A 72,089-nucleotide genomic window follows, 5' to 3' on the forward strand; every position below is an offset into this window, starting at 1 on the left:
CTAGAAGGCCTCAATGTCGACTGGAGGTAGCTAAAATACCTCAATGTATGAGATGTATTTGTTTAGTTATTAATGATACCACTCTTTAACCATTACCAGAGTTCTTAAAATTGCATCAATTCACATATTTCTTTATGCTATTTTAGGATTGCAACTAGCACGATGGTAGTACATGATAAGTGGTCTCACATGTTTCCTTTATACAAGTTGTTTTAGGACCGCAACCAGCAAGGTGGTAGTACAAGATCAATGTGGTCACCAGTGTGGTGGTGGTTGGTTGCACATGATATATGGGCCCCATTCATATATTTTGTATCATTTTCCCTTGAGGGGTCACCTTTCATGTTAATATGTCCCTTGCCCCTAAAGAGGCAAGGCCATAAATTTGACATACCATATATGTCCAGTGACATGTTGATATGGCCCTTGTCGAAGGGGACCCCTCAAGGGCTATATTGACAATTGTATGTTTACAAACTATCTTAGGATTGCAACTAGCACAATGGTAGTACAAGATCACTGGTCACCAATGCAATGGTTGGTTGCACACGATAAGTTATCTAGAATTAACTACCACTAGCATAGTGGTTTTCTTTGATTATTACAAGATGAATTGCATACAATTCATTCATTTAGTATTTGTGGTCACCATCCCAATGGTTGTACAAGATAAGTGGCAAATGTTTTTTCTCATTCACAACAAGACAAAGCACCCATAGATGTGCGCACAGATGCGTTTCATGAACTAAATAAAAAACTTATGGGTGCGTCTATTTGCGCGTCTATTTTCACGTCTGGAGACCCGCGTCTAATTGTGCGTCTATATATCAGACACATGCGCGTATAGATGCGCAGTTAGATGCATAAATAGACGTGCTTATAAACGTGTTCATAGACACACATATAGATGCAAGTCGAACAGACAGACGCGTATATAAACGCGTTTTTAAACGCACTGATAGACACGCTTTATTTTTTTTTTTAATTTTACAGAATACTGTGTATGTTGTGTATGCTATATAGTTACAAGAATCCCATATCCACATTGTGTAATTCAATTCTTACAGCCAACCGCATTTTAATTACAATTCCAAATAAAACATTACAACTCCAAAACGCAATAAAATTGAAAGCTCAAAAAGTGCTTGTATATACATATAGCACGAAGCTAAGCCATGTCATGTGGCTTCAAGTACAAAAAATAAGAGGAGTGTATATACAAGAGGCACAAAGCCAAGCCAGTGGCTTTAAGTACAAAAAAGAGTAGCTAGCACTACTTATACGACTAATCTATGTTCTCCAGGTCCTCGCTCCCTTCCACGTTCCCTTTTGCACTCCCTTCTGCGCCTCCTTCCTCCTCTTCCTCATGGTCTTGTGCACGGGTCTGTAAACAAGGGACAACATATATCAATGTATAAAAAATTAAATCTTTACTTATAATTTTGGCATTATTTAATTACTTTCAAATACCTGGGGGGCCGCTCCAGTAGCTCGGGTATATTGCTCCTCAGTAATCAACCCATCATCATAGAAGTGCCTCCATGTATCTCCTCTGCTTTTGGACGTGGAGTGCAAGGAAGCATGGACACTTGAGACAATTGCTTGGAATACCAAAGTAAAACTCAACACAATGCCCCAAAGAGTGTGGGCTTCATTCCATTATGGGGTATTTATACAAGTTGGAGAGCTTCTCTCATTGCATGTAGGAATTGTAAGACATTCTCTCTCTACATGTAGAACTTGCATATAGAAGTTGCATGTAGGAGTTGCATGTTGAACTCGCATGTTGCATCTTGCATGTAGGAGTTGCACGTAGAACTTGCATGTAGAACAGGCATGTAGGAATCGCATGTAGGACTTGCATGTAGGAGTTGCAAGTAGAAGTTGCAAGTAGGAATCGTATGTAGAACTTACATGTAGAACATGAAAGTTGGATTTCTAAGAGGGATTATTCCTAGCCTTGTGCAATTACAAGCAGAGCTTTGCCACTACTCTACACACACATTTTGTACTACCTAAGTCCATGTTGGCACAAAGACAATAGCACGCGCTTAGTAGCACTTTTTATTAAATGCAATAGCAAGAGTCCCAAAGAGAAAAGTCAGTGATGATGCAAAGGCTAGCGGAAATGTGGAGACGCTCGATGATGCATAGCCCGATGCACAGCTAGATATTGCACAGCCAGATATTGCATAGCCCGATGATGCACAGCTAGATATTGCACAGCCTGATGATGCACAACTAGATATTGCACAACCTGATGATGCACAGCCAAATATTGCATAGCCCGATGTTGCACAACCTAATGATTTACCACAGCCTGATATGCCATAGCTTGATGTTTCAAAACCTGATGTTGCACCGCCTGATGATGCTGTGCACTGTGATACATAGCCTGATCCAGCAAATCCCCAGGCAAACACAAGGAGGAAGCTGATATGCAGATATATTATGGTAGGGCTCCCAAGTGCAATGTTCAAAAGCCTACATTGATTGTCGATCTGAACGGTGTGCTCATGTTTACAGTAAATGCACGAAGAGGGGAGACCTTACCTGAATACTCCCCATGCTTTGCTAGGGTTCCCAAAGCTAGAGGTATCACACACTATGTCAAGAAAGATGAGAAGCCATTTCTGGTGTTGGCTCTCGAGTTTTTTGATATATACATATGGAGTTATGCATCAAGCACAAATGTTTTTAGGAGAGTAGACTTGTGTTTTGGGGATATCGGAGAGAATCTTTCAAGGTTACTATCCCAAGACTTGTGTCATAAGGCAGCATTCCCATTTGCAAATAGGAAAATGATTTTCTTCAAGCAACTATCTACATTTGGGAGGTGTTTCCCCAATACACGAAGGAGAACACTTTGCTGCTTGATGATAGCCTCCACAAATGCAAAGGGAACAAGCCTGGCACTTACTTAATTTTTCCCAAGTTTGAAGATCGACCTAGGCTCATTTTTGGTTTGTGACCTTGGTGTGTGGCTCTATGAGTGGCTAAACTCCCCTGATAGGTTGGCATTGGCAAGGAAGAAGCTTACATATGGGGGGATTCGACCCCAAAATTTGAATATGTGAAGCAGAAGATGTGCCACGGTGGGAAGATAGAGAAGCCCACACGTGGGTAGATTGATATCCACTAAGAGCCTACAGTTTTGTTCTTATACTTCCCAGTTTACTAGGCATTGTAAATGTTTCTCTTAATACAAAATTATGTACTTTTTCTCCATTTTCCTCTTGAAGTTTAAATTCATTCTTGCTATAGGCACATACACTGTGCATTGATCGAGAGCCAGGAAATCGTGCACAACTGTACTCTTTGGACATGTCTACATCGCTAATTTTTATCTCCCAATAGAATCTTCGTATTATGTTTTCCTTCTTCTTATTGAAGGTGCTGCTTGATGCTGTACTTAGCGTATTCCTCAGAAAAGCCACAACATTAGAGGCTTTCTATAACACAAATTCATCTTCTTTGAGATGCTTTTGGGTGAATGCTCTCTTTACGACTACACCTGCTCCATCATGCTCTCCTTTTCCATGTCCAGAGGTCAAAAAATTCCATGTCATCTCCAAGTTTGTGAGGGCATAGAACCTTACAACAACAAAGAAAAATGGCCTTGTAGCCTTGAATTGGGCTGCACACCCATCTGACCACACCCAATGTCTTTTAAATTGCAAGCCTTGCTCTTTCAACCAATTCCAATGACTCATAAAACAATGTTGCACAAAGATTGTATCATGATCTTTGTCATCAGAAATGTAGAAGTGCATCTCCTTTATCACAGAATTATAATCATGTTTGCAGTGGTAGGTGATATGTACCAAGATAGTGCATTGTTTCGAGTGCCAACGCATTGATTGGATCTCATTCTGTTGTTTGAATGAGTAATTCAATGACTGATACTATCACATCTTCTGGAAAATTTGAGAGACATTCCTTGAATTGGGCAGCCTGCCATTTGAAGATAAAGTTGTGGGTGATGAATCTTTCTGTGTGCTGCTCTACCATAGTCCACAAAGTACCAACATCGACTTGTTTATGAGACAAATATTTCTCTTTTGATCTTTTCCTACCTTGGTTTTGCCAACAATAGCATCCTCAAAAATTTGCACATTGACAACCCCCAAGCTTGCAACTTCAAGTGGGCACGTAAGACCTTCTCTAATGGCCTTTTATTGTGCACAACATGCCATGAGGCATTCCAACTGATGGAATGTTGCATTTACTGGTTTACTACAAAGACATGACTCGCAAAATATTGTGATTCCACTGAAGACATGATCAGAAGCTGTGCATATACCATTCTCTCTATCACATAAGCAGATGTTGAAAGAACAAGCACATGTTACTCCATGCATACCAAACAAAAGGGACCAAACACGATTGATGGCCTCTTTGAAGTATATCATTTGCATGTGTTGAATACAGCAATAAGTATTTATGTCCTTCAGCTTCCGCACAAAATATGGTTTGTACTTCTTGAAACTACGTTGCCCTATAATCACATCAGGATGCATTGATTTGAACCTCAAGAAGAACTCTGTCTGCAAATAAAAGTAGATGTTCACTTCTTCAAACAACATAGAAAGCTTGTAAAAGCACATAGGAAAATATAGAAGCATCAAAAAGCACAACAAAAGCACAGCATAAAATCACTTCTAAGAAAATTCAAGAGTACAAAATCACAAGGCACATAAAAGCACAAAGAAGTACAAAAAAGCACACTACTATAAAGCACAAAAAAGCACATGAAAACACAAAAAAGCACAACCAAGTATATTAAAGCACACAAAAGCACAACAATAAAATGCATTCAAGTACTAGAAAAGCACCAAGCACAATACAAAAGCACCAAAAAGAATGACATAAATGCACATTCAAGAACTAGAAAAGCATAAAGCACATAAAATCACATAACAAAAGCACATAAAAGAATATAAAAGCACACAAAGGCACAACCAAGAATAGAACATCACAAAGCACATGAGAAAGGCTCCTTCTATTCTATAGAACTCTCTGATTTGCAAGAAATTGACAAATTGGTGGATATAAGTGGAAGGAATGAGCAAAGTGACTATGTGAGAGCAAAACCTATCTGTTAAGTCTCCCTTCAAGAATGTGGGATACTTTGGATTAGCTACTTTGTAAGTACCATACTTACAAAGCCACTTTCTTCAAAAACAAATCTATGAGGTGTGCAATCTGAGAGTTGAGTTATGCCAAGCAATACTAAAGAATCCCCCCCCCCCACAAAATTCTTCTTTGATGGAATTATGGCTTTGGCTATGGAAGGACAATTGTTGGGTGAGGGTTGCACATTCACAACATCATTATGTCCATTGTATAGTAGTATGTTTTTAAATATTATTACATAGTTTTTAGATAGGTTTTTGAGTCTTTACACAATCTTACATAGTTTTAATTTGTTGTACATAGTTTATTAAGATTTACATGTTTCTTAAAGGTTTCATAGAGTATTACAGTTTTGGTATAAATTTCTCATCTCTTTCTTCCCTCTTTTGATTATGGATCCAATGGGAATGATCATGCTTTTAGTTTTAGCTGCACATATATCCTGCATGGCTCCTAGTGGGAGTGATCATTCTAGTGAGAATTTTAATGGCAAGAGGCCCATGGAGCTGACTAATGGTCCATCAAAGAAGAAGTTTTTAGTTTCTCATAGAGTGCAAAAGCTTCTTGATCCATCCCCATGAGCAAGAGCAAATCATATGGGAGATGGAGCAAGAGCATGATAGATCTAAGCTCATGTGATCTCATTCTCATGCCACAACATAGGCATCACAAGCATCAAGTAGTAGTAGCCATTGCTCCCATTGTACAAGCACCTTTTGTTCACATGGATTATAGCACTCATGTGATGATGGCATGCTACATGATGATGATGCTCGTACTCACTATTCCATTGATGTTGATGGGGGAATAATTATGGATGCAAATGGGAATGCCTTACTTTCATGAATGAGGCAACTATGTTACATTGAATTCAAAGACGTCATAATGGGTGTCACGTCACAACAAAAGGGAAAGAAGAATAATATCCTCAAACGGTTGTAGCATCTTACCTTTGAATCAAGGTGGATGCTAAACAAAACTAAAGATTGCTTGAAACATCAGAAGGAGATGATTCAAAAGGCTGCAATAGAGTTGCATCTAGTCAATCCTCCTCATTCCCATGAGAATGACTAGAACAAGGCTAAGCTCAGGCTAAGGATGAGGTTAAGAAAACCCCCAACAGACATGACCAAAAAAAGAGAGCTACAAAATCTTGCATTAAAAAATTGGGGCAATCCCAATTTAGATCGGGGGCAAGAAATGATTTATGGAATACGTTGTACGCATGTCTGCCCTTCCTTTTTCATAAATATTTCTCTACTTTTTTTTAGATTTTTGGAGAGCTGATGGAGAATCCAAAGACTATGCACAAGTGCAGGTATCTGAACTCCTATGGAGTGTAATACGATCACCTTGTAGGAGAAAACAAACAAGATGGGGATGACGTTAAGACGAGGGGGCTAAAATTGGGGTTGATTGTAGGCATGGCAATGATGAACATGTGAACAGAGATGAGGGTGTTGGAGCAAGGGAGCGGATGAGATGGAAACCTAGAAGTGGGGAGCATGGACCAAAGTAGCCAAATAGCCTTCTCCATATTAGGGGCCTCACTTAAATATTAACATTGGAATAGATGGCACTCTACTTAAACTTCCAAATAATCATGATCCACCTTAAATTAATCAAAATTCAAGCCATCAATTAATCAGTAATGGGACAACATGGTGACTAGAAGATAAACTGCTTGTATGTAAGCCCGATGGTGCCATTTAAATAATCATGAGCCACCTTCACTTAATCAAAATTTGAGTTGCCAATTAATCACATGCCTACAATCATGGGCCACTGTGGTGATTGGCAATCAACTGCACTTAGTATAATCACATGCAAATCCCGGCCCATTATAGCTACCATTTAATCGCATGCCACCACAATTGTTAATTAATTGCACTCAAAATAATCGCATGCAAGCCCATCAAAATAATCATGAAGGAGCCACCATGCCTAGTATCATGGGCCATTGCGGTCGTGATCGATAATTAACTACACTCTACTTAATTGCATGCAAGCCTCATGAGCCACACTCAATTAATCAAATGCCACCATAGTGACTAGCAGTCAAATGCACTCAATATAATATACTCACATGCAAGCTCGTCCAAGTAATCATGAAGGAGCCACCATGCCTAACATCATGGGCCACCTTGATGACTCGTACTTAATGATACTCTACTTAATTGTATATGAGCCTGATGGTGCCATCCAAATAATCATGAGACGCATTCAATTAATCCAAATTTGAGCTGCCACTAATCACACACGGTTGGCATCAATTCAACCTCAACCAACCACCGCGATGACTACTAAGTAGGCCTCAGCCAACCATGGTAGTGGCCCTCACTCTACTTAAGCCTCCACCACTATTTCCTTCGCCATTTTTTATTCCTTTCACTATTTCATCTAGACCCTACTCTTTTCACTGTTTTATCTAGACCCTACTCCTCTACCATTTTTGACTCCCTTTACCATTTTCTTTCGACCATTCTCCCTTCCACTCTTTCTGCAACTTCTATCCCCTCTCACAACAGATCCCCCTAGCTACACTGAGGTCCAAAACGTGTCATCTTGTGCCTCCATCTCTACAGTTTGAGAGCTTCTCTCATGCAATCTTTCTTCCTCTCTGCAAACTGCAAGTTCATCCCCTAATCTTGAAATTGTGACATACAATATTTCCTCACACAATCTTTCCTCCCCTAATCTTGAATCATGACATATGAGAGATCTTCACAAAATCTTCAAAAGCACGATTTTGGATTCTTTCACCAACTTCACCAAGTTGATAGATGGAGTAAATGTGGAGGGATACATTTGTCTATAAAATTTAGAGGATTAACATCAGTGAAGGAATAATTGAAAAGGCACTAGGCATTCCTGGAAGCATAAGTCTTGGAGAAGTCATAGAGAAAGGATATTTTTAGATTTATATTCCAAAGCTCAAATTAGTACAGATAGTGGAGTCAAGGTTTTGAGATTGCCAACACACATTCAGGATGTATTGAAATAGACAAGGCAGACTAAGTTCTTTCCTCATATGAGAGGAGTCATGAAGTTAAGGCATGTTCACGCAATAGTAGAGCAACTGAGTAGATGTATGATCTCTTTCTCAAGGGTGATCTCCAAGAGCATGATGACTGACTAACTTGAAGAATTACATGGATGGAAATTCCAAATTGTCATCTCAATCAATCAAAGCCATTGGTGTACCAAATATAGTACTACATGAGAGAATGCTCAAGGAGGGTGTAGAAGCCAAGGTGGAGGAGGCAAAAGTGAAGGCCTTGCAAGCATGAGAGCAAGCTGAGGCCATTGAAAGAAGTAGAGAAGCGCATCAAGCAGCTATATCAGTAGCTTGAAGATGTTAGAATGTATGGGTACAATGTAGAGCAAGAGCTACTAGGGATGAGAAAACCTCTTGAAGGTTAGAGGGCCAAAAAGGAGGGCATTTACAAAACTAGCTCTGCAATATGCAAAACACATTAAACATTGATAAAGATGGAATGATAGAGAAATTGAAAGGGGAGAATGCAAAAACTAGAGCAGTGATGCAGGAGCTACGAGAGACCTTCAAGACCAAGAAGAATATAGATAAGGTAGAGAGAAGCCAATGAGACTTAGCAATATTGGCAAGATAAGCATAATTTCCTATCAAATTACAATAGGGCTATGCACGAGCTTGCCATGGCTCTTAAAGGTTTTGAAAAGTAGTCTTCCACCTTGACTTAAACCCAACATAGAGTGGATGTCTTGGAAGATGCCTATGCATACACTGATAAAGAATTCACATACTCCGTTAGAGCTATTGCAAAGAGTGAGAAGTAAGTAGATGTGCTGAAGGAGAACCTCTACACCCTCAAGATGAGGTAGGATGGAATCATAAAATAGCTTGCTTATATATAGGGTTAGACTGTGGTATTAATAGTCAAAAATCAGATGAATATTCTCTTGAGATGTAGTAGGGTCATATGTGCTTTGTCTATTGTGGGCACATCATCTATCTGATGGCCCTAGTGCAGCCACCCTCTGCATGTGTTTGGCTTTGAGGTATTTGCGGATGCAACCTTGAGATGCAGAGAATGTCCTTTGCCATTGCCCAAGTCATGGGTAGATCAAATGTGCTTCCTGTTGTAGCTATATGTGGCAACAAGAAACTAGATGCTACAAGTGCACTTTCCATTTGGGTTGGACATGAAAAAAGAAAGGACCTTGAAGGATAGAACCAGTGGAGAACCAACACCCTGAAAGAAAGGAGCCTCAAGGGAAGAAGCCCAAGCTTGAGCCTTAGGAAGAAGGGTCGATCCTCCTATCAAGGAGCAGACGTAGCTCAAAGAGCTCAAAGCAATCTGATGAAGGGAGCTCAAAGCATAAAGTAAAGTGTGGAGCAATCCCCCTAAAGGAAAGGAGCAAGAAGTGCCATTCCTCCCATCAGGGAGCTAGAAGGCCTCAATGTCGACTGGAGGTAGCTAAAATACCTCAATGTATGAGATGTATTTGTTTAGTTATTAATGATACCACTCTTTAACCATTACCAGAGTTCTTAAAATTGCATCAATTCACATATTTCTTTATGCTATTTTAGGATTGCAACTAGCACGATGGTAGTACATGATAAGTGGTCTCACATGTTTCCTTTATACAAGTTGTTTTAGGACCGCAACCAGCAAGGTGGTAGTACAAGATCAATGTGGTCACCAGTGTGGTGGTGGTTGGTTGCACATGATATATGGGCCCCATTCATATATTTTGTATCATTTTCCCTTGAGGGGTCACCTTTCATGTTAATATGTCCCTTGCCCCTAAAGAGGCAAGGCCATAAATTTGACATACCATATATGTCCAGTGACATGTTGATATGGCCCTTGTCGAAGGGGACCCCTCAAGGGCTATATTGACAATTGTATGTTTACAAACTATCTTAGGATTGCAACTAGCACAATGGTAGTACAAGATCACTGGTCACCAATGCAATGGTTGGTTGCACACGATAAGTTATCTAGAATTAACTACCACTAGCATAGTGGTTTTCTTTGATTATTACAAGATGAATTGCATACAATTCATTCATTTAGTATTTGTGGTCACCATCCCAATGGTTGTACAAGATAAGTGGCAAATGTTTTTTCTCATTCACAACAAGACAAAGCACCCATAGATGTGCGCACAGATGCGTTTCATGAACTAAATAAAAAACTTATGGGTGCGTCTATTTGCGCGTCTATTTTCACGTCTGGAGACCCGCGTCTAATTGTGCGTCTATATATCAGACACATGCGCGTATAGATGCGCAGTTAGATGCATAAATAGACGTGCTTATAAACGTGTTCATAGACACACATATAGATGCAAGTCGAACAGACAGACGCGTATATAAACGCGTTTTTAAACGCACTGATAGACACGCTTTATTTTTTTTTTTTTAATTTTACAGAATACTGTGTATGTTGTGTATGCTATATAGTTACAAGAATCCCATATCCACATTGTGTAATTCAATTCTTACAGCCAACCGCATTTTAATTACAATTCCAAATAAAACATTACAACTCCAAAACGCAATAAAATTGAAAGCTCAAAAAGTGCTTGTATATACATATAGCACGAAGCTAAGCCATGTCATGTGGCTTCAAGTACAAAAAATAAGAGGAGTGTATATACAAGAGGCACAAAGCCAAGCCAGTGGCTTTAAGTACAAAAAAGAGTAGCTAGCACTACTTATACGACTAATCTATGTTCTCCAGGTCCTCGCTCCCTTCCACGTTCCCTTTTGCACTCCCTTCTGCGCCTCCTTCCTCCTCTTCCTCATGGTCTTGTGCACGGGTCTGTAAACAAGGGACAACATATATCAATGTATAAAAAATTAAATCTTTACTTATAATTTTGGCATTATTTAATTACTTTCAAATACCTGGGGGGCCGCTCCAGTAGCTCGGGTATATTGCTCCTCAGTAATCAACCCATCATCATAGAAGTGCCTCCATGTATCTCCTCTGCGAAGGTGGCGGTGGTAGGCTGTCTGCACTGGAGTAGGGTATCTGCCCATGATCTCAAGCTGCATGACCGCGACACACTTTGCGGAGGGATTAGTACTAAGAAACAACCAACCTCCTAATAACTACATAAGCAATATAATTTGAGATCGATACTTACAAATTGGGCCTCCCATGATTCAACACCCCCTGCTCCAAAATGCGCGCTTCCATATTCCTCCATCTGGATCCTTCGTGCCTCCACGTGCTGTAGACTGTGGTCCTTCCTCGCTGACTTCATTGCCTTCTTCCACTCACGCTTGTGAGCGGTGTGGGGTGGGCCCCTTGGTGGTTGACCTGCCTCTGGCAAGCTCCGCTAGTGCCTGCCTCTTAAGCGAAGATCTTTTATTGCTAAGTATCGTAACAATCTTTGACTTCCCCCATTTATTTGTGAACTGGCGATTGGGGGGGTTAGGATACCTAGAGCGAACAGTAGCGAGGGTCTCATCAGCCAACCTCTTTGGGTGGTCTTTGTAGTGGATAAAGCAATCTCTGTAATTGTTAGCAATTACAAAGCACATGAAGGCCATGATGTCCTTCCCCTGCGCATCCATCAAGATGCCTCCTGTCTGAGTGATGTCATAATAAATCGTACCATCACCCAGAGGCACATCTAAATCATCTGAATCATCATCCTTCCCACCGCCACATGGCCCAAAGCACTGTGCCATGCATCCCCCACCGCTCTCCCTGCTACTACGCCTGCTACCCTGTCATGTCAAGCTCGTACGCTGGCCACTCGTAGCTGGGGACTGCACGGGACTACGTTGACCACTTGTAGTTGGAGAACCGAGTCTCGATGGCACAGGAGTACGTCGATGGCTCGCCGAGACAGAAGGACCTCCCGACGGCATGGGGGAAGCGGCATAAGACGAGATGGCAAAAGGGACATAAGACAGCATGGGGGAAGGGGCATAAGACGGTACGGGGGAAGGGGCATAAGAAGGGGCATAAGATGGCTATGCTGACTCCGCTGGGGTGATCTCAAGCGATGTGGGGTGGCTTGGAGTCTATAGTGCCGACTCCTAGGGAGTGTTTAGAGTACCCGTCATATACCCGTATAACTCTGCAGGAGTAGGAGGGTGCCCTAAAAGGTTATATAAGTCCTTCCAAATAGATTCCTGGGGATCAGGTGAGCTAAAAGCGCTTCTTGGCCACATGTTGAACTGGAAAAAAGGAAAAAAATCTATTACTGATGAGCTGAGAAGAAAGGGGAAGAAAAGAGAGGCTTACTGTCAGAGCGCGTCTATAGACACGTCTGATTTGTGCGTCTATAAACGCGTCTAACAGAGTGTCTATCAACTCATCTAACAGAGCGTCTAACAGAGCATCTAACAGAGCATCTAACAAAGCGTCTAATAGAGCATCTAACAGAGCGTCTAATAGAGCGTCTATAGACGCGTCTGTTTGTGTCTGCAACAAGCCAAACGTGCAGTTAGACACGCCTGTAGACGCACTTTTAGGCGCACTCTGAGATGCACCTATAGACACGCTCCGACAGACGGGATTTTTAAAAAGTAGAAAAGGACATTGCGCCCGACACAAAAACGTGACACTGATACCCAAATCATGCGCTTCTTGGATACGAGAAAGTACAAATCTGGAGAGAGAAAACTTTCAAACAAGATCAACTGCAAAAAGACCTACTTGGATAGAGGTATGGAAGGTTCTTCTTTCTTTTTCAAAGTTGCTTCTCCTCCTTGTTCGTCCTCCTCTCCTTTAAGCTTAGAAGTAAGTGTGGGTGCCTTTCTCTTGAGTGTAAGCTTGGAAGTAAGTATGGGAGCCTCCCTCTAAAGCATCGAAACTATGGATCTGCTAATAAAGAAGGAAGCAAGCCGCGCGAAGTATAAGTAATGTGAAAAAAAGAAAAGCGAGCGGGACGCCGAAAAGTAGGTTTAAAAGCCACGTCTATAATCACGTCTAATAGCGCATCTATAGGCGCATCTAAATACACAGAGTAGGCACGCGTTTAGACGCGCCGTTAGATGCGATTTTAGATGCGACTATAGACGCGGCTATAGACACAACACAGAGTTTAAATTAAACATTTGAAGAAGAGCAAATTTGGTGGGTTCTTTGTTTGTAGGATGTCTTCATCTTCAACAAGTAGCTCTAGTGAGGATGAATCCCTCCGTATCCACCTTCGCGAAATGTGGTTGGAGCAAAAAATCAAATGTCTATGTGATCGATGTCGAGGAAACATGTATTGCGCACGCAAGATTACACTCAATCATATCTCAAAGTATGGAGAATGGGATGTGAACGTAAACAGGGTAAGGGTTTGTAAGTTAAGGTTGATTGAGATACCTATGGGTGTTCATATGTTTGAGTTATGATCCCGTTTTAATTTGATACAGGATGCAGTGCCACACCCGCATATGTTACCCTATGCCCGTCGTGAGGAGGCGAAGCATCGGCGATATGAGGTGGGATCTTCAGGAGGGACCATTACGAATGCATGGAGTGATGGTGATAGTAGCCCTCCGCCATTACCTCATGAAGCCGTGGAGGAGGAGGTGTTTGATGATATGGTGCGGGATTTATATGTCCATCTTTTATCGTTTACCATATTGGTCCCACCTCAAGATCAATCACCTGCTTGATCCCATGCATATCTTCAAGAATGTGGCATCTACCATTTGGGAGCATTTGAATGGGACACGAGATTCGGCAGGCATAAGAGAGGATCTACGTACCACAGGGAGGATGCGTGAAGCTTGGCCTCAAGAGAGACCAAATGGGCATGTTTTTTTACCTCATGCACTGTGGATGTTATCAAAGCTAGAGATGGCGACGGTGAAGTGCGCTATTACTACAATTCGTACTCCCACTAGATGCATGAGGTGTTTAAAGGGAGCCTTTACAAAGAGCAAGAAAAGAGGTGTAGAGCAATTATATGGCTTGAAATCTCATGATTGGCACAAGATGCTCCAAGTAAGTATTTTATGTGCATAATATCTTTTTCCTTTCAATTTTGTGAGTGAATAGCTATAAGCAACTAATCAACCACGTCCTCGCGGGTTCAGTTCATACTACCTACTAGCATTTCATGTAGTGCATCGAAGGACGTGAAAGATTGTATTTACAAGATGGGCGAGCTTGTGAGGTATGTGAGCTCAAAGGAAATAGATCCCACCACGCTTGAGAATGCTCGAGTTATGTCAGTGGAGGCAGTTTGTTTAGTGGAGGAGACATTTCCACGTTCTATTCTCACAAGCCAACTACATCTCATAGTGCATTTGGTGGATGAGATTGCTATATGCAGTACTATACATGCACGATGGTTGTTCTTCCTCGAGCGCTTCATGAAGACCTTGAAGGGCTTCGTGAGACAAAATGCAAGACTCAAAGGTAGCATGGCCGAGGGTTGGTTGGTACAAGAGTCACTTGTATATAATTCTGAGTTTCTTGTTGATGTGGATAGCTCTCTCCCATGACTATGGAGAGATGATGAAGACCTAAGGATGACCTCTATTGTGCCTCAAGGGAAAGGACGCAACAAAGTAATAAACACGGAGTTGCATAATAGCCTCTTTTGCATGCTTAATAGTGACATGATGAAAAGATGGGTGACAAGATACGAGGATGTAAAGGCAAGAAGATAAGAAGAAAGGGCCCTCTTTCGTATACACCACGGATCTCGTGTGCCATACCCTCAGCATCTAAGAGCACTTCCAAAGGATATTCATGTGGATTGGCTACTTGATGAAATGGAGAAAGCAGAGAAAGACGAGGGGATGCATATCACAATGGAAGAATGGGAGTATGCTAGGGGATGCATGAGCAAGGTCGGTATATAGAATGTTATGCATAAGTTAGGAGCTTTCAATAATTTAGATTGCTTATTTAATTGAATTTTTTCTTGGTGTAGTGCACTATGTTCAATGCTATATGGTGTGAGGGCAAGCATTTTCAAACACAACGGATTGATGATAAGAGAAACACACAACATTGCGGTGTCATTGCTAGCTTTGAGGGAGCCAATGGAGCCATGGATGATTATTGTGGCTATCCTTAGGTCTTCATCATCTCTCCATAGTCATGGGAGAGAGCTATCCACATCAACAAGAAACTCAGAAATATATACAAGTGACTCTTGTACCAACCAACCCTCGGCCATGCTACCTTCAGGTCTTGCATTTTGTCTCACGAAGCCCTTCAAGGTCTTCATGAAGTGCTCGAGGAAGAACAACCATAGTGCATGTATAGTACCGCATATAGCAATCTCATCCACCAAATGTACTATGAGATGTAGTTGGCTTGTGAGAATAGAACGTGGAAATGTCTCCTCCACTAAAGAAACCACCTCCACTGACATAACTCGAGCATTCTCAAGCGTGGTGGGATCTATTTCCTTTGAGCTCACATACCTCACAAGCTCGCCCATCTTGTAAATACAATCTTTCACGTCCTTTGATGCACTACGTGAAATGCTAGTAGGTAGTATGAACTGAACCCGCGAGGAGGTGGTTGATTAGTTGCTTATAGTTATTCACTCACAAAATTGAAAGGAAAAAGATATTATGCATATAAAATACTTACTTGGAGCATCTTGTGCCAATCATGAGATTTCAAGCCATATAATTGCTCTACACCTCTTTTCTTGCTCTTTGTAAAGGCTCCCTTCAAACACCTCATGCATCCAATGGGAGTACGAATTGTAGTAATAGCGTGCTTCACCATCGCCATCTCTAGCTTTGATAACATCCACAGTGCACGAGGTAAAAAAACACGCCCATTTGGTCTCTCTTGAGGCCAAGCTTCACGCATCCTCCCTGTGGTACGTAGATCCTCCCTTATGCTTGCCAAATCTCGTGTCCCATTCAAATGCTCCCAAATGGTAGATGCCACATTCTTGAAGATATGCATGGGATCAAGTAGGTGATTGATCTTGAGGTGGGACCAATATGGTAAACGATAAAAGATGGAGTATCTAAACAAAATAAAGTGTTAGCATGCAATCTTTACTTTCAACCAATATAGCCAATCTTCCAGCCAATAGTTACAAACCCTTACCGGCTCATGCCAAGTGGTGGAGGAGTCATGGAACCGTCCCAAATTCTCATCCAATCTCCCGTGGTGAGTGATTGTGGGAGGACTTCATTCCAAGGGGCAACATATCTAGGATGATCAGGTGGGAGAAATCGATGGTGATTCTCATAGATGACCTTATTCAATGCGTCTGCCCGTGAGGCAACTAGCGAAGGACCACAAACAGGACATGCATGGTAACCCGATGTAGTGAGACCTGAACAATAGATGCAATTAAGAGTGGAAGGTGGGTTTAGGGTGCCACGTCCTTTGCCTATTCATAATTAAAAAATGCAATGCTTACTTGAACACTTGCCATAGCCTGGGAAGTCATGCATCGTCCACATCAAGACTGCTTTGCAGTTGAAGTCTCGTGACGAGGGAGGCCTGCTCACATCATGCACCTCGATACCTCTCCAAAGTATCTCTAGCTCATCAATCAAAGGCTCCAAATAAACATCAGGGTTTTTGACTTTATGTTTCCCTGGAATTAGAAGGGACAGCATGACATGTCCTTTCTTAATAGCCATAGAGGGTGGAAGATTGTAATTCATCAATACCACTGGCCATACATTGTAAGACGTGCTTTTGAGACCAAATGGGTTCACACCGTCCATACCCAATCCAAGTCTCAAGCTCCTAGGTTCTTCCTTGAAGCTTGGCCATGTGTCTTCAATATGCTTCCATGCAGGAGAGTTCGCGGGAGTTCTCCACTTGCCATCGGTTGATCGATGGGAGGAATGCCATGACATGAGCTCTGCAATAGATTTGCACTTGAACATATGTTTGATGCGAGGGATTATGGGAAAATGTTGCAATACCTTACGAGGCACGTCCAAGGTTTTGAGATCTGCTCTATATCTTGCCTCTCCACAAGTAGGACACTCTCTTGCATCCTTATGTAGTCCACGAAACAAAACACAATCATTGACACATGCATGGATGCACTTGTAATCTAATCCTCCAAGAGAGGTCACATGTTGCCTTGCCATATCTCTTGAGGTCGGTAATTAATTCTCCCTTGGAAGCATTTTACACAATAGCCTGCACATGAAGACCATAAATGAGGAAAAGCATTCGAGTAATTGACCCACTAGCATAATTTACCATGTTTGCAAAATCAACTTTAAAGCTTACTTGAGTAATGCATTCAAACTTGCATTGCTCCATCCATAGATGGTTTGCAAGTTTAGTAACTCAAGGGAGGCACGTAGAACAGAGAATGTGCACTCCTCAAACAGTGGAGTCGATGCTGTGGTAAAAAGATCATCCTACTCCATGCTATTATCCCTCCCTTGATGGACATATAAATCCCGCACCATATCATCAAACACCTCCTCCTCCACGGCTTCATGAGGTAATGGTGGAGGGCTACTATCACCATCACTCCTTGCATCCGTAACGGTCCCTCCTGAAGATCCCACCTCATATCGCTGACGCTTCGCCTCCTTACGACGGGCATAGGGTAACATGTGCGGGTGTGGCACTGCATCCTGTATCAAATCAAAACGGGATCATAACTCAAACATATGAACACCCATAGGTATCTCAATCAACCTTAACTTACAAACCCTTATCCTATTTACGGTCACATCCCATTCTCCATACTTTGAGATATGATTGAGTGTAATCCTGCGTGCACGATACATGTTTCCTCGACATCGATCACACAGACATTTGATTTTTTGCTCCAACCACATTTCGCGATGGTGGATACGGAGGGATTCATCCTCACTGGAGCTACTTGTTGAAGATGGAGACATCCTACAAACAAACAACCCACCAAATTTGCTCTTCTTCGAATGTTTAATTTAAACTCTGTGTTGCATCTATCGCCGCGTCTATAATCGCGTCTAACATCACGTCTAAGAGCACTATAGATGCACCTATAGACGCGCTAATAGACGCGACTATAGACGCGGCTTTTAAACCTGCTTTTTGGCGCGTCGCTCGCTTTGCTTTTCTTTACATTACTTAAACTTTGTGTGTGGCTTCCTTCCTTCTTTATTAGTAGTTCCATAGATTCAAAGCTTAAGAGAGAGCCTCCCATACACACTTCCAAGCTTTCACTCAAGAGAAAGGGACCGTACCTACACTTACTTCCAAGCTTAAAGGAGAGAAGGACGAACAAGGAGAAGAAGCAAGTTTGGAAAAGAAAGAAGAACCTTCCATACCTTAAACCAAGTAAGTCTTTTTGAAGTTGTTCTTGTTTAGAAGTTTGCTCTCTCCAGTTTTGTACTTTCTCGTATCCAGAAAACGCAGGATCTAGGTATGAGCGTCACGTTTTTGTGTCGGGCGCAACGTCCTTTTTGACTTTTTAGAAATCTCGTCTCTCGGAGCGCATCTATAGGCGCGTCTTAGGGCATGTCTAAAAGTGCGTCTACAGGCACGTCTGGCTTGTTGCAGACACACACAGACACATCAATAGACGCTCACACAGACGCTTTGTTAGACGCACTGTTAAACGCACTGTTAGACGCACTGTTAAACGCACTGTTAGACGCATTATTAAACGCACTATTAAACACACTGTTAAACGCACTGTTAAACGCTCTGTTAGACGCGTCTATAGACGTGCAAATCAGACGGGTCTATAGATGCGCTCTGACAGTAAGCCTCTCTTTTCTTCCCCTTTCTTCTCAGCTCATCAGTAATAGATTTTTTTCCTTTTTTCTAGTTTAACATGTGGCCAGGAAGCGCTTCTAGCTCACCTGATCCCCGGGAATCTATTTGGAAGGACTTATATAATCTTTTAGGGCACCCTCCTAGTCCTGCGGAGTTATACGGGTATATGACGGGTACTCTTAACACTCCCCAAGAGTTGGCACTACAGACTCCGAGCCACCCCACACCACCTGAGATCACCCCAACGGAGTCAGCACAGCCATCTTATGCCCCTTCTTATGCCCCTTCCCTCGTACCATCTCATGCCCCTTCCCCCATGCCGTCTTATGTCCCTTCTGCCATCCCGTCTTATGCCCCTTCCCCCATGCCGTCAGGAGGTCCTTCTGTCTCGGCGAGCCGTCGATGTACTCCCCAGCCGTCGAGACTCGGTTCTCCAGGTACGAGTGGTCAGCGTAGTCCCGTGCAGTCCCCAGCTACGAGTGGCCAGCGTACGAGCTCGACACGACAGGGTAGCAGGCGTAGTAGCAGGGAGAGCAGTGGCGGATGCATGGCACAGTGCTTTGGGCCATGTGGCGGTGAGGAGGATGATGATTCAGATGATTTAGACATGCCTCTGGGTGATGGTACGATTTATATTGACATCACTCAGACAGGAGGCATCTTGATGGATGCGCGGGGGAAGGACATCATGGCCTTCATGCGCTCTGTAATTGCTAACAATTACAGAGATTGCTTTATCCACTATAAAGACCACCCAAAGAGGTTGGCTGATGAGACCCTCGCTACTGTTCGCTCTAGGTATCCTAACCCCCCCAATCGCCAGTTCACAGATAAATGGGGGAAGTCAAAGATTGTTACGATACTTAGCAATAAAAGATCTTCGCTTAAGAGGTAGGCACTAGCGGAGCTTGCCAGGCTTGAGGCAGGTCAACCACCAAGGGGCCCGCCCCACACCGCTCACAAGCGTGAGTGGAAGAAGGCAATGAAGTCAGCAAGGGAGGACCCCAGTCTGCAGCACATGGAGGCACGGAGGATCCAGATGGAGGAATATGGAAGCGCGCATTTTGGAGCAGGGGGTGTTGAATCATGGGAGGCCCAATTTGTAAGTATCGATCTCAAATTATATTGCTTATGTAGTTTATTAGGAGGTTGGTTGTTTCTTTGTACTAATCCCTCCACAAAGTGTGTCGCAGTCATGCAGCTTGAGATCGTGGGCAGATACCCTACTCCAGTGGAGACAGCCTACCACCGCCACCATCGTAGAGGAGATACATGGAGGCACTTCTATGATGACGGGTTGATTACTGAGGAGCAGTATACCCGAGCTACTGGAGCGGCCCCCCAGGTATTTAAAAGTAATTATATAATGCCAAAATTATAAGTAAAGATTTGATTTTTCATACATTGATATATGTTGTCCCTTGTTTACAGGCCCATGCACAAGACGACGAGGAAGACGAGGAAGGAGGCACAGAAGGGAGTGCAGAAGGGAGCGCAGAAGGGAGCGTGGAAGGCAGCGAGGATTAGCCATAGAAGTAGTGCTAGCTACTCTTTTTTGTACTTAAAGCCACTGGCTTGGCTTCGTGCCTCTTATATATAGACTCCTCTTATTTTTTGTACTTGAAGCCACATGACGTGGCTTAGCTTCCTTATTTTTTGTACTTGAAGCCACATGACGTGGCTTAGCTTCGTGCTATATGTATATACAAGCACTTTTTGAGCTTTCAATTTTATTGTATTTTGGAGTTGTAATATTTTATTTGGAATTATAATTAAAATGCGTTTGGCTGTAAGAATTGAATTGCAAAATGTGGATATGGGATTCTTGTAACTATATAGCATACACAACATACACAGTATTCTGTAAAATTAAAAAATAAAAAAAGCACGTCTATCAGTGCGTTTAAAAACGCGTTTATATTCGCGTCTGTCTGTTCGACTTGCGTCTATATGTGCGTCTATAAACACGTTTATAAGCGCGTCTATTTATGCATCTAACTGCGCGTCTATATGCACGTGAGTCTGATATATAGACGCACAATTAGATGCGGATCTCCAGATGCGCAAATAGACGCGCCCGTAAGTTTTTTATTTAGTTCATGAAGCACGTCTGTGTACACGTCTATGGGTGCTTTGTCTTGTTATGAATTTCAACCATAGGGTTGATTTAGGACAGTCACATAAATGGTGTTTTTGACCTGAACCGTCTCAATGATATATTGCTATTCCAACTATTGTGTTGGTTTAAGACAATCACATTAATTCCAATCTAGCCCATGCATGACTCAAACCAACTTGGAAATTAAACAACTAAACTAATTAACTGCTTGGGAAACACAACAATTTCAACATTGGGCTGGTCATCAATTAGACAATTAACAAAACCCAGTTTACAATAATCATGGACCATTAGGGATATAAATAACATGTTACTAGTTCATCCCAAGACTCCTCCAAGTAAAGAGGGGTCCACGAGGGAAGGTCTTGGAGAAACTATATGACCCCTATTTGATGGGTATTACAGAAACTAAAGGGGGTGACTACTCACTTGGGAGGGAGAAACATCCTTGATTGTCACATTGCTATGACTACAAAGAAATCTAAGAGGCATGTAGATTCTATCACACATGACACACCATTGGACCCCTCATCAGCAAATAAGTAAGGCTAAGTAAGGGGTGTCTATCACTAGAGGATGCCTCAAAATCTAGCACTTCTAACAACTTTGAATTGGGTGCTTTAGAAGATTTGAAGTTTTGGTTTCTTGTGCAATTAACATAGTGGCCTATGAATGTGAGCATTACAAGGAATGAAAAATGACAAGTTTCTATTTGATTCAACCTTCCTTGGGGATGATGAGACATAGGATCGGAGAGTTTCAGCGATTCTTCAAGGCTCAGCGATGAGAGTGATTGCAAAGTAACCATAGGCATGCCAATGTAGAGGGCTCCCATGTATATGTATAAATTTGCAACCAAGGTGGCTATTGCCAACTTTGCAAGCATAGCCCTTAATTTTTGCACAATAGGGTCTAGTTTGCCAATTGGCAATGAGAGCACACGAGGTCAAAAAAGCAACACCATAGTTGAGTTTTGAACTTTTCTTAGATTTCGAGGCACAACTAGAGCGCCATTGATGTTCACTCTAGCTAGAGTGCAATTTCCTCTCGTGCGAATAGGAATGTGGCACATGGAGGTGACAAGGGCCTGAAGACACCTTTAATGCTTTGAAATGGATGGGTAAGGCAATAGAAAATGGCCTGCTCACAATCACAGAGCTCTCTGCACCTATTGCATATCTACTTTAAATTATTTGCAACAATTTCTACATTACTACATGTGAACAAATCCACTACTTCACTCCAGCGGCACATTTACGCAGCGTGTGAAGTAACCCTTATAACCTCAGCACAAAAATACTTTACAAGAAGACTTGAAAGTTTCTAATTGTAGCTTTACAAGAAGACTTTAGAGTCCAAATCCAAATGCATTTAAGATGAAAACGTACGCATCTTTTAGGTTGAGAGTCCATTAAAACAATATCTATTGTCTAACTACGCAGACATCTTTTAGGGTTTGACAGTCCATTAAATACAATATCTAATTGTCCAACGATTGGGCATGTAATAATAAGAGAATTTGAGTGATGGAGCTCATCTACGCTTTAAGAGATTCGGCTATGTCGATTACAAATCTATATTTGACGTCCGACTTGGTGAGCCTCTCCATCGCTGTATTCAAATACTCGACCGGTATTTTCTCTATGACGGAAGTGATGTTGTGCTTTCCGCAGAAGTCGAGCATATCTTGCGTCTCTTCTATCCCACCGATTAAGCTGCCTCCCACAAAGCGCCGTCCTGCGTTCACAAAAAGATGCCACTAGTTCAGAAGTTCCCATGAAGACCCAACGACTCAGTTCATGCCGCAGTTGTGATTCGTAAACTCACCAAATATAACAGAACCGGGGCTTAGCTCATAAGGTCTTTCGGGAACTCCGACGAGAACCAGCTTGCCGTTAACTTTGAGCAGATGCAACAGTGGCGTCAGCTCATGAGGCGCAGACACCGTGTCGATGATGTAGTCAATAGTTTTGGAGGCTTTCTGCAATCGCATCAAAGCAACATTTCCCTTAAGTTCTTGAAGTGGAGAAACAAAAGGATACCGACGCTCAGGTGAAAGACATCCAACTTCAATATAGTTGGATGCTTGCCAGTTCTGAATGAGCAGTACAGAAACTCACTTTCATTGCACTCTCGTCTTTGCTCACTAGAAAATTGTCAGCTCCCAAAACCTCCTTGGCTTCTTTTTCTTTCTTTGGCGACGTACTGATGACCGTCACTTCCATGCCAAACGCTTTGGCGAATTTCACCGCCATGTGCCCCAGCCCTCCCAGGCCGACCACTCCGAAGTGCTTGCCACTTTCTGTCATTCCAAAGTACTGCATTGGGCTATACACAGTAACTCCGGCACATAGCAAGGGTGCAGCCGCATCCAAAGGCAGCGTATCGGGGATGCGAAGAACGAACCTGCCAGTGGAACACAACCTCAGAGTAGGAAGGGCGCCATTCTTACCATGCGACGAACGTCCCTTTGATAAAAAGCGCAGCAATGATACGGTGTAAGCCTCCACGAGGATCTCACCTTTGATCTGTTACCATTAAGGTGGAGTAGCCACCGTAGGTCGGAGTTCCGTCCACGTCTACACTGTTGTAAGTCCAAGTAGTTTTTCCACAGAACTGCTCCGTCTTTTTTTCACAGGAATCGCACTGCCCACAGGAGTTAACCATACATCCTACACCCACATGATCTCCAGCCTTGAAACGGCTGACATTGGATCCAACTTCGGTGACAATACCCACTACCTCGTGCCTGCGAGACAGAGCCCAATTCTATTTTAGTATAAAACGCTTAAAAATACAAAGGTGTTGAGAATTTGAGAAACAGTAAAGCCTTGACTAAAAAGGAGCTCGTGTGATCGTGTCTCAAGATCGAAGGGGCGATTTACGCTTGTCCCTTTCAAAATTACAAGCTATCAATTACTGGGGAAACAGCACCGTAGTGGGCGTATCATGAGCTGGAGGAGATTGGAGAGAAGCCTGGAGCGAGATGAAGACGAGACTCACCCAGGAACCATGGGATACCGGGAGCCTTTCCATTCGTTACGGATCTGGTGCAAATCGGAGTGACAGATACCGCAGTGAGTGACTTTGAAGGTGACATCGTTAGGTCCAGTAGCTCTGGAAGGGGACAAGAATTGAGTAGAACGGTACGGAAAACATAGAAAATGGAAAGGTAGGACGAAAGAGGAGATGAAGATAAGTACCTACGAGTGAAGGAGAAGGGTGAGAGGTGACCGGAGTTGTCATGGGCTGCGTATCCAAGAACGGGGAGAGCCATGGAATGGAATTAGGCTCAAGGATGCAAGAAACGTAGCAAGATGAATTTAAAAAGCAATGTGAAAGCTTGTGATAACGGCCATGACGTACGCGCCTTCGACGATAGTGTCTTGAAGCACACGCGCCTGTCCATTGGGCAAAGTGCCCCCTCCCACGCGAAAACTGCTGCCTGCTTCCTACATTCAGTGTTCATAGAAAAACATTCAGTGTTCACACACAAACATTCAGCCCATTTTTGGCCTCACCTGAGTGTTCACACACAAACATTCAGAAACCATTATTCCTCTCCTTTCAAAAGTAACATATTTTATTTTTGGCCTGCCCCTCCCGGTAGGCAACGATTTCGTAACGCAGAAATCAACCTAATTTTGAATTTTTACAAATGATTGAATTGTGATTGGTAAAGATTTGCTTGTGCCATGCATGCATAATTTCAATTGGCCCACACTCCACGTGTACGTCATCGTGATTGGACCATGTTTTGCATCTCTGATGCATGCATTATGGCGATTGGGCAAGTCTCCGCGTGTAGCACTGGTAGTTCATGAGGAGACTTTGCACCTTAATGTATTGCATGAGCATCATTTTCGAGATGTTCTTCTGAGATGGTTTACTCCCCAAGTCTGCACAATGCATGTATCGCGATGCTTCCTTCTTCGATGCTCCAGGTCTGCATTCAATTGTCCTTCTTCGATGCTCTAGCTCTCGAGGTCATTCAACAGGTTTGGCATCTTATTCTGTGTACTCCAGTTCCCCAAGTTTGCGGGTTCATTCTTCTGCGATGGTCTATCTCTATTTCACTGCGCGAGGAAGGCAACAGAAGGTTAGTGTTTAAATGCGCGGAGTTCAAAAATTCAGAGCTTTCAATGGTGGGAATGGTTGCGGCACATATTTGTCATCTTCTTCGTGAATATTCAACGATTCGGCGTCGCACCAGTGCGTGCTGCAATTGCTCCAACATGCAAACGTTTTGTGCCTGTTGCTATCATGGACTCCTTGTTATGAAAAATTTAAGCTATGCGCTTATATAAACGGGGACAAGTGAATGAGGCAGTAGCTTATAGTGTGCTCTGTCTGTTGGTATTCAGAAATCATGAGATGGAAGGCTCTACAGACTATATGGAAACGGATAGTGGTGCTTTTGCGAAAGGTTTTCCTTGAGTCTGTCTTGGTTTTACTCATTTTCTATCCGAACATCTTTCATTACTTCATTTTCGTTCTGATATTTCGGTATGTTTCATTACAGGTTTGGCTAAAGTTTGTCTTGATGTGGTGGATTCTCCTTCCACTCCAGTTATCACAAAACATCCCGCTACTGAACGCATCGAGCACGTTGTCAAAGCGAGTGCTTCATTCCACGATAAATGCATGCGAGCTGCACGGTTTTGGGTCTCTCACATCTTGTTCAGTGATCGAATAAGTGAAGCTTTTTCTTTTCTGCGGCTAGTTGGTCCTTTATATGGTAGCTCGCTTGTTTTTCTTTGCTGCACTTGCTCAACACAGATATATTTTCCAATTTCCTCGCTACCTTCCCACAATCGTACGCCCACAGCCGTCCACCTTTATAATCTTCTCAGGCTTTTTCCTGCACAAACGAAGTTAGGCCTCTTTTTCTACTCACCTCAAATCATCACGATTCGGATTCACCTATCATGCGAACCAGCGACCACCCAGTTACTAGTCCTGCATAGTCTTCTCTACTAAGGCTTCACTATTAAGTAGAGCTAGATGGATGCATACATTTCTTTTTGGCCAAACTCGATATGTTGTTTTAGCTTTTATGTGTGAATTTGATAGTTCGTGGTCCTCTATTGCGCCACTCTGGTTTTCCAAAACACATCAGTCATGTTGTGATATCCATCATCAGAGCTGTCATGCCTAAAAATGGAAGAATGATTACAGAGCAAATGGCGACGAGTATCAAGGGAAAATTGAGGATTATACAGGTTGATTTCGTCGAAGACATGGGCACACTAAGAAACTTTCCTAGCCGTCCAGGGCCAAGCGATCTCAGTGAACTCTCGAAAACCCTTTTGTTTATCCGTGATGCCACCCTTGTTATTGATGCGACATTGACAGTTACAATCATCGAACCTTTGCATAAACAACGTAGAAAATGAAATATTTTATTGAATTTGTTTAATTTTGTTTTAACTGTGCACATCATTCCACTCTTTTTACATAACGGCAACTTTAATTTTCTTGAAATTTCATTTGCTTAGGTATACCTGCCGCCTCTGCTTGTTCATATGCAAACAAAAGATCATCGCCCCTTAGTCCACGATCAACTCCCTTTGTGGTTGGTAGTCCTAGTAGGCCTCCAAAAGAAAATCTTTTGAAGAATTCACCTATTAAGAAAACCCCAAGACATTCGTTGAAGCATTGTATCCAAGAAGTAGCACAAGAAGCATATGCTCAAGGTAAATTTATTTTTTGCATCTTTTGGATTTTCAATTGAAAAAGTTGTGATTAATTAATTACTTTTGTTTTTTGTTACAGTGAAGAAGTTTGTTCGAGAAAACCCAAAATATGCTAGTTTTAAGTCAACCATAACAACTCATGTTCAACGTACAAATGCGCCTGGGAAATCAAATCATGAAGAATCTAAAGCTACACCACCTAAAAGAGAGATGAAAAATGTTATAGTCATTGGTTGACAATGTTGTATGTTAAGATTGAATTTGGAGTATTGTGACAACTACATTGACTATGAAAACTCTTTGAAATATTGAAATTAAAGCGACATGGCAATTTACTATGTTTTCATATATTTGATCTTGGAAAGTTTAAAAAATTATTATTATACTCATCCTACTTAATTTCTATTGGTTTGTGACAATAATTATATTATGCAAGCATAATGCACTCTTAAAAAAATTCAATGAGAATTCTATTGTGATGCAATGACAAAATTATGTTGCAAGTTTAAGTAACTATTCTAATTACTGTAAAAACATTATGCAAGGTAAAAATGGAAAAAAATTATTCCAATAAAGGACCCAAAGTCTACCCCGGCGTCATTTGCCACATAAGCCTTATAATAGATTGGATATATATTGCAGTTCTATCTTCACAAGCAATTCAGATTACTATTGATATAGACTGCATTTTTCCACATGCACTTTGAGTACTATTTTGCATCATGCCTAGCACTAGCAACCTTGATTTGGAAGCATATGCTAAGTTAGACAACTCCAACTATGGTACTTGGAAGTATTGCATGGAGACCATTCTCATACTTCAAGATAAATGGAATTGTGTGGATGATTCTACACCTAGATCATCTAGTGAACCCACAATAGCTCCCGCCATTCCTAGAGCACAAGTAAAAGAGTCTACACCATGTCCACACCCGCGCCACACCTGCAGTAGATCTTGCCATTGTCCTTGCACAGGCAAAGTGGGACAAGAAAGATCACTATGCATATCATTGGATCAAACAAAATGTGCAAGATGTTGTTGCACGAATCAAGATAGTTTGTAAATTATCAATTGTAGTTTAGGGTTTAGCTAGGGTTTAGGATCTAGGGTCTAGGGTTTAGGATAAGATCTAGGTCCTAGATCTAGGATGTAGGGGCAAGGGTCTAGGGTCAAGGATCACGAGTATTTTGCTAATCTGGGATACATAAAGTCCAATGCAGATCATACACTCTACTATAAAGTTCAAGGAGAAGACTTTACTATTGCACTTTTGTATGTTAATGATCTGATTGTGGATAAGAAGCAATGAGAGCTTCATCAACAAGCTGAAACAAGACTTATCTGTAGAGTTTGACATGAAAGATCTTGGACTTATGCATTATTTTCTAGTTTGACTATGACAAGAAGCAATGAGAGCTTCATCAACAAGCTGAAACAAGACTTATCTATAGAGTTTGACATGAAAGATCTTGGACTTATGCACTATTTTCTTGGTATAAAGTTCTAGAGAGACTCAGATGGCACCTTCATGAGGCAAGAAAAATATGTGGATAGTCTCCTAAAGAAGTTTCATATGGTGAATTGCAAGATTGCAACCACTCCCATGGAGTAGAGTTTGAAACTTACAAAGATCTAGAAAAGCCTACAGTCAATGACAAGTACTATTGGTAGCTCATCGGATCTCTAACTATCACAAGGCCATATATTGCTTATACAATAAGTTCACTTGTTCTTTAGGGGTAACTCCACCACCCCACTAAGCCACTACCTCCAGAAATACAATATAGCTTGTAACTAAAAAACGGTTATAAATGTCTCCAAGAACTCTATTGGATTTTGTCTCTATAATGATTTCTGTAGCCGACTGTTATCAAACTGCAGTCTGACTGAGGTATTAGTATGTTTTTGGCTCAAGCTGATCTCAATTGTTGTTCAAGAAAATATCAAGAGGAGATACTTTTGTGTTCAGCTCTCCTATACCTTTGAATGTCTTGAATTATGTCTTTCTTTGGAGTTATCCACTCTGTTTTCGTCTGTGTGTTGTTATTCAAAATGTCATTGCTTCCAGTTAAAGTTAGTCAAGTGCTTTGCATTGTGAGTTAACTGGGAACACTTGCACAATCTATGGCAAATTCAAAGTAGTCTCATTGGAATACAACCAAGAGAGTCTTGTGGTACATCACATGTACAAGACAATTTGGAATGGAATATAGAGGAAGTCATTCAAGGTTGCATGGATACTATGACAATGACTATGCAAGAGATCCACACAAGGATATGCATTTTTGCTTGGTCAAGGTGCTATATCATGGTTGTCAAACAAGCAACCAACTATTCCTTTGTCTCAATAGAAGTAGAATATAGGGCACTCACAACAGGCGCATGTGAGGCTAGATGGCTTAAATGTTTATTATTAGAAGCAAATTACTTTGAGGAGTCAAAGCCAACAACAAAATATTGTGATAATCAATTGATTCAAGCATTAGCCAAGAATCCAACATATCACTCTAGACAAAGCACATTGATGGAAAGAGATTTTCACAACAAACATCGACAAGCTCTTGGTTTGACTAAGAGGAATGGCATTCCCATTAAAGGAGTGTGATGGAATGTTTCTTCAATTCCCCATGATCATCATCTTGAGGGAAGGCCTACTTCATGATGTTGATCTTAAGGGAAGATGTTGAGGATTCATCTCAACATCATGTTATCATATGTGCATAGCACTAACACAAAGAGTACTAATAAAACACAAGGGTTGAGATCCCTAACCATAACCCAAAAGGGATTTGCATATATTCATTCTTTTCAACTAATATAGCATATAGTTAGTCATTTGTGGTGTGCTCTCTGGCTATGCTCTCTCTCCTTATCTTCAATCTTCTCCTCTTCATCTTTATATTTATTCAGAAGCTTATGCTATCACATTGCAATCAATCTAGAGTCTATCATGTTATGAAGTTTGTGAATGTAGCTAGGGTAACCTAACTCTATCCCGCCATTAAACAAGTATTGGAAAGGTAGTGAGGGTAAAACTTTATAGTATTCTAAATAGATTTTGTGTGGCTAGAACAAAAAACTACTAACATCTAGTAGAGGTGGGTTTTACTTTTGGTGGAGATTCATTTTTACCCTGTTTGGTCTATCTTTATATAGATCTACGTTCTCTCTTCTACTCTCTCTCACGTTAACAACTGCTTCCGCTTTTTGCAGTTCTTACTTAAGTATTGCTTCCACTTTTTGCATCACATGCGCGGTGAGTTTCTCTCACATGACATTCCCTTTCCTTAACTTGAAATGATGATCATACAAGCTCCATGGCCTCTTCATGTGAAGCCAAGGCTTTGAGGTAAATCCTTGAACAAATCCTCATTAGTTCTGGTTGCCTCATGAAATTCACTGGAACTGGTGATGTTTACCCTTGGTCTCTTGCTGGACATGTCTCAGAAGTTGCTTGGCTTGAGTGGCTTTGCTTGTTCATAGTCTCAAGCTACTCCTTTCTAATACAACTAAACTTGTTGGAAGGCTTCATCCACACTACAAAATTCCATTTGCAGAGCTAAAATTTGGGTGGGTACCTTGTTTATGATTTGGATGAGGGGGGAGCAGTCTAAACCTCATGTGAGACACTTGGGAGTTAAGACATCATTGTGGACATGCTAGATTGTTTGTTCTTTATCTGCAGGTGACCTGATCTCCCTTCTTGTAGTTGGCAACTATGATATGCTTCTTTCTACAAGCTAGGTCAACCTCATAAATAGTTTTCTGTAAGGAGTGACTTGAAACTACTTCCTATTGGTTGCCTAATGTGAGGTTAGGTTGTTTCCAAAGCTGGATGATTAAGTGACTTGACAAAAAGTGTGTACTATTTCAAGTAAATTCTCCCATATGGTCTGCTAGTCATAAGATAACATGAGCTGGTAATAGTATGATGTTCAATAATAAAGAGCTAGAAAATTTTAGCTTTGTGCCAAAGTTGTCATAGAGAGATCTCCAAAAATAATGCGTCAATTTGGACTCCTTAAATCTCATCTATCTTGTCATTGCAAATGTTCCCCTTAATAGAAGTGAGCATCATAGACTTTTAGACCAATAAACACTGTTGGGATATCTCAAGGTGTATGCCTCAGGCACACCTTATGTTTCTATGTGTGAGTGCTAGAGGCATAGTTAGGTGCCCACAAGCACAATTAGGTGGTGGAAAAGCCACATAGGATGATTGAGTGAATCTAGGAGCAGATTGAGGAGATGATTGTGGAGCTTTGAGGTCATCAGTGATGTCAGTGACCTTGTATGAGGTGCCTACTTAAGGACCTCTTTCTTCTTCATTCTATAAGCAAGTATTCTGATTTTGTGTCCACTCTACTCTTTCCTTTCAGTGTTCCAACATGGTATCAGAGCCATTTGATCCCCCTTGAGCCCATTTCTGCCACATCATCATCTTCTTCCTCTTCTTCTTCTCTTCACCATCTCTCCCTCTTCTTCCAAAAATTTGCTTGAGCTTGTTCTCCTCCGATTCTCACCCATTTCCCACGCCCTTCCTGCTGGAGATCCCTCTTGTTGGGGCGAATTTCGGGCTGCAAGCAATTGAAGAACTACATGCTCTGCTGGTCGCCATTGTACGAAAGTCTGCGATTCTTCTTCCTGCGTTTTCTCTGCGCCTGCTCCGTCTTTGTCTAATTCCTTTCAGGGCAAGCTTCTCCATACCTAGAGCTACCTTGTGCTGAAATCTGAGCAGCAATGGCTGCATATTGAAGGAGAAAATAGAGAAAAACCACTCGACTTTGTTCAAGAAGGTGAAGGCGACCTGACGCATATTTTCGCCTCTTCTTCCCAAAGGATCTACTGTGGTATACCAGCTTTCTTTTGCCTCAGAAAGCCCCCTTTCTTTTGCTTTGAAGAGTGTGCTATGAGCCCTCCAAGTTCAACTCTCTAGTTTTGACAGTTTTGACATGCTTTTGAAAATGATGCTACATAAAATGCTAGTCTAGCATTTCTGGTCTTTTGAAGTTTTCAATAACTTCACTACAAGTGTTGCTTCAGTTTTGTTTTGACTTGCTAGACCTGGTTGTGATTGGAAAGTGTTTATTTCATTCACTTCTATGAAGCATGTAAAAAGAAGCATCATTGTTTGAAATCTAGTCACTACTATTTGCTACATCAAGTGCTCATACTTTGGAAGTATTTCAGTTATTTTTGCCTTGTAAGAGAGATAGACACTGCCCAATATCTGGGTTAGACCCTCTCATGGCTACCTTATATAATCTTGAGAAGTTCAATGGAAAGGGCTTCCATACATGGCAAATGAAGGTGAAATTTGCATTGATGCGGGAGAACTTATGGGGACTTGTCAAACCTACTCCTACCGCTTCTTCTACGGCCTCCAATGCTGGACAATCTTCAACACTGACACGACCGGCAAGGGATCCAGCAAGAGAAGAAAAAGCATATGGTATTATTGCTTTAGCTTTGGGTGATGATTACATACATCATATCTCTGACTTGGAGTCTCCTTCGGAAGCTTGGCAAAAACTAGACTTGATTTTTGGTGCAAGCACTTACATATCTAAACTATCACTTAAAATCTCTTTCTTTGAATTAAAGATGGCAAGTGATACTACTTTAGCTGCTCATGTCAACTATATGCGGAGTCTTATGACTCAATTAGCTTCTATCAACTCTCCTATCACCCCTGATGATGCTATGGCAGTGTTACTTAAGAGTATGCCTGAAAGTTTTGATCACATTGTTAGCACTTTGAAGAATCTTCCCAATCCTAACCTTGAAGGCATTATCTCAGCTCTTCAAGAAGAAGAAAGGCATATGGAGCTAAGGAAAGGCAATGACACTGCTTATGTTATGAAATTCCAGAAGGGCAAGTATACTCCTTGCAATCACTGTGGAAAGACAAATCACTTTTCAAAGGACTGCTTCAAAGTTAATCCATGCAAGCACTGTGGCAAAAACAACCATAGTGAGAAGTTTTGCAGAGCCAAAGCAAAGACAGAAAATGCAAATCTACTTACAGTGAATGAGCCTCCACAAGATGAGGCATCCCATGAAGATTATGCAATTTAAATCATCTCTATGTATGCTCCAGATCTCTCTTTTTATGTCAAGGTACTCAGCCTGGATAGTCCTCCAAAATGAATGAAAATAAACTATTGTGTTTTGTAAACACCTCTGGTCACCTTATGATGTAGGCCATGTGTATGTTTTGTTCCATGGTACCTCCTGCAGACATTGTGTGCATGTACATGCAGGGGAGATAACCATTGGAAGGTCTTTTTGTATCCCTTTCTGTTTACCTTACACCCAAGGGAACCCTTGCTAGCATGAGAACCTAGCCATAGATTTATCCTTGACCACCATGAGATGGCATGAGAAACTATGAGACTAGATGTATCCTTGACATAGCCTGAGGCATTTCCTTGAGGGGGGGTTTGTTGGGATATCTCAAGGTGTATGCCTCAGGCACACCTTATGTTTCTATGTGTGAGTGCTAGAGGCACAGTTAGGTGCCCACAAGCACAGTTAGGTGGTGGAAAAGCCACATAGGATGATTGAGTGAATCTAGGAGCAGATTGAGGAGATGATTGTGGAGCTTTGAGGTCATCAGTGATGTCAGTGACCTTGTATGAGGTGCCTACTTAAGGACCTCTTTCTTCTTCATTCTATAAGCAAGTATTCTGATTTTGTGTCCACTCTACTCTTTCCTTTCAGTGTTCCAACAAACACATCATATCGTGCTTACCCTAAGTCATCACGGGGTTGCACAAAATGTATCCTTTGAGATCTCAAATGGATTAAGTGAATCACTTTTCATGATTCTCTCGTAGCTCTTGATAGATGTTACATAAATGAAATGTACTCAATCTTTTCTTTGTGCTTGGCTACTACCTGTATTGTCTCCCAAGTTGGACTTGCATGCCTGAGTGACCACTCACAATTAATTCAGTATGTGCATGGCTTATTTCAAGATGGTTTTGTGCTCAGGGACTCTTATAGAACAACCCCTCACACTTTGAACCTGATAATAATGGTAAATTTCTCTTTTATCTCATCTTTTCCTACCCTCTAGGCCACAAATGTGTTCCCAAAAACTGATAGTACAAATGTTGTTATTGTACTAAGCAAAGTGGATTGTCCATGACAACTGATACTACAACAACAACTCAAGTCCAAAAAAGAGAAAAAACAATACGACTTTCTTCTACTTCACAGAGAGTCACAAACATGCCAAAGAGCAACACGGCCCAAGAAGTGGACGAGGCAATAATCAACAAGAAAAGAACATGATAGAGCAATTTGACAATGCTTGGACAAGCAATTAGATAGCTGTCGGCACTAACAAAAGATGAGAAAAGACTCCAAGCTATTGAAAGAAACAAGCACGAAGCTGAAGAATCTTGCTGCAACATATCTAAAGCAAGATGGATAAGCTGAAATAGCTGTGAAGGTGTTAAGGAATGTACTGACAAGAATCTCAAGCAATAAGCTACAACCAGGCAGAACAAAATCTGACTAGACAATAGTCACTGACAACATAGCACAAGCTCTAAACAAGAAAAAGACGTGAATTTAGGAAGATTGGTGAACATCAGCACCAACAATCACTATAAAGGCAATACAACAACAATTTGATTATCATCTGCAAATAGCACGAGCATTGGAACAACTGATGGAAGGCAAAGTCATTCCAACTTATTCTATATGGTTCATGGAGGCACTCCCAGTGAATGTCGGAAGCAAATGAAGGCCCACCGTCACCAAACCAAATCAAAGGCATCTACTTCACAAGGAATAGAGCTAAAGCTATGGGTGACAGTCATACTGATCAAGATCTTGACAACATCTTCCACGATCTTGACTGTATCCCAAGTGGGGAGAGTTCCTCAACAAGTTCAGTTCACAGCTCAAAAATTCAAGAAGCTATAGCTGAACTTGAGGTGTTTCCTATTTCAACACCTGATGAGACATTCCTCAGAACCACAGTGGGAACACATCTAGCTACATGCTTATTCATTGTAGCCCAAAGACTTTAATCCCTTGCCACCTCAGCCGAAAAAGAAGGCACCTATTCACAAGCTATCAAAATGCAAAACCCCTTAGTCAAAGCAACAAAGTTTGAAGAAAAGAAAGGACAAGATACATATAGTCATATCGGACAACTCAAGACTTGTTGGACAGCTAGCGGATTTGGAGCTCTACCTGATGCAATAAAGAAAGAGCAATTTGCGGCTACTTTTGAAGGTAAGGCAATGACTTGGTTTATGCAATATGGTCTTGCAAATTTTACAGATTATGATGCCTTGAAGTCTCATTCCTAAGTAGATTTAAACAAGAAAAAACACCAGAAGAAATTCTAAAGAAGCTTCACAATATAAAACAAAAAAGTCTATTGGTGGAGGACTATGCACAGAAATTCAGGAATCTGAATCAGAGGCTAGCTACCCCACAAAGGCCTACAGATAAACAACTTAGTGACTTCTATTGCAAAGGACTAACCAAGCAATTGAGAACTACAGTAGCAAGGAGAGATCAATTGGGAGGAGCAAATGACTTCAATAACATGGTTGAAGCAGCTCAAAGAGCAAAGAGAAGACTTGGTTTTAAATCAAAGTCAAAGAAAGGAAAGAAGAAATAAGCATCTGATTCAAACACATATTTAGACACAGAAGATGACTCCAATGCAGAGGAGGATGATAGTGATGCATCAAACTTTGACACTCGGATGATGAATCTAAAGAGGAAGAAGCTAGCAAAGCAAAGAGGAACAAGAAGGCAAAAGTCGGGGAGCTCAATACCTCTAATTTCACCACTTGCCACTTGGTCTTTTATTAGCCATCCCAAAGCATTAGGAAAACATCTAGTGAATCAGCAAATGACACCACTCTCACTATTAAAAATACAGATGCAGACATTCAAAGGGCTATGGTTTGTATGGACATATTTTATATGGCATCTGGTTCTAAAATAAACCACACAAAAATAGGTTATGCCCTGCTCACAAGTGGCTTTCAAAAGCTTTTGGAACAGATGGGACGCAAAATAATTCCACATGGTCAAATCTTTAGGCTGTTGGGTATTCGTATGGGCTTTAAAGTTAAAAGATAGATGCAAATGGTTTCTAGACAGATTCAAAAAAAAAAAAGACAGGTTCAGAGGTCTACAGGCAAATCTTGCAGGGAGAAGAGTTGTTCTAAACCATTGCATTTACCCATTGTATTTCTCCATGTGATCTATGCACCGAGAATAAATGCAGAAATCATCCAAAAACACCCTTATGAACTTTCCCAAGTAAGGCTCAAGGACTTGACTCATGAACCTTTGAAATGTAGCTGGTGCATTGGTCAACCCAAAAGGCATTACTCTATAATCAAAAACTCCCCAAGGTGTGGCAAATGACGTCTTCCTTTAAACTTCCTCTCGAATGTGTATTTGAAAGTACCCAGAATACCCATCACATACAAAATACATCTCATGCCCTGCTACTTGGTCTAGTATTTCATCTTGGAATGGCAAAGGAAAATGATCCCTCTTAGTGCATGCATTCAAAGGACGAAAGTCCACACAAACCCGCCACTTATTTCCTTTCTTTGGTGTGACAACTACAGGAGATATCCATTCTGAATCATCAATAGGAAAGACGAATCCCACCTCAAGTAGTTGTGTTACCTCTTTCTTTAGTGCCTCAGCTTGAATCACCCCCAATCGCCTTAAGCGTTGCACAACTGGCTTGCTTTTTGGCTTCAACTCAATTTGGTGCACCACAAGAGAGACCGGTTGAACCTGTGAATAGCTTGTTGCAAAGAGATATGGGAAATCATCTAACATATCCAAGTCCTGGAGCTTCTCACTACCTGATAGAGAATCACCAAGAAGCTCTTCATTGCGTTGGCGTCGTTTAGTGTGCTCCACATCCTCCACATGAAGTGTCTCTGTAGGATCTTCTTGTACCACCACCTTGTTTCCTCCTAACTCACATCCCAATCAGCACCAAGACAAAGACCAAAGGCCACTCCTTCCCCCTCACCCTCTGAGCTAGTCTCCTCGGAGCTACACCCTATCTCTTCTTCTTCATTGGTCAAGTCAGAGCTCAAACTCTCTGATTTTGAAGACGACTCCTTGACAACTTCCTTTTTGTGGCTTTTGATGTTGTAGCGTACCTTCTTATCATTTCCCTGCAAAATCAATTCTCTAGTATCCCACTTTTGAACAGCCTTCACCTTGTGTAGCGAAGGCCTTCCCAAAATCAATGGATAGGCACGTGCATTTGGCTTAGTAGGGATCACCTGAAAGTAGTCATCACAAAAAATCCACATACATCCACTTCTAGATTCTTCACAACTCCCAAGGTCTTTACCCTAGTGTTGTCAGCCAATTTGATGTGATAAGGAGAGGTAGTACTAGAGTATTTTAAATCAGCATCTATCATGGTCTTCTCACTCATGACATTACCTTCAAGTAAATGTAGATTTTCATTAACCAAAGACTTGTACACTCACGACAAGGCTTCACTTGCTTCCAAGCACCCGTGACTGAGTGTGAATCACCCTACTCTCTTTAAGCAAGAGCCCCCACTTTCAACTCTTAGAAGTGATATCCAAGGTGAAGCAACTGGACAATACCAAGGAGGCCACAATCTCACTTCAAAAAACAGAAAACAATTCCAATCTATATAGAGTACACTTAGATATACAACCAAAAAGGAACATGTATGAATGTATGAACCCTCTACAAAACCTGCCCAAGTGTGTACACATCGGCTGAGGTGAGGCACCAATACCAACTCTCTAGGATGCAACAACTCCTATGGACGACTCCTATCTACCACATGCCTTCAAGGATGAGCTGCACACAATTGTGTTTGTCTGTCTTGTTGTAGAATGAGCCAGCAAGTCACCCCAAGAGGGTCTTCCTTTTCAGGGAAGAACTTAGCCAACCTCTTACCGTCGTTCTAGAAGAACTCTTTCAAACACATACATTTTCATAGTTGTGTGCTTGCTCTGCTGGTCATATCTTTCACAAAGTCTGATAGATTCTTGTTTGAGCTTCCTCCGTCTCCAGCAGCCCTTCTAGCTACCTTGGCCAGCTCTGCAGCTCTTCTCCTTGCTTCCTTTCCTTTTCTCCACTGAACAAAGCCCTTACAGCCCCCTCTACTGCTGCCTTTGTTACCGGATTATCGTCTTTTGTCCTCTCCAGAGCTAAACCGATCTTCCAATCCTCAGAAATCAACCTCATGTTTGTCACTTGGTCTGCTACTTTAGGCCACCCAATCATTGGGACCCCCATGTATATACTTTCCATGACAGAATTCCAGCCACAGTGAGTGAAAAATTCGCCCACAGAGGGATGTTGTAGAGCAGAAAGTTGAGGCGCCCAGGAAATCACCATACTGCGATATTTCGTTTCCGGTGAAAAGATGTCTGATACAGAGAAAGAGGAGCCCGCAGTAGGACGGATGACCCAAACAAAGGGCTGCTCGCTAGCTTCTATACCCAAGGCTAATTCCTTGAGTTCAGAATCAGACCAAGATCCAGTGGTGCCAAAAGATATATACAGAACAGAAGCGGGATCACGGGCATTGAGCCACTCTAAATACGCCTCATCCTCCTGAAATATTCCTTGTCTACGGACGTTGAGGTCAAGGGGGAGAAGAGGCCCCACTGTGTAGATGCGAAGTTACTGTCGAAGAGCATCTACGACATTGCTCTCGAGATCATAGAAGGAATGTACCAGTATTGTGTCTGCAGCTTTTATGTTCGCAGAAACCCGAGACAACAGTTGATGAACAAACACAGACGTGTCTTTCACAAGAACCCATTTAGGAAAGTCTTCCGCACGCAATACGGGAGGGAGGCCTGGAATACAGGTGATTGCATCTTCACTGTCAAGTTCTCCTGCAATATGTGACGCATCAATACACAATCAAAGAGGCTCGTACAAGATCAGGAAATGAATTCAAACACCTCAACTAGCGCACACTTGCATTACTGGAGCCCTATCTATATAGTAAGCGTCTTCTCAAGCCGAATAATTGTAAAGTTAGCATACCTGTGTATGGAATGTATCCTTTGGATCTGAGCAAGGCATATGATACACTATGGAATGGAGATACATAGTTTTCGCACTGCTGTTGCAAGAGTACAAGGATAGGAGGATGCCTATGCTCAAGGCTTGGTACAACTAGAAGCCTTGGATGAATGTAGATTATAGGCCTTACGATACTTGGAAGCTTCTCCAAAAAGGCGCATGGCCCGTTTTGACACCAAATTATGCAAGAAGAAAGATATTGCAAAAGGAGATTTGGTCATGAGAATTGATAGCCATTTGGACAAGCGGCTAGACAAAAAGTTTATCGGCCGATGGGAGGGACCATATCGAGTCAAGAAGAAGTTCACCAATGGAACCTATTAGCTTGAGGATGTTGACAGCATGGTGATACTCGGATGCACCAATGAGTATCGCCTTAAATTCTTCTATGCTCGACGACCTTGAGGGCCAACAGACCCTCTCTGTCACTAGAAAGGATCTGTTGGGGGGGGGAAGATGTGACGCCAAAAACTGATATGTTTTATTTGGCATTGGTATTGTTTTTCTCTATGTTTGATAAGAGTTTGAGTATCTAGCGGCTCTCACTTATTTCTATTTTCTAAGATATTGTATGGAATTGAGAGGATGAGTGGAATGGATCATTGTAAATACCATATGTATGAATGATAAATACCTTGGTATGGGGTGAGAGTTATTTGTATATGGGATATTATGGGGTTTTTTAGAAAATAGGAAGAGTGAGTCATATAAAGAGGTGGGTCTCATGTCCATGTGTTCCAATAATATATGAGAGGTCACATGCCAAGCGTGTAGAAGGCATGTGGAGAAGTGTGGAAGAGTGTGGAGTCAAGAGGAGTCCTTCAAGAATTCCTATGTGAAATGAGGAGGATGTGGACATATGGAAAAGAGAGGGTCCCTATGGGCTCCATGTGGGGAGACTCTTGACTTTCTCAATATTTTAAGAGTCTTGAGCATCTTTTGATGGGACACATGGCAAGAGTAGCCAAAAAGGACATGGATGGTGACATACGGGCTTATGTGATTCATGGAGAAAGGAATCTACAGGCAACAATTGTAAATGGGTGAAGGAGGGTGACAAAATCTCTATAGAAGGAGCCCTCTCCCTTGTTCATAATCTCTTTGACCATTGAGCCTCATGCTGCTATAGCTCTAGTCTCTTCAAGCCTCAATAGTTTTGAAAGTAGCGATCTAAGTCTGTAGCCAAGCTTTTGCATCTCCCTGTAGGCAATAATTCAAAATATGAAACAAGATTTTTGGGGATGCTCTTCCTTCATGAGGGTTATAAATTCTATTTTCTTCAAAAATCTTGTTGCATCTTCATAAGGCATTCCCAAAATTTAGGAAAATCCTGTGCCATTCTTCACCATTCTACAACCACTGCAGTCTATCTATACCAGCTTCACTCACTTGTAAATTGAAGTGCACAACTCCGGCATCAAAATGTGGATGCACAAAAGTGATAGAGACAATTCTGCCTTTATAGCCACTCTCATCCACTAAATATGCTATAGGAAAACAAAACACAGAGCAAAATAATACTCATACAAAGTCTTCATCCTCTTATGTAGACTCTTGAGTCCATATCTCTCTAGTTCATTCTCTTTCTATGAGTAGCCTTGGATCTCCCGCTCCCTCTTGTATGTATGAAACCTCTTCTTCTCCCTTATGTTTATAGTATTTTGAGTTGTATTTGAGTGGAGTCTTACTCTGTTGGTAATGAAGGTCACTTCAGGTTCTCTCTCTTGAGTGTCTCTTTCCTTTTTCCATTGCTCTCTCTTCCAAAGTGCTCAAAAGTGTTGTCTATTTGGTCGCTCATTGCGCATACATGGTTTATCTATTTTTCGAGCCATGAAGGGACCTCTTCCTTCCCTCCTAGGCAACCTCTATGAGACTTGGATTGTTGATGAAGTCTAAGCACAACCTTGAATGACTTCCTCTATATTCCATTCCAAATTGTCTTGTACATGTGATGTACCACAAGACTCTCTTGGCTGCATTCCAATGAGACTACTTTGAATTTGCCATAGATTGTGCAAGTGTTCCCAGTTAACTCACAATGCAAAGCACTTGACTAACTTTAACTGGAAGCAATGACATTTTGAATAACAACACACAGACGAAAACAGAGTGGATAACTCAAAAGAAAGACATAATTCAAGACATTCAAAGGTATAGGAGAGCTGAACACAAAAGTATCTCCTCTTGATATTTTCTTGAACAACAATTGAGCTCAGCTTGAGCCAAAAACATACTAATACCTCAGTCAGATTGCAGTTTGATAATAGTCGACTACAGAAATCATTATAGAGACAAAATTCAATAGAGTTCTTGGAGACATTTATAACCGTTTTTTAGTTACAAGCTATATTGTATTTCTGGAGGTAGTGGCTTAGTGGGGTGGTGGAGTTACCCCTAAACAACAAGTGAACTTATTGCATAAGCAATATATGGCCTTGTGATAGTTAGAGATCCGATGAGCTACCAATAGTACTTGTCATTAACTGTAGGCTTTTCTAGATCTTTGTAAGTTTCAAACTCTACTCCATGGGAGTGGTTGCAATCTTGCAATTCACCATATGAAACTTCTTTAGGAGACTATCCACATATTTTTCTTGCCTCATGAAGGTGCCATCTGAGTCTCTCTAGAACTTTATACCAAGAAAATAGTGCATAAGTCCAAGATCTTTCATGTCAAAATCTATAGATAAGTCTTGTTTCAGCTTGTTGATGAAGCTCTCATTGCTTCTTGTCATAATCAGATTAGAAAATAATGCATAAGTCCAAGATCTTTCATGTCAAACTCTACAGATGAGTCTTGTTTCAGCTTGTTGATGAAGCTCTCATTGCTTCTTATCCACAATCAGATCATTAACATACAAAAGTGCAATAGTAAAGTCTTCTCCTTGAACTTTATAGTAGAGTGTATGATCTGCATTGGACTTTATGTATCCCAGATTAGCAAAATACTCGTGATCCTTGACCCTAGACCCTTGCCCCTACATCCTAGATCTAGGACCTAGATCTTATCCTAAACCCTAGACCCTAGATCCTAAACCCTAGCTAAACCCTAAACTACAATTGATAATTTACAAACTATCTTGATTCGTGCAACAACATCTTGCACATTTTGTTTGATCCAATGATATGCATAGTGATCTTTCTTGTCCCACTTTACCTGTGCAAGGACAATGGCAAGATCTACTGCAGGTGTGGCGCGGGTGTGGACATGGTGTAGACTCTTTTACTTGTGCTCTAGGAATGGCGGGAGCTATTGTGGGTTCACTAGATGATCTAGGTGTAGAATCATCCACACAATTCCATTTATCTTGAAGTATGAGAATGGTCTCCATGCAATACTTCCAAGTACCATAGTTGGAGTTGTCTAACTTAGCATATGCTTCCAAATCAAGGTTGCTAGTGCTAGGCATGATGCAAAATAGTACTCAAAGTGCATGTGGAAAAATGCAGTCTATATCAATAGTAATCTGAATTGCTTGTGAAGATAGAACTGCAATATATATCCAATCTATTATAAGGCTTATGTGGCAAATGACGCCGGGGTAGACTTTGGGTCCTTTATTGGAATAATTTTTTTCCATTTTTACCTTGCATAATGTTTTTACAGTAATTAGAATAGTTACTTAAACTTGCAACATAATTTTGTCATTGCATCACAATAGAATTCTCATTGAATTTTTTTAAGAGTGCATTATGCTTGCATAATATAATTATTGTCACAAACCAATAGAAATTAAGTAGGATGAGTATAATAATAATTTTTTAAACTTTCCAAGATCAAATATATGAAAACATAGTAAATTGCCATGTCGCTTTAATTTCAATATTTCAAAGAGTTTTCATAGTCAATGTAGTTGTCACAATACTCCAAATTCAATCTTAACATACAACATTGTCAACCAATGACTATAACATTTTTCATCTCTCTTTTAGGTGGTGTAGCTTTAGATTCTTCATGATTTGATTTCCCAGGCGCATTTGTACGTTGAACATGAGTTGTTATGGTTGACTTAAAACTAGCATATTTTGGGTTTTCTCGAACAAACTTCTTCACTGTAACAAAAAACAAAAGTAATTAATTAATCACAACTTTTTCAATTGAAAATCCAAAAGATGCAAAAAATAAATTTACCTTGAGCATATGCTTCTTGTGCTACTTCTTGGATACAATGCTTCAACGAATGTCTTGGGGTTTTCTTAATAGGTGAATTCTTCAAAAGATTTTCTTTTGGAGGCCTACTAGGACTACCAACCACAAAGGGAGTTGATCGTGGACTAAGGGGCGATGATCTTTTGTTTGCATATGAACAAGCAGAGGCGGCAGGTATACCTAAGCAAATGAAATTTCAAGAAAATTAAAGTTGCCGTTATGTAAAAAGAGTGGAATGATGTGCACAGTTAAAACAAAATTAAACAAATTCAATAAAATATTTCATTTTCTAAGTTGTTTATGCAAAGGTTCGATGATTGTAACTGTCAATGTCGCATCAATAACAAGGGTGGCATCACGGATAAACAAAAGGGTTTTCGAGAGTTCACTGAGATCGCTTGGCCCTGGACGGCTAGGAAAGTTTCTTAGTGTGCCCATGTCTTCGACGAAATCAACCTGTATAATCCTCAATTTTCCCTTGATACTCGTCGCCATTTGCTCTGTAATCATTCTTCCATTTTTAGGCATGACAGCTCTGATGATGGATATCACAACATGACCGATGTGTTTTGGAAAACCAGAGTGGCGCAATAGAGGACCACGAACTATCAAATTCACACATAAAAGCTAAAACAACATATCGAGTTCGGCCAAAAAGAAATGTATGCATCCATCTAGCTCTACTTAATAGTGAAGCCTTAGTAGAGAAGACTATGCAGGACTAGTAACTGGGTGGTCGCTGGTTCGCATGATAGGTGAATCCGAATCGTGATGATTTGAGGTGAGTAGAAAAAGAGGCCTAACTTCGTTTGTGCAGGAAAAAGCCTGAGAAGATTATAAAGGTGGACGGCTGTGGGCGTACGATTGTGGGAAGGTAGCGAGGAAATTGGAAAATATATCTGTGTTGAGCAAGTGCAGCAAAGAAAAACAAGCGAGCTACCATATAAAGGACCAACTAGCCGCAGAAAAGAAAAAGCTTCACTTATTCGATCACTGAACAAGATGTGAGAGACCCAAAACCGTGCGGCTCGCATGCATTTATCGTGGAATGAAGCACTCGCTTTGACAACGTGCTCGATGCGTTCAGTAGCGGGATGTTTTGTGATAACTGGAGTGGAAGGAGAATCCACCACATCAAGACAAACTTTAGCCAAACCTGTAATGAAACATACCGAAATATCAGAACGAAAATGAAGTAATGAAAGATGTTCGGATAGAAAATGAGTAAAACCAAGACAGACTCAAGGAAAACCTTTCGCAAAAGCACCACTATCCGTTTCCATATAGTCTGTAGAGCCTTCCATCTCATGATTTCTGAATACCAACAGACAGAGCACACTATAAGCTACTGCCTCATTCACTTGTCCCCGTTTATATAAGCGCATAGCTTAAATTTTTCATAACAAGGAGTCCATGATAGCAACAGGCACAAAACGTTTGCATGTTGGAGCAATTGCAGCACGCACTGGTGCGACGCCGAATCGTTGAATATTCACGAAGAAGATGACAAATATGTGCCGCAACCATTCCCACCATTGAAAGCTCCGAATTTTTGAACTCCGCGCATTTAAACACTAACCTTCTGTTGCCTTCCTCGCGCAGTGAAATAGGGATAGACCATCGCAGAAGAATGAACCCGCAAACTTGGGGAACTGGAGTACACAGAATAAGATGCCAAACCTGTTGAATGACCTCGAGAGCTAGAGCATCGAAGAAGGACAATTGAATGCAGACCTGGAGCATCGAAGAAGGAAGCATCGCGATACATGCATTGTGCAGACTTGGGGAGTAAACCATCTCAGAAGAACATCTCGAAAATGATGCTCATGCAATACATTAAGGTGCAAAGTCTCCTCATGAACTACCAGTGCTACACACGGAGACTTGCCCAATCGCCATAATGCATGCATCAGAGATGCAAAACATGGTCCAATCACGATGACGTACACGTGGAGTGTGGGCCAATTGAAATTATGCATGCATGGCACAAGCAAATCTTTACCAATCACAATTCAATCATTTGTAAAAATTCAAAATTAGGTTGATTTCTGCGTTACGAAATCGTTGCCTACCGGGAGGGGCAGGCCAAAAATAAAATATGTTACTTTTGAAAGGAGAGGAATAATGGTTTCTGAATGTTTGTGTGTGAACACTCAGGTGAGGCCAAAAATGGGCTGAATGTTTGTGTGTGAACACTGAATGTTTTTCTATGAACACTGAATGTAGGAAGCAGGCAGCAGTTTTCGCGTGGGAGGGGGCACTTTGCCCAATGGACAGGCGCGTGTGCTTCAAGACACTATCGTCGAAGGCGCGTACGTCATGGCCGTTATCACAAGCTTTCACATTGCTTTTTAAATTCATCTTGCTACGTTTCTTGCATCCTTGAGCCTAATTCCATTCCATGGCTCTCCCTGTTCTTGGATACGCAGCCCATGACAACTCCGGTCACCTCTCACCCTTCTCCTTCACTCGTAGGTACTTATCTTCATCTCCTCTTTCGTCCTACCTTTCCATTTTCTATGTTTTCCGTACCGTTCTACTCAATTCTTGTCCCCTTCCAGAGCTACTGGACCTAACGATGTCACCTTCAAAGTCACTCACTGCGGTATCTGTCACTCCGATTTGCACCAGATCCGTAACGAATGGAAAGGCTCCCGGTATCCCATGGTTCCTGGGTGAGTCTCGTCTTCATCTCGCTCCAGGCTTCTCTCCAATCTCCTCCAGCTCATGATAGGCCCACTACGGTGCTGTTTCCCCAGTAATTGATAGCTTGTAATTTTGAAAGGGACAAGCGTAAATCGCTCCTTCGATCTTGAGACACGATCACACGAGCTCCTTTTTAGTCAAGGCTTTACTGTTTCTCAAATTCTCAACACCTTTGTATTTTTAAGCGTTTTATACTAAAATAGAATTGGGCTCTGTCTCGCAGGCACGAGGTAGTGGGTATTGTCACCGAAGTTGGATCCAATGTCAGCCGTTTCAAGGCTGGAGATCATGTGGGTGTAGGATGTATGGTTAACTCCTGTGGGCAGTGCGATTCCTGTGAAAAAAAGACGGAGCAGTTCTGTGGAAAAACTACTTGGACTTACAACAGTGTAGACGTGGACGGAACTCCGACCTACGGTGGCTACTCCACCTTAATGGTAACAGATCAAAGGTGAGATCCTCGTGGAGGCTTACACCGTATCATTGCTGCGCTTTTTATCAAAGGGACGTTCGTCGCATGGTAAGAATGGCGCCCTTCCTACTCTGAGGTTGTGTTCCACTGGCAGGTTCGTTCTTCGCATCCCCGATACGCTGCCTTTGGATGCGGCTGCACCCTTGCTATGTGCCGGAGTTACTGTGTATAGCCCAATGCAGTACTTTGGAATGACAGAAAGTGGCAAGCACTTCGGAGTGGTCGGCCTGGGAGGGCTGGGGCACATGGCGGTGAAATTCGCCAAAGCGTTTGGCATGGAAGTGACGGTCATCAGTACGTCGCCAAAGAAAGAAAAAGAAGCCAAGGAGGTTTTGGGAGCTGACAATTTTCTAGTGAGCAAAGACGAGAGTGCAATGAAAGTGAGTTTCTGTACTGCTCATTCAGAACTGGCAAGCATCCAACTATATTGAAGTTGGATGTCTTTCACCTGAGCGTCGGTATCCTTTTGTTTCTCCACTTCAAGAACTTAAGGGAAATGTTGCTTTGATGCGATTGCAGAAAGCCTCCAAAACTATTGACTACATCATCGACACGGTGTCTGCGCCTCATGAGCTGACGCCACTGTTGCATCTGCTCAAAGTTAACGGCAAGCTGGTTCTCGTCGGAGTTCCCGAAAGACCTTATGAGCTAAGCCCCGGTTCTGTTATATTTGGTGAGTTTACGAATCACAACTGCGGCATGAACTGAGTCGTTGGGTCTTCATGGGAACTTCTGAACTAGTGGCATCTTTTTGTGAACGCAGGACGGCGCTTTGTGGGAGGCAGCTTAATCGGTGGGATAGAAGAGACGCAAGATATGCTCGACTTCTGCGGAAAGCACAACATCACTTCCGTCATAGAGAAAATACCGGTCGAGTATTTGAATACAGCGATGGAGAGGCTCACCAAGTCGGACGTCAAATATAGATTTGTAATCGACATAGCCGAATCTCTTAAAGCGTAGATGAGCTCCATCACTCAAATTCTCTTATTATTACATGCCCAATCGTTGGACAATTAGATATTGTATTTAATGGACTGTCAAACCCTAAAAGATGTCTGCGTAGTTAGACAATAGATATTGTTTCAATGGACTCTCAACCTAAAAGATGCGTACGTTTTCATCTTAAATGCATTTGGATTTGGACTCTAAAGTCTTCTTGTAAAGCTACAATTAGAAACTTTCAAGTCTTCTTGTAAAGTATTTTTGTGCTGAGGTTATAAGGGTTACTTCACACGCTGCGTAAATGTGCAGCTGGAGTGAAGTAGTGGATTTGTTCACATGTAGTAATGTAGAAATTGTTGCAAATAATTTAAAGTAGATATGCAATAGGTGCAGAGAGCTCTGTGATTGTGAGCAGGCCATTTTCTATTGCCTTACCCATCCATTTCAAAGCATTAAAGGTGTCTTCAGGCCCTTGTCACCTCCATGTGCCACATTCCTATTCGCACGAGAGGAAATTGCACTCTAGCTAGAGTGAACATCAATGGCGCTCTAGTTGTGCCTCGAAATCTAAGAAAAGTTCAAAACTCAACTATGGTGTTGCTTTTTTGACCTCGTGTGCTCTCATTGCCAATTGGCAAACTAGACCCTATTGTGCAAAAATTAAGGGCTATGCTTGCAAAGTTGGCAATAGCCACCTTGCTTGCAAATTTATACATATACATGGGAGCCCTCTACATTGGCATGCCTATGGTTACTTTGCAATCACTCTCATCGCTGAGCCTTGAAGAATCGCTGAAACTCTCCGATCCTATGTCTCATCATCCCCAAGGAAGGTTGAATCAAATAGAAACTTGTCATTTTTCATTCCTTGTAATGCTCACATTCATAGGCCACTATGTTAATTGCACAAGAAACCAAAACTTCAAATCTTCTAAAGCACCCAATTCAAAGTTGTTAGAAGTGCTAGATTTTGAGGCATCCTCTAGTGATAGACACCCCCTACTTAGCCTTACTTATTTGCTGATGAGGGGTGTAATGGTGTGTCATGTGTGATAGAATCTACATGCCTCTTAGATTTCTTTGTAGTCATAGCAATGTGACAATCAAGGATGTTTCTCCCTCCCAAGTGAGTAGTCACCCAATTTAGTTTCTGTAATACCCATCAAATAGGGGTCATATAGTTTCTCCAAGACCTTCCCTCGTGGACCCCTCTTTACTTGGAGGAGTCTTGGGATGAACTAGTAACATGTTATTTATATCCCCAATGGTCCATGATTATTGTAAACTGGGTTTTGTTAATTGTCTAATTGATGACCAGCCCAATGTTGAAATTGTTGTGTTTCCCAAGCAGTTAATTAGTTTAGTTGTTTAATTTCCAAGTTGGTTTGAGTCATGCATGGGCTAGATTGGAATTAATGTGATTGTCTTAAACCAACACAATAGCTGGAATAGCAATATATCATTGAGACGGTTCAGGTCAAAAACACCATTTATGTGACTGTCCTAAACCAACCCTATGGTTGAAATTCATAACAAGACAAAGCACCCATAGACGTGTACACAGACGTGCTTCATGAACTAAATAAAAAACTTACGGGCACGTCTATTTGCACATCTGGAGATCCGCATCTAATTGCGCGTCTATATATCAGACTCACGTGCATATAGACGCGCAGTTAGATGCATAAATAGATGCGCTTATAAACGTGTTTATAGACGCACATATAGACGCAAGTCGAACAGACAAACGCGAATATAAACGCGTTTTTAAACGCACTGATAGACGTGCTTTTTTTATTTTTTAATTTTACAGAATACTGTGTATGTTGTGTATGCTATATAGTTACAAGAATCCCATATCCACATTTTGCAATTCAATTCTTACAGCCAACCGCATTTTAATTATAATTCCAAATAAAATATTACAACTCCAAAATACAATAAAATTGAAAGCTCAAAAAGTGCTTGTATATACATATAGCACGAAGCTAAGCCACGTCATGTGGCTTCAAGTACAAAAAATAAGGAAGCTAAGCCACGTCATGTGGCTTCAAGTACAAAAAATAAGAGGAGTCTATATATAAGAGGCACGAAGCCAAGCCAGTGGCTTTAAGTACAAAAAAGAGTAGCTAGCACTACTTCTATGGCTAATCCTCGCTGCCTTCCACGCTCCCTTCTGCGCTCCCTTCTGCACTCCCTTCTGTGCCTCCTTCCTCGTCTTCCTCGTCGTCTTGTGCATGGGCCTGTAAACAAGGGACAACATATATCAATGTATGAAAAATCAAATCTTTACTTATAATTTTGGCATTATATAATTACTTTTAAATACCTGGGGGGCCGCTCCAGTAGCTCGGGTATACTGCTCCTCAGTAATCAACCCGTCATCATAGAAGTGCCTCCATGTATCTCCTCTACGATGGTGGTGGTGGTAGGCTGTCTCCACTGGAGTAGGGTATCTGCCCACGATCTCAAGCTGCATGACTGCGACACACTTTGTGGAGGGATTAGTACAAAGAAACAACCAACCTCCTAATAAACTACATAAGCAATATAATTTGAGATTGATACTTACAAATTGGGCCTCCCATGATTCAACACCCCTTGCTCCAAAATGCGCGCTTCCATATTCCTCCATCTGGATCCTCCGTGCCTCCATGTGCTGCAGACTGGGGTCCTCCCTTGCTGACTTCATTGCCTTCTTCCACTCACGCTTGTGAGCGGTGTGGGGCGGGCCCCTTGGTGGTTGACCTGCCTCAAGCCTGGCAAGCTCCGCTAGTGCCTACCTCTTAAGCGAAGATCTTTTATTGCTAAGTATCGTAACAATCTTTGACTTCCCCCATTTATCTGTGAACTGGCGATTGGGGGGGTTAGGATACCTAGAGCGAACAGTAGCGAGGGTCTCATCAGCCAACCTCTTTGGGTGGTCTTTATAGTGGATAAAGCAATCTCTGTAATTGTTAGCAATTACAAAGCGCATGAAGGCCATGATGTCCTTCCCCCGCGCATCCATCAAGATGCCTCCTGTCTGAGTGATGTCAATATAAATCGTACCATCACCCAGAGGCATGTCTAAATCATCTGAATCATCATCCTCCTCACCGCCACATGGCCCAAAGCACTGTGCCATGCATTCGCCACTGCTCTCCCTGCTACTACGCCTGCTACCCTGTCGTGTCGAGCTCGTACGCTGGCCACTCGTAGCTGGGGACTGCACGGGACTACGCTGACCACTCATACCTGGAGAACCGAGTCTCGACGGCTGGGGAGTACATCGACGGCTCGCCGAGACAGAAGGACCTCCTGACGGCATGGGGGAAGGGGCATAAGACGGGATGGCAGAAGGGACATAAGACGGCATGGGGGAAGGGGCATGAGACGGTACGGGGGAAGGGGCATAAGAAGGGGCATAAGATGGCTGTGCTGACTCCGTTGGGGTGATCTCAGGTGGTGTGGGGTGGCTCGGAGTCTGTAGTGCCAACTCTTGGGGAGTGTTAAGAGTACCCGTCATATACCTGTATAACTCCGCAGGACTAGGAGGGTGCCCTAAAAGATTATATAAGTCCTTCCAAATAGATTCCCGGGGATCAGGTGAGCTAGAAGCGCTTCCTGGCCACATGTTAAACTAGAAAAAAGGAAAAAAATCTATTACTGATGAGCTGAGAAGAAAGGGGAAGAAAAGAGAGGCTTACTGTCAGAGCGCATCTATAGACCCGTCTGATTTGCACGTCTATAGACGCGTCTAACAGAGCGTTTAACAGTGCGTTTAACAGTGCGTTTAATAGTGCGTTTAATAATGCGTCTAACAGTGCGTTTAACAGTGCGTCTAACAGTGCGTTTAACAGTGCGTCTAACAAAGCGTCTGTGTGAGCGTCTATTGATGTGTCTGTGTGTGTCTGCAACAAGCCAGACATGCCTGTAGACGCAGTTTTAGACATGCCCTAAGACGCGCCTATAGATGCGCTCCGAGAGACGAGATTTCTAAAAAGTCAAAAAGGACGTTGCGCCCGACACAAAAACGTGACGCTCATACCTAGATCCTGCGTTTTCTGGATACGAGAAAGTACAAAACTGGAGAGAGCAAACTTCTAAACAAGAACAACTTCAAAAAGACTTACTTGGATAAAGGTATGGAAGGTTCTTCTTTCTTTTCCAAACTTGCTTCTTCTCCTTGTTCGTCCTTCTCTCCTTTAAGCTTGGAAGTAAGTGTAGGTACGGTCCCTTTCTCTTGAGTGAAAGCTTGGAAGTGTGTATGGGAGGCTCTCTCTTAAGCTTTGAATCTATGGAACTACTAATAAAGAAGGAAGGAAGCCACACACAAAGTTTAAGTAATGTAAAGAAAAGCAAAGCGAGCGACGCGCCAAAAAGCAGGTTTAAAAGCCGCGTCTATAGTCGCGTCTATTAGCGCGTCTATAGGCGCATCTATAGTGCTCTTAGACGCGATGTTAGACGCGATTATAGATGCGGCGATAGATGCAACACAGAGTTTAAATTAAACATTCGAAGAAGAGCAAATTTGGTGGGTTGTTTGTTTGTAGGATGTCTCCATCTTCAACAAGTAGCTCCAGTGAGGATGAATCCCTCCGTATCCACCATCGCGAAATGTGGTTGGAGCAAAAAATCAAATGTCTGTGTGATCGATGTCGAGGAAACATGTATCGTGCACGCAGGATTACACTCAATCATATCTCAAAGTATGGAGAATGGGATGTGACCGTAAATAGGATAAGGGTTTGTAAGTTAAGGTTGATTGAGATACCTATGGGTGTTCATATGTTTGAGTTATGATCCCGTTTTGATTTGATACAGGATGCAGTGCCACACCCGCACATGTTACCCTATGCCCGTCGTAAGGAGGCGAAGCGTCAGCGATATGAGGTGGGATCTTCAGGAGGGACCGTTACGGATGCAAGGAGTGATGGTGATAGTAGCCCTCCACCATTACCTCATGAAGCCGTGGAGGAGGAGGTGTTTGATGATATGGTGCGGGATTTATATGTCCATCAAGGGAGGGATAATAGCATGGAGTAGGATGATCTTTTTACCACAGCATCGACTCCACTGTTTGAGGAGTGCACATTCTCTGTTCTACGTGCCTCCCTTGAGTTACTAAACTTGCAAACCATCTATGGATGGAGCAATGCAAGTTTGAATGCATTACTCAAGTAAGCTTTAAAGTTGATTTTGCAAACATGGTAAATTATGCTAGTGGGTCAATTACTCGAATGCTTTTCCTCATTTATGGTCTTCACGTGCAGGCTATTGTGTAAAATGCTTCCAAGGGAGAATTAATTACCGACCTCAAGAGATATGGCAAGGCAACATGTGACCTCTCTTGGAGGATTAGATTGAGGATTAGATTACAAGTGCATCCATGCATGTGTCAATGATTGTGTTTTGTTTCGTGGACTACATAAGGATGCAAGAGAGTGTCCTACTTGTGGAGAGGCAAGATATAGAGCAGATCTCAAAACCTTGGACGTGCCTCGTAAGGTATTGCAACATTTTCCCATAATCCCTCGCATCAAACATATGTTCAAGTGCAAATCTATTGCAGAGCTCATGTCATGGCATTCCTCCCATCGATCAACCGATGGCAAGTGGAGAACTCCCGCGAACTCTCCTGCGTGGAAGCATATTGAAGACACATGGCCAAGCTTCAAGGAAGAACCTAGGAGCTTGAGACTTGGATTGGGTATGGATGGTGTGAACCCATTTGGTCTCAAAAGCACGTCTTACAATGTATGGCCAGTGGTATTGGTGAATTACAATCTTCCACCCTCTATGGCTATTAAGAAAGGACATGTCATGCTGTCCCTTCTAATTCCAGGGAAACATAAAGTCAAAAACCCTGATGTTTATTTGGAGCCTTTGATTGATGAGCTAGAGATACTTTGGAGAGGTATCGAGGTGCATGATGTGAGCAGGCCTCCCTCGTCACGAGACTTCAACTGCAAAGCAGTCTTGATGTGGACGATGCATGACTTCCCAGGCTATGGCAAGTGTTCAAGTAAGCATTGCATTTTTTAATTATGAATAGGCAAAGGACGTGGCACCCTAAACCCACCTTCCACTCTTAATTGCATCTATTGTTCAGGTCTCACTACATCGGGTTACCATGCATGTCCTGTTTGTGGTCCTTCGCTAGTTGCCTCACGGGCAGACGCATTGAATAAGGTCATCTATGAGAATCACCATCGATTTCTCCCACCTGATCATCCTAGATATGTTGCCCCTTGGAATGAAGTCCTCCCACAATCACTCACCACGGGAGATTGGATGAGAATTTGGGACGGTTCCATGACTCCTCCACCACTTGGCATGAGCCGGTAAGGGTTTGTAACTATTGGCTGGAAGTAAAGATTGGCTATATTGGTTGAAAGTAAAGATTGCATGCTAACACTTTATTTTGTTTAGATACTCCATCTTTTATCGTTTACCATATTGGTCCCACCTCAAGATCAATCACCTACTTGATCCCATGCATATCTTCAAGAATGTGGCATCTACCATTTGGGAGCATTTGAATGGGACACGAGATTTGGCAAGCATAAAGGAGGATCTACGTACCACAGGGAGGATGCGTGAAGCTTGGCCTCAAGAGAGACCAAATGGGCGTGTTTTTTTACCTCGTGCACTGTGGATGTTATCAAAGCTAGAGATGGCGATGGTGAAGCACGCTATTACTACAATTCGTACTCCCATTGGATGCATGAGGTGTTTGAAGGGAGCCTTTACAAAGAGCAAGAAAAGAGGTGTAGAGCAATTATATGGCTTGAAATCTCATGATTGGCACAAGATGCTCCAAGTAAGTATTTTATATGCATAATATCTTTTTCCTTTCAATTTTGTGAGTGAATAACTATAAGCAACTAATCAACCACCTCCTCGCGGGTTCAGTTCATACTACCTACTAGCATTTCACGTAGTGCATCAAAGGACGTGAAAGATTGTATTTACAAGATGGGCGAGCTTGTGAGGTATGTGAGCTCAAAGGAAATAGATCCCACCATGCTTGAGAATGCTCGAGTTATGTCAGTGGAGGTGGTTTCTTTAGTGGAGGAGACATTTCCACGTTCTATTCTCACAAGCCAACTACATCTCATAGTACATTTGGTGGATGAGATTGCTATATGTGGTACTATACATGCACTATGGTTGTTCTTCCTCGAGCACTTCATGAAGACCTTGAAGGGCTTCGTGAGACAAAATGCAAGACCTGAAGGTAGCATGGCCGAGGGTTGGTTGGTACAAGAGTCACTTGTATATATTTCTGAGTTTCTTGTTGATGTGGATAGCTCTCTCCCATGACTATGGAGAGATGATGAAGACCTAAGGATGACCTCTATTGTGCCTCAAGGAAAAGGACGCAACAAAGTAATAGACACGGAGTTGCATAATAGTATCAACCTCTTTTGCGTGCTTAATAGTGATGTGATGAAAAGATGGGTGACAAGATACGAGGATGCAAAGGCAAGAAGACAAGAAGAAAGGGTCCTCTTTCGTACATACCACAAATCTCGTGTGCCATACCCTCAGCGTCTAAGAGCACTTCCAAAGGATATTCATGTGGATTGGCTACTTGATGAAATGGAGAAAGCAGAGAAAGACGAGGGGATGCATATCACAATGGAAGAATGGGAGTATGCTAGGGGATGCATGAGCAAGGTCAGTATATAGAATGTTATGCATAAGTTAGGAGCTTTCAATAATTTAGATTACTTATTTAATTGATTTTTTCTTGGTGTAGTGCACTATGTTCAATGCTATATGGTGTGAGGGCAAGCATTTTCGAACACAACGGATTGATGATAAGAGAAACACACAAGATTGCGGCATCATTGCTAGCTTTGAGGGAGACAATGGAGCCATGGATGATTATTGTGGCATAATCCAAGATATCATTATGCTTGACTTTCGACGCTTCTTTGTGTATGTTTTGGATGTAAAGTGGTTTAAGGACGTGGTGGAAAGAGGCCCTAATGCAACAATCAAACGCCATGCAAGTGGCTCTGTAACTATTGACTCCACAAAGTTTTGGCAAAGTAGGAAGGACACACTAGTACTAGCACAACAATGTGAACAGGTACTGTGCACACACAAAAATACTCGCTTTTAAATATTTGATGCAAGAAAAGTAACATGATTGTATTTGTGTTTGAATTAGGTTTTCTATCAACCAATGGTGGATAATAATAGATGGTGGCATGTCATACCTATTATGCCATGTTCCAAAGTGATGTATAGTAGATTTACTAATATGGAGCGTATGGAGGATGATGATGGCCATGGACGTGATGATGATCGTGATACAAGAGAGGAGGATGATCATGAGATAGGAGATATAGATATTGAGGCCATTACCCGTGAGGACGAGCCTACCATTGGAGATGCTGATTTCGATGAGCACATGAGTGGCACAAGTAGTAGTGGGTTGAATGTATTTGTAGATCTAAACACTTGTTTGGATTTTGAAGTAGATAGTTTGGCAAGGGTTGATTTCATTGAGGATGAGATTGAACCGTAGCCCCATAATTGATATTGGCAAAACTATTTTACATATTGTCTCATTCTCCTCGTCTCACTTAATTCTTGTATATGTGGGCTTGCAAAAAATTATGTGCTTTGGTAATCATGGGCAATGTTTGGAAAGCAATGATGTACACCAAAATCTCACTTTCTGTATTCTCTGGAGCGCGTCTATATATGCACGTAAATGCGTGTCTGATTCTCAGTGTAAACGCGCAAATAAATGCGCTAATACACGTGCAAATAGACGTGCTAATAGACGAGATGTTAGATGGGCCCGTATTTTCTTAGGTTAGACGCGCACGTAGATGCGGTAATTTATGCGCAAATAGACGAGCTTTTAGATGCACATTTAGACGAGCCCGTAATTCCTTTACTAAAGCAACACCTATAGATGCGCCCGCTATTTTGCGCATCTACCAAGCACGTCTATAGTTGCTTTGTGTTGTTGTGATTTGGGATTAGTAAAACAAGCATGTGGTTGTTTAGGAGGAGGTTGTAGAACATAATTATGGCCTCTCTTGGATGTTTATTTGTACCAAATAGCTCCAACTACTAAAACCCACTTCTCTAGTTTGTTTGTTTGTCAATGATCCTTAAATGCTTCCTCAACCTTGTGCTTGGGTTTGGTACGCTGCAACACAAAGTATAGGTCATCTTCCTCATTCTCTTTAGAGTCAGTGGGGCAACTGCAAAGGTATCCCCCTCGTCTAGATAGCTAGTGAGGTCATCAAAACACTCCCCAAACTGTGGTGAGTCATACCATTGTTTATCACTCAATCTTCATGTAGAGGGAAAACTTGAATTGGCTTCCATCTCTTGATAGTTTTTGTAATGTTCTCACAATTGTCATGATCCATTGTGATGCCCGCACTATAAAACAAGAAAGTTTTCTTGTTTTGAGTAGGTGATTGTTTGAAAAGACCCATCTATTGCAAAAACTACAAATTCTTCTAATGGCCTCACAATTGTATTTGCTTCTCCTTTGCACTTCATTCACTTTCACTTCATGGAACACTCTTCGTAGTACACTATTCCTAAGGATTTGTTTACTATATGTTAATTGTGCCCCTATACAGAGGTTGGTTGTAAGCCATGTTACAACATCATGGGCATCATTGAGCTTTTCTTGAGGGTGTGTTAGTTTATTTCTAAATAGAGCTCATGTAAAAACAACACCACATCCATGATGTTCCACCTTGCCATGGCTAGACCTAAAGAAGTTCCACATCATGTTTAGATAGCCAAGAATTTTAATATTGAGACAAAGTAGAATCCACGGGCTGATTTAAATTGAGAGGAAACACCATCCGACCACACCCAATGTTGTTTTGTATTTTTCCCTATCATCCGAAATATAGAAATTGTCTTGCGTTGCACTTACATGGACTCTTATAGGTCAGTGAGTAGATTTTCATTAGTCGTAAAAGAAATGATCTATAAGCTCCCTTGGCTGAATGCTCTTATATGATAGTAGCCATCTCTTTTTCTTCAATCCTTCAACACTAACATATTCAAATCTTCTCCATTCGAGAGCAACAGGGTTGTCTTCCGTCATTTGGACAGACATCAAATTGCCTCTTCTCTCAACTACAATGTGTGCATGTGCCACAAATGCATTCAATGCAGTGCCACTCATAGTCTCCCTTTGGACAGACAACTGGACCCCATAGAGACCTTAGGCTACCAAACTTGCCTCTCTTGCAACACATGATGAGGATCCTTGTGGCATAAGACTATGCATTCATGTGCAAGACATGGGCATCTATCTCCATGGAGCAATGCATGTTAATTGTGCCCCTATACAGACGTTGGTTGTAAGCCATGTTACAACATCATGGGCATCATTGAGCTTTTCTTGAGGGTGTGTTAGTTTATTTCTAAATAGTGCTCATGTAAAAACAACACCACATCCATGATGTTCCACCTTGCCATGGCTAGACCTAAAGAAGTTCCACATCATGTTTAGATAGTCAAGAATTTTAATATTGAGACAAAGTAGAATCCACGGGCTGATTTAAATTGAGAGGAAACACCATTCGACCACACCCAATGTTGTTTTGTATTTTTCCCTATCATATGAAATATAGAAATTGTCTTGCGTTGCACTTACATGGACTCTTATAGGTCAGCGAGTATATTTTCATTAGTCGTAAAAGAAATGATCTATAAGCTCTTTTGGCTAAATGCTCTTATATGATAGTAGCCATCTCTTTTTCTTCAATCCTTCAACACTAACATATTCAAATCTTCTCCATTCGAGAGCAACAAGGTTGTCTTCCGTCATTTCATTTGGACAGACATCAAATTGCCTCTTCTCTCAACTACAATGTGTGCATGTGCCACAAATGCATTCAATGCAGTGCCACTCATAGTCTCCCTTTGGACAGACAACTGGACCCCATAGAGACCTTAGGCTACCAAACTTGCCTCTCTTGCAACACATGATGAGGATCCTTGTGGCATAAGACTATGCATTCATGTGCAAGACATGGGCATCTATCTCCATGGAGCAATGCTTCAACATGACTATATCTAAAGTCATTCAAAGCTTACTGAAACAAGTCAGAATCTATGAGTGTTTGGACAGATGATTGGACCCCACAGAGACCTTAGTCTACTAAACTTGCCTCCCTTGCAACATATGATGAGTATCATGGTGGCATACAGACTATGCATTCATTTGCGAGACATATCTCCATGGAGCAATGCTCTAACATGACTAGAACTTAAGTCATTCAAAGCTTATTGGAACAAGTAAAAAACTTCTATCAGTGTTTTGCAACAACACAGATTCCTATCTTTGAGTTTCCTAACATACTAGGGCTTACAATGCTCAAATCTCCTTTGCCCAATCAAAAGTTCAATTTTTGAGCCATAAAGTTGAGATACAACTCTATCTACTCGCGTAACATGTGGAAAATAAAATTTCAGGCATGCAAAGAATAATTATAAACTATAATAAAATCTTAGTACTACTTAAGTCCTTGGAATCAATACACATACTATTCACATATATGCATATAGCATAATGCATATATTATTTAGGCTACTAAAAGTATGTATGCTATTCACAAGTATACTCAATGTGTATGCCTAACAACATGGTGCATGTAGTATTCAAGCTACTGAAAGTATGGTATACTGTATGCAATATTCACTCTTCAAGGCCTCTCCATCTTGGGGATGCAAAGAACAACATGCAACATTGTGTTAACAAAACAAAACACAATACGTGAATAAACACACTCTAATCAAGCTACTAGAAAACAAAAAAAGAGTCACTACTATAGTATTCACTCTTCAAGGCCTCTCCATCTTGGGGATGCAAAGAACAACAACATGCAACATGCAACATTGTCTTAGGAAAACAAAACAAAAAAAAGATAGTACGTGAATAAACACACTTAATCAAGCTACTAGAAAACAAAAAAAGAGTCACTACTAGAAATCAAAACAATCACAACAACACAAAGCAACTATAGACGTGCTTGGTAGACGTGCAAAATAGCGGGCGTGTCTATAGCCGTTGCTTTAGTAGAGAAATTACGGACACGTCTAAATGCGTGTCTAAAAGCTCGTATATTTGCGCGTGAATCACCACGTCTATTTAGGCATCTGACCTGAGAAAATACGGGCCTGTCTAACATCCCGTTTATTAGCGCGTCTATTTGTGCGTGTATTTGCACGTTTATTTGCGCGTTTACACTGAGCATTCTCAAGCGTGGTGGGATCTATTTCCTTTGAGCTCACATACCTCACAAGCTCGCCCATCTTGTAAATACAATCTTTCACGTCCTTCGATGCACTACGTGAAATGCTAGTAGGTAGTATGAACTGAACCCGCGAGGATGTGGTTGATTAGTTGCTTATAGCTATTCACTCACAAATTTGAAAGGAAAAATATATTATGCACATAAAATACTTACTTGGAGCATCTTGTGCCAATCATGAGATTTCAAGCCATATAATTGCTCTACACCTCTTTTCTTGCTCTTTGTAAAGGCTCCCTTTAAACACCTCATGCATCTAGTGGGAGTACGAATTGTAGTAATAGCGCGCTTCATCGTCGCCATCTCTAGCTTTGATAACATCCACGGTGCACGAGGTAAAAAAACACGCCCATTTGGTCTCTATTGAGGCCAAGCTTCACGCATCCTCCCTGTGGTATGTAGATCCTCCCTTATGCCTACCGAATCTCATGTCCCATTCAAATGCTCCCAAATGGTAGATGCCACATTCTTGAAGATATGCATGGGATCAAGCAGGTGATTGATCTTGAGGTGGGACCAATATGGTAAACGATAAAAGATGGACATATAAATCCTGCACCATATCATCAACCACCTCCTCCTCCATGGCTTCATGAGGTAATGGCGGAGGGCTACTATCACCATCACTCCATGCATCCGTAACGGTCCCTCTTGAAGATCCCACCTCATATCGCCGACGCTTCGCCTCCTCACGATGGGCATAGGGTAACATATGCAGGTGTGGCACTGCATCTTGTATCAAATTAAAACGGGATCATAACTCAAACATATGAACACCCATAGGTATCTCAATCAACCTTAACTTACAAACCCTTACCCTGTTTACAGTCACATCCCATTCTCCATACTTTGAGATATGATTGAGTGTAATCCTGTGTGCACGATACATGTTTCCTCGACATCGATCACACAGACATTTGATTTTTTGCTCCAACCACATTTCGCGATGGTGGATACAGAGGGATTCATCCTCACTGGAGCTACTTGTTGAAGATGAAGACATCCTACAAACAAAGAACCCACCAAATTTGCTCTTCTTCAAATGTTTAATTTAAACTCTATGTTACATCTATAGTCGCGTCTATAGTCACGTCTAAAATTGCGTCTAACAGTGTATCTAAATGCGCACCTACTCTATGTATTTAGACGCGCCTATAGAGGTGCTATTAGACGCGACTATAGATGCAACTTTTAAACCTGCTTTTCGGTGCGCCGCTCGCTTTGCTTTTCTTCACATTACTTATACTTCGCACAGCTTGCTTCCTTCTTTATTAGCAGATCCATAGTTTCCATGCTTAAGAGGGAGGCTCCCATACTTACTTCCAAGCTTACACTCAAGAGAAAGGCACCCACACTTACTTCTAAGCTTAAAGGAGAGGAGGACGAACAAGGAGGAGAAGCAACATTGAAAAAGAAAGAAGAACCTTCCATACCTCTATCCAAGTAAGTCTTTTTGCAGTTGATCTTGTTTGGAAGTTTGCTCTCTCCAGATTTGTACTTTCTCATATCCAAGAAGCGCATCATCTGGGTATCAGTGTCACGTTTTTGTGTCGGGCGCAATGTCCTTTTCTACTTTTTAGAAATCCCATCTATCGGAGCACGTCTATAGGTGCATCTCAGAGCGCGTCTACAGGCGTGTCTAACCACACGTCTGGCTTGTTGTAGACACAAACAGACGCATCTATAGACGCTCTGTTAGACGCTCTGTTAGATGCTTTGTTAGACGCTCTGTTAGACGCTCTGTTAGATGAGTTGATAGACGCTCTGTTAGACGCGTCTATAGACGTGCAAATCAGACACGTCTATAGATGCGCTCTGACAGTAAGCCTCTCTTTTCTTCCCCTTTCTTCTCAGCTCGTCAGTAATAGAATTTTTTTTCTTTTTTCCAGTTCAACATGTGGCCAGGAAGCGCTTCTAGCTCACCTGATCCTCAGGAATCTATTTGGAAGGACTTACATAACCTTTTAGGGCACCCTCCTAGTCCTGCGCGGATTTATACGGGTATATGACGGGTACTCTAAACACTCCCTAGGAGTCGGCACTATAGACTCCAAGCCACCCCACACCGCCTAAGATCACCCTAGTGGAGTCAGCACAGCCATCTTATGCCCCTTCCCCCGTACTGTCTTATGCCCCTTCCCCCATGCCGTCTTATGTCCCTTTTGCCATCCCGTCTTATGCCCCTTCCCCCATGCCGTCAAGAGGTCCTTCTGTCTCGGCGAGCCGTCGATGTACTCCTGTATCGTCGAGACGACTCGGTTCTCCAGCTATGAGTGGTCAGCGTAGTCCCGTGCAGTCCCCAGCTACGAGTGGCCAGCGTACGAGCTCGACACGACAGGGTAGCAGGCATAGCAGCAGGGAGAGCGATGGGGGATGCATGGCACAATGCTTTGGGCCATGTGGCGGTGGGGAGGATGATGATTCAGATGATTTAGACGTGCCTCTGGGTGATGGTACGATTTATTATGACATCACTCAGACAAGAGGCATCTTGATGGATGCGCGGGGGAAGGACATCATGGCCTTCATGCGCTCTGTAATTGCTAACAATTACAGAGATTTCTTTATCCACTACAAAGACCACCCAAAGAGGTTGGCTGATGAGACCCTCGCTACTGTTCGCTCTAGGTATCCTAACCCCCCCAATCGCCAGTTCACAGATAAATGGGAGAAGTCAAAGATTGTTACGATACTTAGCAATAAAAGATCTTCGCTTAAGAGGCAGGCACTAGCGGAGCTTGCCAGGCTTGAGGCAGGTCAACCACCAAGGGTCCCGCCCCACACCGCTCACAAGCGTGAGTGGAAGAAGGCAATGAAGTCAGCGAGGGAGGACCCCAGTCTGCAGCACGTGGAGACACAGAGGATCTAGATGGAGGAATATGGAAGCGCGCATTTTGGAGCAGGGGGTGTTGAATCATGGGAGGCCCAATTTGTAAGTATCGATCTCAAATTATATTGCTTATGTAGTTTATTAGGAGGTTGGTTGTTTCTTTATACTAATCCCTTCGCAAAGTGTGTCGCGGTCATGCAGCTTGAGATCGTGGGCAGATACCCTACTCCAGTGGAGACAGCCTACCACCGCCACCATCGCAGAGGAGATACATGGAGGCACTTCTATGATGACGGGTTGATTACTGAGGAGCAGTATACCTGAGCTACTGGAGCGGCCCCCCAGGTATTTGAAAGTAATTAAATAATGCCAAAATTATAAGTAAAGATTTGATTTTTCATACATTGATATATGTTGTCCCTTGATTACAGGCCCGTGTACAAGACGATGAGAAAGAGGAGGAAGGAGGCACAGAAGGGAGCGCAGAAGGGAGCGTGGAAGGGAGCGAGGACCTGGAGAACATAGATTAGTCGTATAAGTAGTGCTAGCTACTCTTTTTTGTACTTAAAGCCACTGGCTTGGCTAATTTGTGCCTCTTGTATATACACTCCTCTTATTTTTTGTACTTGAAGCCACATGACATGGCTTAGCTTCGTGCTATATGTATATACAAGCATTTTTTGAGCTTTCAATTTTATTGCATTTTAGAGTTGTAATGTTTTATTTGGAATTGTAATTAAAATGTGATTGGCTGTAAGAATTGAATTACATAATGTGGATATGGGATTCTTGTAACTATATAGCATACACAACATACACAGTATTCTGTAAATTTTATTTTTTTTTTAAAGCGTGTCTATCAGTGCGTTTAAAAACGCGTTTATATATGCGTCTGTCTGTTCGACTTGCGTCTATATGTGCGTCTATGAATGCATTTATAAGCGCGTCTATTTATGCGTCTAACTGCGCGTCTATACGCGCGTGTGTCTGATATATAGACGCGCAATTAGACGCAGGTCTCCAGACACAAAAATAGACGCGCAAATAGACGTGCCCGTAAGTTTTTTATTTAGTTCATGAAACGCATCTTTGCGCACGTCTATGGGTGCTTTGTCTTGTTGTGAATGAGGAAAAACATTTGCCACTTATCTTGTACAACATTGGGATGGTGACCACAAATACTAAATGAATGAATTGTATGCAATTCATCTTGTAATAATCAAAGAAAACCACTACGCTAGTGGTAGTTAATTCTAGATAACTTATCGTGTGCAACCAACCATTGCATTGGTGACCAGTGATCTTGTACTACCATTGTGCTAGTTGCAATCCTAAGATAGTTTGTAAACATACAATTGTCGATATAGCCCTTGAGGGGTCCCCTTCAGAGGGCAAGGGCCATATCAACATGTCACTGGACATATATGGTATGTCAATATGGCCTTGCCTCTTTAGGGGCAAGGGACATATTAACATGAAAGGTGACCCCTCAAGGGAAAATGATACAAAATATATGAATGGGGCCCATATATCATGTGCAACCAACCACCACCACACTGGTGACCACATTGACCTTGTACTACCACCTTGCTGGTTGCGGTCCTAAAACAACTTGTATAAAGGAAACATGTGAGACCACTTATCATGTACTACCATCGTGCTAGTTGCAATCCTAAAATAGCATAAAGAAATATGTGAATTGATGCAATTTTAAGAACTTTGGCAATGATTAAAGAGTGGTATCATTAATAACTGAACAAATACATCTCATACATTGAGGTATTTTAGCTACCTCCAGTCGACATTGAGGCCTTCTAGCTCCCTGATGGGAGGAATGGCACTTCTTGCTCCTTTCCTTTAGGGGGATTGCTCCACACTTTACTTTATGCTTTGAGCTCCCTTCATCAGATTGCTTTGAGCTCTTTGAGCTACGTCTGCTCCTTGATAGGAGGATCGACCCTTCTTCCTAAGGCTCAAGCTTGGGCTTCTTCCCTTGAGACTCCTTTCTTTCAGGGTGTTGGTTCTCCACTGGTTCTATCCTTCAAGGTCCTTTCTTTTTTCATGTCCAACCCAAATGGAAAGTGCACTTGTAGCATCTAGTTTCTTGTTGCCACATATAGCTACAACAGGAAGCACATTTGATCTACCCATGACTTGGGCAATGGCAAGGGACATTCTCTGCATCTCAAGGTTGCATCCGCAAATACCTCAAAGCCAAACACATGCAGAGGGTGGCTGCACTAGGGCCATCAGATAGATGATGTGCCCACAATAAACAAAGCACATATGACCCTACTACATCTCAAGAGAATATTCATCTAATTTTTGACTATTAATACCACAATCTACTAACCCTATATATAAGCAAGCTATTTTATGATTCCATCCTACCTCATCTTGAGGGTGTAGAGGTTCTCCTTCAGCACATCTACTTGCTTCTCACTCTTTGCAATAGACTAATGGAGTATGTGAATTCTTTATCAGTGTATGCATAGGCATCTTCCAAGACATCCACTCTATGTTGGGTTTAAGTCAAGGTGGAAGACTACTTTTCAAAACCTTTAAGAGCCATGCCAAGCTTGTGCATAGCCCTATTGTAATTTGATAGGAAATTATGCTTATCTTGCCAATATTGCTAAGTCTCATTGGCTTCTCTCTACCTTATCTGTATTCTTCTTGGTCTTGAAGGTCTCTTGTAGCTCCTGCATCACTGCTCTAGTTTTTGCATTCTCCCCTTTCAATTTCTCTTTCATTCCATCTTTATCAATGTTTAATGTGTTTTGCATGTTGCAGAGCTAGTTTTGTAAATACCCTCCTTTTTGGCCCTCTAACCTTCAAGAGGTTTTCTCATCCCTAGTAGCTCTTGCTCTACATTGTACCCATACATTCTAACATCTTCAAGCTACTGATATAGCTGCTTGATGCGCTTCTCTACTTCTTTCAATGGCCTCAACTTGCTCTCCTGCTTGCAAGGCCTTCACTTTTGCCTCCTCCACCTTGGCTTCTACACCCTCCTTGAGCATTCTCTCATGTAGTACTATGTTTGGTACACCAATGGCTTTGATTGACTGAGATGATGATTTGGAATTTCCATTCATGTAATTCTTCAAGTTAGTCAGTCATCATGCTCTTGGAGATCACCCTTGAGAAAGAGATCATACATCTACTCAATTGCTCTACTATTGCTTGAACATGCCTTAACTTCACGACTCCTCTCATATGAGGAAAGAACTTAGTCTACCTTGTCTATTTCAATACATCTTGAATGTGTGTTGGCAATCTCAAAACCTTGACTCCACTATCTGTACTAATTTGAGCTTTGGAAAATAAATCTAAAAATATCCTTTCTCTTCCATGACTTCTCCAAGACTTGTGCTTCCAGGAATGCCTAGTGCCTTTTCAAATATTCCTTCACTGATGTTAATCCTCTAAATTTTATAGACAAATGTATCCCTCCTTCACATTTACTCCATCTATCAACTTGGTGAAGTTGGTGAAAGAATCCAAAATCGCGCTTTTGAAGATTTTGTGAGGATCTCTCATATGTCATGATTCAAGAATAGGGGAGGAAAGATTGTGTGAGGAAATATTGTATGTCACAATTTCAAGATTAGGGGATGAACTTGCAGTTTGCACAGAGGAAGAAAGATTGCATGAGAGAAGCTCTCAGACTGTAGAGATGGAGGCACAAGATGACACGTTTTGGACCTCAGTGTAGCTAGGGGGATCTGTTGTGAGAGGGGATAGAAGTTGCAGAAAGAGTGGAAGGGAGAATGGTCGAAAGAAAATGGTAAAGGGAGTCAAAAATGGTAGAGGAGTAGGGTCTAGATAAAACAGTGAAAGGAGTAGGGTCTAGATGAAATAGTGAAAGGAATAAAAAATGGCGAAGGAAATAGTGGTGGAGGCTTAAGTAGAGTGAGGGCCACTGCCATGGTTGGCTGAGGCCTGCTTAGTAGTCATCGCGGTGGTTGGTTGAGGTTGAATTGATGCCAACCATGTGTGATTAGTGTCAGCTCAAATTTGGATTAATTGAATGCGTCTCATGATTATTTGGATGGCACCATCAGGCTCATATACAATTAAGTAGAGTATCATTAAGTACGAGTCATCAAGGTGGCCCATGATGTTAGGCATGGTGGCTCCTTCATGATTACTTGGACGAGCTTGCATGTGAGTATATTATATTGAGTGCATTTGACTGCTAGTCACTGTGGTGGCATTTGATTAATTGAGTGTGGCTCATGAGGCTTGCATGCAATTAAATAGAGTTTAGTTAATTATCGATCACGGCCGCAATGGCCCCATGATACTAGACATGGTGGCTCCTTCATGATTATTTTGATGGGCTTGCATGCGATTATTTTGAGTGCAATTAATTAACAATTGTGGTGGCATGCGATTAAATGGTAGCTATAATGGGCCGGGATTTGCATGTGATTATACTAAGTGCAGTTGATTGCCAATCACCACAGTGGCCCATGATTGTAGGCATGTGATTAATTGGCAACTCAAATTTTGATTAATTGAAGGTGGCTCATGATTATTTAAATGGCACCATCGGGCTTGCATACAAGCAGTTTATCTTCTAGTCACCATGTTGTCCCATTACTGATTAATTGATGGCTTGAATTTTGATTAATTTAAGGTGGATAATGATTATTTGGAAGTTTAAGTAGAGTGCCATCTATTCCAATGTTAATATTTAAGTGAGGCCCCTAATATGGAGAAGGCTATTTGGCTACTTTGGTCCATGCTCCCCACTTCTAGGTTTCCATCTCATCCGCTCCCTTGCTCCAACACCCTCATCTCTGTTCACATGTTCATCATTGCCATGCCTATGATCGACCCCAATTTTAGCCCCCTCGTCTTAACGTCATCCCCATCTTGTTTGTTTTCTCCTATAAGAAGGTGATCGTATTACACTCCACAGGAGTTCAGATACCTGCACTTGTGCATAGTCTTTGGATTCTCCATCAGCTCTCCAAAAATCTAAAAAAAAGTAGAGAAATATTTATGAAAAAGGAAGGACAGACATGCGTACAACGTATTCCATAAATCATTTCTTGCCCCCGATCTAAATTGGGATTGCCCCAATTTTTTAATGCAAGATTTTGTAGCTCTCTTTTTTTGGTCATGTCTGTTGGGGGTTTTCTTAACCTCATCCTTAGCCTAAGCTTAGCCTTGTTCTAGTCATTCTCATGGGAATGAGGAGGATTGACTAGATGCAACTCTATTGCAGCCTTTTGAATCATCTCCTTCTGATGTTTCAAGCAATCTTTAGTTTTGTTTAGCATCCACCTTGATTCAAAGGTAAGATGCTACAACCATTTGAGGATATTATTCTTCTTTCCCTTTTGTTGTGACTTGACACCCATTATGACGTCTTTGAATTCAATGTAACATAGTTGCCTCATTCATGAAAGTAAGGCATTCCCATTTGCATCCATAATTATTCCCCCATCAACATCAATGGAATAGTGAGTACGAGCATCATCATCATGCAGCATGCCATCATCACATGAGTGCTATAATCCATGTGAACAAAAGGTGCTTGTACAATGGGAGCAATGGCTACTACTACTTGATGCTTGTGATGCCTATGTTGTGGCATGAGAATGAGATCACATGAGCTTAGACCTATCATGCTCTTGCTCCATCTCCCATATGATTTGCTCTTGCTCATGGGGATGGATCAAGAAGCTTTTGCACTCTATGAGAAACTAAAAACTTCTTCTTTGATGGACCATTAGTCAGCTCCATGGGCCTCTTGCCATTATAATTCTCACTAGAATGATCACTCCCACTAGGAGCCATGCAGGATATATGTGCAGCTAAAACTAAAAGCATGATCATTCCCATTGGATCCATAATCAAAAGAGGGAAGAAAGAGATGAGAAATTTATACCAAAACTGTAATACTCTATGAAACCTTTAAGAAACATGTAAATCTTAATAAACTATGTACAACAACATTAAAACTGTGTAAGATTGTGTAAAGACTCAAAAACCTATCTAAAAACTATGTAATAATATTTAAAAACATACTACTATACAATGGACATAATGATGTTGTGAATGTGCAACCCTCACCCTACAATTTTCCTTCCATAGCCAAAGCCATAGTTCCATCAAAGAAGAATTTTGTAGGGGGGGGGGGGGGATTCTTTAGTAATGCTTAGCATAACTCAACTCTTAGATTGCACACCTCATAGATTTGTTTTTGAAGAAAGTGGCTTTGTAAGTATGGTACTTACAAAGTAGCTAATCCAAAGTATCCCACATTCTTGAAGGGAGACTTAACAGATAGGTTTTGCTCTCACACAGTCACTTTGCTCATTCCTTCCACTTATATCCACCAATTTGTCAATTTCTTGCAAATCAGAGAGTTCTATAGAATAGAAGGAGCCTTTCTCATGTGCTTTGTGCTTTTCTATTTTTGGTTGTGCCTTTGTGTGCTTTTATATTCTTTTATGTGCTTTTGTTATGTGCTTTTATGTGCTTTATGCTTTTCTAGTTCTTGAATGTGCAATATTTCATTTTCATTTGTTCTCAATTTTATAAACCTCTAAAATTTTAGGCAATTTAGTTGTAGTTTAGCTTTAAAATCTTCAAATTCTTGAGAAAAACTTGCAAAAGTTTTGAAACCCCAAGTTTTATGATTTGTTGAGAAAAATGTTTTATGCAATCACTCCTGTGAATGTTTGAAAACGGATTTCTGTGTGAACACTGAATGTTTGAAAAATGTGAAACCCCAAGTTTTATGATTTGTTGATAAAAATGTTTTGTGTGAACACTGGAGTGAATGTTTAAACAAAGTGAAGATTTCGCTAGGGGTGCCAAAAGAGATGTGACAACCTCACCCTTGGATTATAACAACCCTTAAAGCCCCTTTGAGGTTATCCTTCTATCATAGCATTCATTTAAGGCCCTTGCACGACCCAAAATGCTTTGCCTTTGGCATGGCAAAGTGTGTGAACACTAAATGTTTGAATAAGGTGAATGATATTTATCATTCAAGATTCTTGCCCTATAAGTACGAAAGTACAAATGTAAGTGACAATAGAATGCCATAAAGAAATGCCGCTTTTGCAATCTTCTCTATCAAAACCTTAATCCTTCAATAAAACCTCAACTAACTGATGCACCAAATCAAGTATTTCCAAGTGGGAAAGCATAAAAAATTCAACAAGTTGAATTAGTGTCTTAGCATGGGAAGGTGACATGTTTGTGCTTTTCATAACATGGGAAAAAGCACATAAGGAGCAATGGAATTTCAACAATTTTTTTATTTGAATAATCATGCTACATGAAGTGACCACTCTCACACGGTTTGCAAGCGAGTAGTTACAGTTAATGATACCATGTCATGTTTGCATGTGTTGTTTCTTCCTATTTCGAGTTTCTCCATCGGAACAATATCCATTTGCAGTTTGTTGCCTCATTTTCTTTGTTCTGAAAGGGTAGAATACAATCATTTTTAAATGCCCATGGCTAGCACCTTCGAAGAAGGTGAAGTGTAGTGAAGTGAAGCCAAAGTTTTTACAAGAATTCATGTAGTTGCACTGGCATGTCTATCAAGATGACCCGAAAAAGAAGGAGGTCGGGCAGTCTTTTGCAAAGGCATTCGCATTGCATCAAAATGCTCATAGCCCTGGGCCATCTCTCACAATCTGCTCACAAACAGAAACACATTACCAAATCTTCTTGCTAGAGCCCAAGCTCTGATACCATGTAAGAAAACAATACAACGTCTGTGCTCAACAGATAACAGGATCTCGTATGCAAGAGAGAAAACAGATAGTATGGAGAATCAAAATTTTGATTACTATAAAACTGATACAATAGATGGTGCTGCCTCCCAACTGTGCGCTCTTGTGAGAGAAGTTTCGATGGCATGCTGGAAACAGTAGAGGATGGAGGCTGGATGCTAAGGAATTAGGGTTGCTGTAGCCAGTGATGAAATGGGCTTCACGGGCTTGCTCTTATATAGCCACCACTAGTAGTCGGTTAGACCCAATTGGATGACCGACCCAGTCCACCCAAAACAGTCGACTGGGGGTCGGTCTCGAAATAGGCCATCGTCCACACGATAGAATCGTGGCGCAAAATAGAGAAACTTACCTACGGTTACCGTTCAGCCCAGAGCCATCCGGGATCATCTGAGGCTCCAAAGGGGCCCCGCAACCTGAGAGTGGGCTGCCCCGGGAAATGCTTCGTCTACCCTCAGTGCAATCAGTCATGGGATGCCTTCCCACACTTGCATGTAGCCTAGTTGGCGGTGTGCCAACTCTATCTGAAGCCGTCCAACCATCAGGCCACACATGGCCCCCATCTGGTGTCCAAACCAGGACCTACCAGATAACTGAGCTACTCAAATGCCTTCTCCTCATATGGGGGGCTTAGAAGTAGAGTTAGCTGGTTCTCGCGTGATTACACGAGAGTGGAGCATTGATATCTAACAGAAGCAACCTACAGTTGCTCTTTCTTCTACCGAGGCTGAGTACAAAAATCAGCATGTTTTGCTTCTTGTGAGGCAGTGTGGTTGAGGAGGATTTTAGGGGACATGGGTGCAGTGCAGAACAAGCCTACACAGTTATCATGTGACAATTACAGTTGCATGGCAACTACCAAGAACCCTGTGTACCACGCTCACACAAAACACATTGAGATTCAATATCACTTTGTATACGAGCTCATCATGGATGGAGAGGTCGACTTGGTGTACTATCTGACTACAGAGAATGCTACGGACATCTTCACGAAGGCTCTTGGAAGAGACTTGCTGGAGAGGCATCTTCATCGACTTGGCATTGGGCCAAAAAAGTAGTTCACTTGCAAGTGGACATTGAGGGGGGGTGTTAGATATCAATGCTCCACTCTCGTGTAACTACGCGGGAACCAGCTAACTCTACTTGTAAGCCCCCCATATGAGGAGAAGGCATTTGAGTAGCTCGCTTATCCGGTAGGTCCTGGTTTGGACACCAGATGGGGGCCATGTGTGGCCTGATGGCTGGATGGCTTCAAATAGAGTTGGCACACTGCCAACTAGGCTACATGCAAGTGTGGGAAGGCATCCCATGACTGACCGCACTGAGGGTAGATGGAGCATTTCCCGGGGCAGTCCACTCTTGGGTTGTGGGGCCCATTTGGAGCCCCAGATGATCCCGGATAGCTTTGGGCCAAATGGTTACTGTAGGTTAGTTGCTCTATTCTATGCCATGGTTCTATCGTGTTGTCAGTGGCCTAATTCGGGACCGAGTCGGCCGTTTTGGGCGGACTGGGTCGGTCTCCCAATCGGGTCGGACTGGGTCGGTCTCCCAATCGGGTCTAATCGACTATGACTGGTGGCTATATAAGAGCAAGCCCATGAAGCCCATATTCATCACTGGCTATAGCAACCCTAATTCCTTAGCATCTAGCCTCCGTCCTCTACTGTTTCCAGCATGCCATCGAAGCTTCTCACACAGGAGCACATGGTTGGGAGGCAGCGCCATCTATTGTATGAGTTTTACAGTAATCAAATTTTTGATTCTCCATACTATCTGCTTTTCTCTCTTGCATACGAGATCTGTTATTTGTTGAGCACAAACATTGTATTGTTTTCTTACAATTTTTCCCCAATTATTTTTATTAATTTTAAAACTAACTTTTTAAATCCTTTTTCTTTTTTTTCAAATTCTCTATAGGCCCCTTTTTTTACACCTTTAAAGTCTACATCGAGCTATTTAAGTCTATGCTCAAGCCACTATTTTATTGTGACCCTGATAACAAGGGAGGGGTGTTTATGACACCTGCATTTCCAATTAAAGTTAAGCTGGTTCTTACCTTGTTTTCTTGTTGGATGGTGGCAGGTATGCAGACTCTCCTCTTCAATAAAAGAGATGCTTATCAAAGAAGTCACCAAGCTCCAATTTTTTTTGCAAAAACATTATTGTCATTTAATATCAAAGCTCTTATATA

The 72,089-nt window shown here is 41.7% G+C and overlaps 3 protein-coding genes across 3 annotated transcripts; 1 reads left to right on the forward strand and 2 right to left on the reverse strand.

Moving 5' to 3' along the window:
* Positions 1-22,332: 22,332 nt before the first annotated feature.
* Positions 22,333-24,237, reverse strand: LOC147883518 (putative mannitol dehydrogenase). The gene is made up of 6 exons (XM_087399279.1): positions 24,138-24,237; positions 23,938-24,051; positions 23,456-23,683; positions 23,055-23,340; positions 22,762-22,915; positions 22,333-22,671 (listed from the first exon to the last, which is right to left on the reverse strand). Exons 1-6 carry the CDS (start codon positions 24,209-24,211, stop codon positions 22,472-22,474), a joined length of 1,056 nt encoding a protein of 351 aa, XP_087255405.1. The 5' UTR covers positions 24,212-24,237; the 3' UTR covers positions 22,333-22,471.
* Positions 24,238-37,713: 13,476 nt separating this feature from the next.
* On the reverse strand, positions 37,714-44,635 carry LOC147883519 (UDP-glucose iridoid glucosyltransferase-like). Its single transcript, XM_087399505.1, has 5 exons — positions 44,457-44,635; positions 44,130-44,191; positions 43,935-44,033; positions 38,371-38,534; positions 37,714-38,247 (listed from the first exon to the last, which is right to left on the reverse strand). The coding sequence occupies exons 1-5, from the start codon at positions 44,633-44,635 to the stop codon at positions 37,714-37,716; spliced, it is 1,038 nt and encodes a 345-aa protein (XP_087255631.1).
* Positions 44,636-45,278: 643 nt separating this feature from the next.
* On the forward strand, positions 45,279-47,106 carry LOC147883520 (putative mannitol dehydrogenase). The gene is made up of 6 exons (XM_087399281.1): positions 45,279-45,352; positions 45,439-45,552; positions 45,807-46,034; positions 46,150-46,435; positions 46,575-46,728; positions 46,819-47,106. The coding sequence occupies exons 1-6, from the start codon at positions 45,279-45,281 to the stop codon at positions 47,016-47,018; spliced, it is 1,056 nt and encodes a 351-aa protein (XP_087255407.1). The 3' UTR covers positions 47,019-47,106.
* Positions 47,107-72,089: the final 24,983 nt, after the last annotated feature.

Source organism: Dipteris shenzhenensis, chromosome 28 (assembly GCF_047967505.1).
Source record: "Dipteris shenzhenensis isolate YYH24624 ecotype China chromosome 28, Dip_SZ_1.0, whole genome shotgun sequence".
Taxonomy (NCBI): Eukaryota; Viridiplantae; Streptophyta; class Polypodiopsida; order Gleicheniales; family Dipteridaceae; genus Dipteris; species Dipteris shenzhenensis.

Excerpts from the sequence above, each read along its gene's own strand:
- LOC147883519 (XM_087399505.1), bottom strand. The coding sequence starts at position 44,635 with ATGCTTCCTTCTTCGATGCTCCAGGTCTGCATTCAATTGTCCTTCTTC. Across the intron at positions 44,192-44,456 it reads CGCGAGGAAGGCAACAGAAG|AAATCATGAGATGGAAGGCT; the intron begins GTTAGTGTTTAA and ends GTTGGTATTCAG. Across the intron at positions 44,034-44,129 it reads TAGTGGTGCTTTTGCGAAAG|GTTTGGCTAAAGTTTGTCTT; the intron begins GTTTTCCTTGAG and ends GTTTCATTACAG.
- LOC147883520 (XM_087399281.1), top strand. The coding sequence starts at position 45,279 with ATGGCTCTCCCTGTTCTTGGATACGCAGCCCATGACAACTCCGGTCAC. Across the intron at positions 45,353-45,438 it reads CCCTTCTCCTTCACTCGTAG|AGCTACTGGACCTAACGATG; the intron begins GTACTTATCTTC and ends GTCCCCTTCCAG. Across the intron at positions 46,729-46,818 it reads CCCCGGTTCTGTTATATTTG|GACGGCGCTTTGTGGGAGGC; the intron begins GTGAGTTTACGA and ends TTGTGAACGCAG.
- LOC147883518 (XM_087399279.1), bottom strand. The coding sequence starts at position 24,211 with ATGGCTCTCCCCGTTCTTGGATACGCAGCCCATGACAACTCCGGTCAC. Across the intron at positions 24,052-24,137 it reads CCCTTCTCCTTCACTCGTAG|AGCTACTGGACCTAACGATG; the intron begins GTACTTATCTTC and ends GTCCCCTTCCAG. Across the intron at positions 23,341-23,455 it reads TTAATGGTAACAGATCAAAG|GTTCGTTCTTCGCATCCCCG; the intron begins GTGAGATCCTCG and ends TTCCACTGGCAG.